At 41.9% G+C, this 72,089-nt stretch overlaps 1 protein-coding gene and 1 non-coding gene across 6 annotated transcripts; one reads left to right on the top strand and one right to left on the bottom strand.

Moving 5' to 3' along the window:
- Positions 1–27,479: 27,479 nt before the first annotated feature.
- SSX2IP (SSX family member 2 interacting protein) lies at positions 27,480–68,538 on the bottom strand. 5 transcript variants are annotated; one of them, XM_028102578.2, is made up of 14 exons: positions 68,443–68,538; positions 49,356–49,487; positions 48,124–48,293; positions 47,442–47,654; positions 44,870–44,980; positions 43,158–43,293; positions 41,272–41,347; positions 41,012–41,189; positions 37,810–37,960; positions 35,709–35,845; positions 35,205–35,378; positions 32,209–32,323; positions 31,743–31,908; positions 27,480–28,160 (listed from the first exon to the last, which is right to left on the bottom strand). In XM_028102578.2, exons 2-14 carry the CDS (start codon positions 49,396–49,398, stop codon positions 27,986–27,988), a joined length of 1,845 nt encoding a protein of 614 aa, XP_027958379.1. In that variant the 5' UTR covers positions 49,399–49,487; positions 68,443–68,538; the 3' UTR covers positions 27,480–27,985. The 5 variants fall into 5 exon arrangements, with proteins under 5 accessions (XP_027958379.1, XP_027958383.1, XP_027958382.1 ...); XM_028102582.2 differs by having other exon boundaries at positions 35,205–35,375; XM_028102581.2 differs by lacking the exon at positions 68,443–68,538 and adding an exon at positions 68,202–68,280.
- LOC114208526 (U6 spliceosomal RNA) lies at positions 50,093–50,198 on the top strand. The gene has a single exon (XR_003609037.1). It is a non-coding gene; the product is annotated as a U6 spliceosomal RNA (small nuclear RNA).
- Positions 68,539–72,089: the final 3,551 nt, after the last annotated feature.

Below are 72,089 nucleotides of genomic sequence, written 5' to 3'. Positions count from 1 at the left end.
CATGTTGCTGTCCACAATGCACTTTAATGTATATATGTATTATCTCATTAAAACACGTCCAGTGACTAGTCATAGATTCAGATACAGTACCTCTCTAGCATATTGCAAATAGATACGTGAAGCTCAATCCTTGAACTGGAGCACGATTACCACCAACTTTAGTCCCTTGCCTTTGTGGGGATGCCAAGGATTTCCCTTGCCCCCCTCCCCGCCCCCGACCACGTTTGCTTGGCTGGCGCGTGCACAGTGCGGCTGACGGTGCACCGCGGCTGTCCCTGCTCTCCGTACTATGACTTGTTTTGCCCAAGACCCTCTGTGCTGCGGTTTGTTTTCTTCCAAGAGTGTTTGCTTTTGCTCTTGCTAGGGAGGCGGCGGGGATGCCCAGGCTGCCTGTGCCTGCAACTTTGTTGCGGCTGCTGCGGCTGTACCCTGCCCGCCGGGAGAGCTGCCGCTCTGGTCCTCCCTGGGGCGCTGTCCCCCGCCCCCCACCCCCGTGTGCTGCTTGCGCCTCGTCCAGAGACCCATGTCCCCACCTTCCGGCTCGCTCTTTCCAGAAGGTGTCACAGAAAACGTTACCATTTTTTATAGAAACTTGAATGGGATTACCTCCAGCTTCGGTCCAAATTCCAGAATTTCACTGCGATGTTGCTTTGGTTGGAGACACGTGCTTATGTTGGCCAAGCTTGTATGATGTTTTCAGTTTTATGCTATTGATTGATATTGATATTTATGATGATGATGATGATTCATGAAAAGGGGTCACAGAGCAGAGTGAGCAAGAGTTCAAGCTCTGCAATCATACAGAGCTGGGTTCAAATCTCAGTTCTGCCTAATTCTAATCATTAGATCACGAGAATGTCATTCAACTCTTTGAATTTTTATGTTGTATTAAACACATAACAATAGTCTCATTCTCACAGGATGCTATGAGAATCATGAAAACAAGGAAAAGTATGTAAAGTCCTTTGTACCTGACACATATTGATACTGATTTTCATTATTGTTCTTACTGGCGTATCAATTACCGGATCCTACACAAAGCTAGGAGTGTGTTCTGCACATGTAAGTGTTATGTAAGTTTTGGTTTCATAATGAAATGAATAAATGCATATTATTAGTAGATGGTACCTCTAATATCTTATTCCATGAAATTATAAGATATAAACTTTGCACATCCCTTTATTTAAGAACCAAATATTTTCATTATTAGTTTATAAAGTTCTGGAAGGTTTAAGCCATCAAAGCTAACAGAAAAAATTTTTGGCTTTAGCAAAAATTGCCTCTGACAGACCTTAAAATGAAGCAAATGCAATTTTCTCTCCAGGGAGAAAAATCAAATGCAAGTAAGGGTCTGTAAATATTTAAAGAGGAATAAAATAAGATCTGTCAGTATTCATTTATTCATTCATTCGTACATACTATTTAATGAATATGTGTTGAGTATTACAATGCCCTAGGTTTATTCTGTATTAATCCCTTTAAATTTATCGCTGGCTGCGGCAAAGGCTGCATTGGGCTGAGGCCTGGGTGAGGCCATGGGACTCGCGGGCCGGAAAGGAGCCCATTCTAGGACTCAGCATCTGCTCCCATCAGTCGGGGTGCGGCCATTCCTTCCCAGCCTTCTTCACAGGATACCCCCCTCTTCCTGACCTCTGTGCTGGTACCTCAGCGCTCCATCTTGCCCCTCTTTTCTTCTTCATCCATACTCACTTTCTGAATGATTTCATCCAGTCCCATGACTTTAAATATAACCTATATGCTTATGAACCCCAGCTTTCTATCTTCACCATCATCCCTCACCTGAGCTCCAGATTTGCACATTTAATGGCATCTGGGCATTTAACAGGCATCTCAAACTCACCCTGTCGAAGTTAAGCTCCTGATTTCCATCCCCTACTTGCTTCTGCTCCGATGTTCCCCACCTCAGTAATCCCCTAGCCAATCAGCAGATTGCTCAGGCAAAGCCCCCTTTCTCTCTCACATACCATGTCTAACCAGCATCTTCAAACTCTCCCCCAAAACCTTTCTCCCCTCCTCCATCACCACTTTGGTCCAAATAACCATCAGCTCTTTCCATGAAAGAGCCCCTATTTGAATCCTTTTGTTCTTATGCCCTCAAAAGCAGCCAGAATTCTCTTTTGAAATTGTAAATCATTTTTATTGTATCCCTTATCCAGCACATTCCAGAGTAAATCCAAAGTCCTCACCATGACCTTTGATGCTCTACAGTGCAGGCTTCTGCCTCTCATTCACCTTCAGGCTTTCTTGTTGTCAGATTCTTCCCATTGACATCCCCACCTCGTTCTTCCCTCAGGGCCTTTGCAGGTGCTACTCCCTCTGCTTTGAACACTCTTCCGCAAGCTTCTCAAGCCTCTGCCCATCACTTGTCTCAGGCCTCTGCTCATCTGTTACCTCTCCATAGATCGCCTGGTCAGCCTCTCTGAAAGGCTCTTCCTCATTTGAAATCACCCTACTTTGCCTTGTTTTTCTTCAAAGTACTAATCAACCCCAACACATATTTATTCGTTTAGTGGCATCTTAACCATCCAGAAGAGATTTAATTTTTCTTATTCATCTCTGAATTCCTGTTACTTAGAATAGTGTCTGATGCATAAAAGACATTCAATAGATGTTTGTGAAATGGATAAGTGAATGTCTCTACTTCCTTCCCATCCAGAAAACATAGCACTGGGGGCAGACTGAAGTTCAAGTCCTTGACTTTTTGATAACATTTACTGAGCACTTATGTGCTAGGAATAATACTAACAGGTTGTTTGGTTTTTTTTTTAATATTCATTATCTTATTTAATCCTCAAACCCTACAAAGAATGTATTCCTACTGTCATTATTATTACTACTTCCTCTTTTACCGATGAGGGAACAACTCAGCAAGGTTCAATAACTAAGTGTTGGGAAAGGCAGTTGTGAGCAGTTTGTTGACCCTTGAGCAACTGCTGAAGAGTGCCTTGGGCCTGGAACATTCCCTTGTATGGAGATAAAGAGCCATCACCACCTGTGCTGCTGGACTTAGCTCCTTCTTTGGAACTATCTTTCCTTCTTCTGGGTTTGGTGTATACTCAGGGGCTCTCTCCCTGCTTTTTCAAGATCCTTATCTTATGTATACGTGTACAGGCAGGAGGATAGAGGTAAGCTATCTCTAAAACAGCTCTAAAAAAATCTTTTGAGCTGGTCAGCCAAGGTTCCAGATAATTCCAATCTCTCATCGCTAAGATTTTTCCATTCTTAAGTATGATTTGTTTACTGTTACAAAGTGAGTCACAGGACATATGGAGAATTAACTCAGATAACTTGTACCATGTGAGTGGACACACAGGGGTACGGTATATTGTGTATGTTTATGCTGTCTCCAGGGATTTGGAAGAATTGGACATAAGGAAAAAAAAACTCCTGTTGTTCCTGACAACATTCAAAATTATATCCTGGAGGATCCTTTTAAATAAATAGAATTAACTTCTAGAGAAAAGAAGCTTGATGGTACTGTACTCATGGATGATATTGCTGTTTTTTTTTAAGTCACACTTACCTCTCAAGATGCTTATAACATTGTCATCTCCAAATAGATTCACTGCAGCAATGTGTCTGCTGTATTGATGCCCAAGGAATATTCTGATTCTGGTGAAGAGCTTCTTTATATTTTTCCCCTTGGAAAATCATTCATATGGATATTTTGTTTCAGAATATTCCATTTTTCTTCCTGAAATGCGCATCATTATGTAAGACTTAGTATTTCATTTCTGACACCTCTACTTATCCACAACATTGTTAGAGATCAGTCTCTCACTATTCTCGTGAAACTTGGTAAGAGATTGAGAACAGAAGTTTTTCATATTTCATTGCTCAAGTGCAAACTGTTGATTATCTAAAGAACATGTTTAATCCTGGTTGGCCTTTTCCTGCCTCCCCAAAGTCTCCAACACAGAATCAGACAACCATGGAATGTTAGAAACAGAAGAGACATCAGAAACTCCAAACTTAATCCCTCCTTTTAGAGATGACATGACTTGCTTACTTCCACTGCCATGGTTTGTTTCCAGGGAATAGAAATGCACCAAACTATTCACATGGGCAAGAAAAAAATTAGGAAAAGAAACTAGCTTCCAAAATGAACTGAAAATATAAACTAAATGATTTTTGTTGCCCTCCTCTGTAACACCCACCCTCCATTAGCAGAAACATCAGAAAGTTCACAGGAAAGCTCAGAGATTGATAACAGCTGTTTTTGGTGTGCAGTTTTTATTATAAAATTGAAAAGATTGAATTTGATATAATTATTAGGTCTCAGGCCAATTTAAAATTCATCCAGTTGTCTGTTTGTTAACAGGGAGCAATGAACATAAGAATGACAATGACAACTCCCAACATGGCGTGTCCAAATGAAACTGCAGAAGGTTCTAGGACTTCATAAAATGGTTAAGACATTACTCATCTGGAGTACCATCCTTATATCAGACAAACTAGATTTTAAACCAAAGACTGTAATAAGAGATGAAGAGGAACACTATATCATAATAAAGGGGTCTATCCAACAAGAAGATCTAATAACTGTAAATATTTATGCCCCCAACTTAGGAGCACACAAATACATAAATCAATTAATAAGAAACTTAAAGAAACTCATTGATAATAATACAATAATAGTAGGGGACTTTAATACCCCACTCAACAGCAATGAACAGATCTAAGCAGAAGATCAACAAGGAAAGAGTGGCTTTGAATGACACACTGGACCAGATGGACTTCACAGATATATTCAGAGCATTTCATCCATACATTCTTTTTGAGTGCACATGGAACATTCTCCAGAATAGATCACATACTGGGTCACAAATCAGGCCTCAACCAGTACAAAAAGACTGAGATCATACCATGCATATTTTCAGACTACAATGCTATGAAACTTAAAGTCAACCATGAGAAAAATTTTGGAAAGACCTCATGGAGGTTAAAGAACATCTTACTAGGGGCGCCTGGGTGGCTCAGTAGATTTAATGTCTGCCTTCGGCTCTGGGCATGATCCCAGGGTTCTGGGATCAAGCCCTGCATCAGGCTCCCTGCTCAGCGGGGAGCCTGCTTGTCCCTCTGTCTGCCAATCCCCCTGCTTGTGTTCCCTCTTTCTCTTGTGTGCGTGCTCACAAATAAATAAAATCTTTTTAAAAATTAAAGAAAATAATTTAACATTTTACTGGCATTTTGACCCAATTTAAACTGAACAATTAGAGCCCTACATTGTATCGGAAATATACATATAATCCTCCAGCTCAGTAGTTAAGCTAACCTAGCCCTCTCAAATTATAAAACCACTCTTGTTGCCATAGTGCATAGATAAAAGCAATTTTTATATCCAGACTAGATGCAAAGTCTATGAAAAAGCGCAATATCTTTAAAACTCTTAGGAAATCTTTTAGGACTAGGAGGAAGCTGTCCCCCAGTTCTCTTCACCTTGAAGTAAAATACACACACACACACACACACACACACACACACACAGTGTAGATGCAATCAGCCCTGAGAGGCAGAAAGCTTCACTGATGGACAGCAGTGTTCACTGTCTGAAGATGTCAACACTCAGTAGCAAAGAAATACTATGTTTCTAATGTATATCCATTCACCTATGCGGAAACCTAGACTATGACAAAGAGGTGGCAGCTTTGATGCAGGGGAAGGTCTGAACTCTTCGAAATTACATGGCCCATTTGGAGCATTGAGAATGGCTGTGTCCAGAGCAAGAAGAGCCTTTACGGAGTAGGGAGATCACTTTCAACTTTCTATGGGTTCCATTACTGTCTGTAGGCAGATCATACACCAGGTTATTTATCTGTTCATATATTGATTCAGATTTTTTTTCTGTGTAAATCTTCTACTTTGTTCAAGTTCCCAGAAATGTATTTACAGATTTTTAAAAACAACTCATCCAAAAGACAAGTTTTGTCTTGGCCACCATCTTTCCCAACCAGAGCTTACTTTTTTATACAATCATTCTGGCCAATCTTCCTGATGCCATCACAGCCTCTGCCTGAAGCCCAACAGGAAGGTCCAAAGCAGCAGATGAAAACTCAGACAGGGCAGAATGGTGAATTATCCTTTTCCAGCAAAATGGAGCTGGGGGCCACAAGGAGCTACACCAGGCCAGTGCACATGGCCATCTTCCCTCATCCGACTATGCTGCTGTTGGCCACTAACATGTTCTTCACTGCCTGGTTTTTCATTTATGAGGTCACCTCCACTAAATACACTTGGGATATCTATTGATTATGTGAACAGGAAGAGAATAAAATGACATTTCTTGAATCTATTATGTGTTAAACAATTCACCCATCTTCTTTCATTTACTCCTCACCACAAACTGCAAAGGAGGTGGATTTAGGCTCATTTTACAAATGAGGGCAAGTAACTTGCATAGGATTAAACATCTTTCATTTAATTACTCATCCATTCAACAAACATTCATTGAGTGCTTACTATGAGCTAGGTGTTCAATAAACAACAGGTGTTGGTTTCGGTAAACAATAGCAAAAAAAAAAAAAAGGTCCAACTTCAGTTTGGTTTCAGTTTTCCTTGTCAGTGAAAGTCACAAGAATGGAAACTCAGGCCCAAGCATTGCAATTTGGAAATGAAGTTCAGAGAAAGCAGTGCCTCTCCCCGCTAATGAACATGTGTTAAGTGTCTATAGGAGGCAGGGTCCCATGTTAGAACTGTCAGAACCCTTATACTTGGCCTCATAGACTATCATTATTGCTTGAGAATGAAGAATTACCTCCTAATAGAAGAGAGGAAACCTACCATACAAAATCAATTAAAAAACAAAGCGCAGGGCTGTTCAATTTAGAAACGGGGGTGCTTGAAGCTTTACACATACCTCACCCCCCACCAGATGTTCTGGGCAGAACATCTCAGACTGTAGGACAGAGTTTGAAAACCACTGAGCAACTCGGTATGGCATTGATTCAGGAGAGTGGGCATTGGATTTCATGGCCCCTGGGCTGCTGGTCTGGGAAGGTGCTAGGGAGCTCTAGTCCTGGGACCCACCCGAGGGTGGACTGGGAGACCATTCATGTACATTATCCCATTGCTCTTCATAACCTTCCCTTGGCAAGGTTTGACATCCTTGGTCTTGCTTATAATCACCCAGTTGTGCTTGGGGTCTTTCTGGATGGGACATCGGGTGGGCAAATTCTAGAAATGCCTACTATAAACAATCTGAGAAAAACAATCTGATCATCTTCTCCTGCAGCTGGGAAGAATGTCACCCGATCATCGCCACTTGTCATCTGACAACCTCTGTCATCTGACCATCTCTACCTGGTCTCAGAGAGGAATGACCCCTGGCCATCTCCACCTTTCATGAGATCATCTTCACCGGGAAGCTGAAAGGAATGTCAGCAAGCCCAGGGCAGGGGCGTTTACACCCACCTCTGCAGGTCATACATCGATTGTTTTCCTGATAGTCGCATGCAACGTGTAGAATCCTCGGCTCATGATAATGTTTCACATATTTCCAGAGGCATTAATGTTTCCAACCTTCCCATTGGTATGCTCAAATTTAACAGTGTCAGAGCGATGGAATGCCATTAAAGCAGTCACCTTTGCTGACGCTATGAAGGGGTCTTGGGGCCAGTGGCCACTGTATTCATCAAACTGGAAACAAGATTAAATCTGAAAACAAGATTGTGGGAAAAGGCTAAGACATTCTTCAGAGCAAAACGAATGAAATAAAATATAAAGAACATCCCGAGTATTTATCAAGTGTTTATTTAGTTCATTCTAGCAGTCTGTTTATTCATTCATCCTATAAATATTTAGCAAGTATCTGCCTGGTGCCAGGCCCGATGCTAAACCTTGGGATAACTTTCAAAGAGTTGGTAATATTTCCATGATGTCGTACCTGAAGGAATTCCAGGGCATTTTAGGCTTTTATTTATTGTCATTTCTCCCCAGTTCCCTACCACCCCTTTCTGAAAAACTGCAAGTCTTCAGGAAAACCATCAGGCCCTGGGCAGCCGCTGAATTGCCCTTGGGACAATCCAGTGGTCACCACTGTCATTTTGAGCCAACCTCCCAACCTGAACTAGAAGCAGCAGATCTAGGGTGGAGGTGGGGCAGGATTTTATCACCTGCAGGCAGAAATCTGTCTGCGTTCTTCCCAGACGAGAAAAGGAGAATTGAGAAAGCCAATTTCAGATTAAGTTGGCAGGAACCAGTGTGAAAGAGACAATATTCTGGCAGTTTTTCATTGACCTCTAAAACCTTGGCACTTGAGAGAACAACTAAAAGAACAACAGAAAGGCTAACACTTGGATTTCACTGGATTGCCTCAAGTGTAAAATAATGTGAGCAATTTTCTCTTCTAATTTGGGGAGGGTCACCAGAGTTAGAGGGGAAGAAAACACCTCCACCTGTACTCTCCTCACCCCTCCTCCAGCTCCGTCCCATTAGGCTTCTGGGGCTCCTTCCAGAATACAGCACAGACTCTGCTCTACCTGCAGGGCTGGGGGTGAGTCTCCCCTTGTGTGAGTTCTCTGAGGGATCCAGGGGAAGAGGGGCTTGGGAGTCAAGATCACAGGCGTTCTGCTCTGTTCCTCTCTCCAAATAAAGTCAATGAATCCAGAATTGTGTTGAAAAGAGAAAGTTGCTGGGGTCGCCTGCGTGGGTTAAGCATCAGACTCTTGATCTGGGCTCAGGTCATGATCTCAGGGTCATGAGATGGAGCCCCACTTCGGGCTCCACGCTGAACATGGAGCCTGCTTAACATTCTCTCTCCCGGAGCATGCTCACTCTCTCTCTAAAAAAGAGAGAAAGAGAGAGAAGCCCTTTACCCGAGAAGATTCTGATAATGGTGGAAGAATTGCTGGTATTCTCATTGGCTAGTAAAATAGAAACATTATTTTTGCTCCCAGGGAAGAACATGAACAGCTGTGAAAGCTGTGGATTTCTGCAAAGCCACAGCAGGAAGAAAGTAGAGAAGAAATATTTAAAGGGGAAAACTTACTAATAAGAAGTGGGCCTCTCTGTTCTGGTTTCTGTAACTTCCTAGCTCTTCTGATGCATTGACATTATGAGGCATACAGACTCAGAGCCTGAGTCAGAAATTCATTTTGGAGACATTTCAGAATATCTGAATGGTCCAGAAGAAGGGGAAAAGTTCAAAACAGAAATGTGAGGTCTCTGGCTAAAGTAACATTCAGAAAATGGCCTCTTCAGGAGAGAAGTCAATCCCTGTTATACATTCAAGAGCTTGAACTGGATTCCATGAAGATTCCGTGTTTTGTTTACAACATTTGAATGAAGAACCTTTAAGAGCAGAGCAGCCTTCGCTTCTGCTCCCAGACTTCCACAGGACCCATTTTTATTTCAAGCCTTAAAAAAAATTCAAAATGTAGAAACAAATGATGGACAATCCATGGGTGGGGGTGGGGGGGTGGGGAACACTTCATTACAGTAGTTAATGCAAAGGTGAATAAGTCCTGTTTCTAAGGAACTGAGCCCTACATAGACCAGGAATTATACTATATAATTATATAATATCTTTGTGGAATTATACTTTACATAAGTCTCCATTCTGTTCTAATTTCATCAGTTCAGACAAACTGGATTGTGCTGGCTAACTCAGGGACAATAAAATATTCCCATCACATACAGATTTCCTGTAAGCTGTTTTGCAGTAGGAAAGTTAATAAAGGCCTGGAGGCTTAAAAATTCAATTCTGTTGAGGCATTTTCCACATTTATTAACTATTATTACCAGAGCTCTGTATGCGGGTTCTCTTAAGACATGTTGGTGGGAGGAGTGGTGAAGCTATTAAAGCAAACAAGAAAAACAAGGTACCATTTCATGGTTTAGGCAGGTGCTAATGAGACTGGCGGGGGGCGGGGGGGGGGGGAGCGCTGTCAGGACCCAGGGTGAAGAAATGGAACAGGTGATGACCATTCACTGAGAAGTTTTTGGTTAAAGGAAAGTTATCAGTATTTCATATGTGAAATCTAAAAAAAGACAAATGAATAAACAAACAAGCATAAACAGAACCATTAAGTTCACAGAACTGATTGTTGCCAGAAAGGAAGAGGGTGGGGGGATGGGCACAGCGGGTGAAGGGGCATAAGGTGGGAGGCTCAAGCTTCCAGTTATGGAATGAAGAAGTCACAGGGATGAAAGGCACCGCACAGGGGATGGAGTCAATGGTATCGTAATAGCGTCCTATGGGGACAGATGGGAGCTGCAAGGGAGCGTAGCATGTTGCATGCATTTGTGGAATCACCATGTTGTACACCTGAAACTAATGTAATACTGTATGTCAACTGTACTCAAATCCAAAATAAATATATTTTTAAAAATTATCAAGAATAGCAGCCAAAAGAAGCTGATAGGTAGTGGGATTCTGGGAGCTCCTATGTGTTTGAAGGTTTGGCTTCAACGATGCCCAACCGGAGGGGTGCGGGGGGTGGGGGGGAAGAGAGGCTGAAGGTGTTTGGAAGACGGTCTGTCCAGAGGAGACAGCATGATGGCCTGGAGGGCAGCGGGAGGCTTTAAGCCTGGAAAAAAAGGGATGCACCTCTTCGGTTGTGAGCAGGAGAAAGGAGCAGCGAGGGGAGAGGGGCGGGGCGGGGCCCCACGCCCAGCATGACGCAGGCCGCCCGCAACTCACCTGGATTCAACTCCTCACACGTCTTGCCTTCTGAAGTCGTGTGCCCTTAAAACCTACTTGGGCCACACAGATCTCATTGTACGCTCTTCTCCTGAAACCGCTTCCATAGTTCTGTCACTGTTGTCACACAATCTAAACTCCCGAGCCGGCGTGTGAAGCCCACTCTACTTCTCACCACTCCTGCCCCCCACTCCCACTCCCGGTGCTCACAGTGTGGTCCCTGGCCAGCAGCAGGAGGACCCCCTGGGAACTTGTTAAAAATGCAAAAGCTCAGGGGGGCTCCTGGGGTGCCTCTGTCGGTTAAGCATCCGCCTCTTGGCTGGGCTCAGGCTGTGAGCTCAGCGCAGAGTGGCCGAGTCGACTTGAGATTCTCCCTCCCCCTCCCTCTGCCCCTCCTCCCACCACACTCCCAAGGGCGCTTGAGCGCACTCTCTCTCTGAAATAAACAAATACATCTTTAAAAAAAATGCAAAAGCTTATGCCCTGCCCCGGATTTAATAAATCCGAAACGCTGGTAAAGAGGCCTGGCAATCTGCATTTCACCAAGGCTTCCCGGGGATTCTGACGCATGCTCGGGTGTGAGAACCAGGGGCCTAGTCTTACTGAACCACACTGGCAGCTCCCGGACCACACTGTGCTGGCCACCTCTGCCAGAAGGCGCCTCTCCCCCGCCCCCCGCACTCCCATTTCGCCGGGTCCTCCGCCTCTCCCGCTGCCCTCGGTGACTGCCTCCCCTGCCTGTGCTCCCAGGGAAACGGTGAGCACTTCCATCATTCAGCCTTGCTGCAGCTCCGGGTTTATGTGTCTGCCTCCCCCAGAGCCAGCGAGCTCCCCTCCCCGGCGGGGTGGGGGGCGGGGGGAGGGGCGACTGTGTTTGTCCCGGCACAGTCCTGGGACTCAGAAGCTGTTTCTTGAGTTGAAATGTTAATAAAAAGCAAAGGACAGGGAGGGGAGCGAAGAAGAGGGAGTGAGCATGCGGGAGAGAGACAACCACGAAAGGCTAACAGCAGCTGTTTGCCCCGATCCATCTGTGGGCGGGTCCCGGGTCCCGCCCCGAGTGCCTCGCTGAAACTGTCATGCAGTCCTCCAACACACTGGAGGCACTACTGAGCCACCCGGCAGAGATGGAAACTGAGGCACAGGGAGGTTACCTAGTGTGCCCCAGATGCCCTCGGCTGCTACGCGGCAGGAGTCTATACCGTCAACCCTACGGGCTGAGAGGGGAGGGAGCTTTCTTCGGAGCCGTTACCAATACTCACTAGCCCCGCAAACGTTTCCTTGGATGCCTGCTCTGTCTGTGCCAAACTGAGCCCACCGAGAGGAACGCAGAGAAGGGCACGTGCACAAAGTTGCTTACAGGGCAGCCCTGGAGGAGCTCCCAGGCTAGAGAGATCTGTAAACCAGTGAGCACGACTCAGCGAAGGACAATTACTGAGGAATGTCCAAAGAGCTGCTTAGACCCCGCAGCAGGCAGCATTGTTCTGCCACAGTTTCTGCCACAGAAAATTCCAGAGGTAGGTAGTCAGGGATGTGGCGATTCTGCTTCAGGGCACCCTCCAGCTTGCTGCTCCTCCTGCCCTGGGGTGTGCCTCTCACCCTCCTGGTCCAAAATGGAAGCCATCGCACCTTTGTTCCAGGCTGCAGGATGGAAAAGGGGGCAACAGAAAAGGAGTAAAGGACATGTTCTAGATCCCTCCTGCAGAAATTCTTGGCAACTCTCTCATGATTCTTTTGCTTACATTCCAGCATCCGGAGCGTTGTCACCTGGCCATATTGGACTGCAAGAAAGACTATACTGTAATTAGCAATTGTCATGATTTTAATCAGGAAGGAGGAGAGAACATACATTGGGGGCAGACTGTAGTCTCTCCTGCAGGATGCATAGCGGCGGGTGTCCTAGGAAGACACAGGGACAGCTGGGAACCAGGTGGGAAGAACTCGGTGCGGCACGACCGGTAGTTTGGAAGCTGTCGTCCTGGCAATGAGAACGGTCAGGTAGGTTTCAGCAAGAGACAGATGGAAACTGAGCAGCGTTTCCCAGGGATCTCCCTGACAGCTGTGCAGACAGGTTCTGGTGGGGTGCTACTGTGACCCCGAGACCAGTTAGAGGGCAGGTCCCCAGTGCGGGTGAGAGGCGGTGGGGCCCGGAGCGGGGCAGTAAGAGCAGGGTAGAGACGAGAGAATGGAGAACAGGACGTGGGGGGGGGGGGGTGGCGGTGGCAGGAGAGGCCGGATCTTGGTGACAATTAGGAAACGGGGCTGAAGGACAGGGATGGAGTTGAGGGTGACACTGAGGTTCTCACCTTGAGCAATATGATAAATGACAATGTGGCTGAAGGTGAAGGAGGCTGCCGTCAGTGGCAGGGAGAATTGATCAGTTTGATTTGGGATATGCTTAGTTTAAGGCGCCTGTTGGGTGCAAGATGTTCAGCAAGCTGACAAAAATACATGTCTGGAGCTCTGGAAGGAAGTCAGGGATAAACGTACCAACTCAGGAGTGGGTGGGTCCAAGTGACATCTGCAGACACAGTTTGGGATGGCTTGACCAAAAAAGAGTACGGGAACAGAATCAAGGATGAAGAGTAGGGAGGGCCAAAGTTGTGTGCATTCCCTGCGAAGTCCATTCTGATGGAAGGTTCTTTGGAAATAGAAGCTCAAGAAATCTCCGGTTGCATCCTTTTCCCAGATGTCCAGGACCTGGGTCAGACTCTCCATTTCAAGATAAGGTGAAACCACTAAAAGCTTCTGCTTTCCCTGGGTGAAATACTTAAACACCAGCTAACGTTAGGTTGGGGGGGGGGGGGAAGTCATATTTAAGGTTGAGGTTTCCATTTCTACTCTGTAACACAGCGGAGCCTGTGCCCAGAAAACCTCCTGCCTCCCTCACCGTCCAGGCAGCTGTCTTTATGCTGCCGGGCCTCGGGACTAGGCAATGCCGACAGGTTGAGATCTGTGTGGTAAGGGATGGCAGATCAGGGGAGCCCTCTCCTACAAATAGCTTTCAACTTCTGGGTGATTTAATGCCCTTTTTGATTGCTTTCAAGAAATGAGATGTTGATTGTTGGTCCTAGTATCTGCTTCAATTCTAGAAAGGGTTAAAAAAATTGTATATAGCATCCCTTTCATTTTAATTGATTTCTTTAAAAAGACTTTATTTATTTATTTGAGAGAGAGAGAGAAAGCATGAGTGGGGGGTGGGTGGGCAGAGGGAGAAAGAAAGGGACAAGCAGACTCCTCGATGAACTTGGAGCCTACACGGGGGCTCGATCCTAGGATCATGAGATCATGAGCCAAAGTCAGACGCTTAACAGACTGAGCCACCCAGGTGCTCCTTAATTGATTCTTATTGTCCTTGCCCTTCTCCACTGCGTCCAATCCTTGACCCCCTCCCCTCCCCCCCAACATCTGCTGCCCCTGCCCCTTCTCATTTTAAGCAGTTGGCTAGTATAACCCACTTTCAAAGCACTGATTTCTTGAAATGCAATGATTATAATTTGGGAAACACTTTCAGCCAAAGACTATGATATCAAAATGCTCACTTCTTTGGGTGGTCACTAGCAAAGTGTCTTCAACTGATGAGAATCCAAGTAAAAGGGCCTTCAATTATCTAGAAAGCACTTAAAGTCCAACCCCAATAGAAACAACAAAAGCAATCTAAAATTAAGATAAATGGTGGTTTTCATTTTTCCCTTCCTACTGTCTTCTTTTTTTTTTTAACATATAATGTATTCTTTTTTTCAGAAGTACAGATCTGTGATTCAACAGTCTTGCACAATTCACAGCGCTCACCATAGCACATACCCTCCCCAATGTCTGTCACCCAGCCACCCCATCCCTCCCACCCCCCACCACTCCAGCAACCCTCAGTTTGTTTCCTGAGATTAAGAATTCCTCATATCAGTGAGGTCATATGATACATGTCTTTCTCTGATTGACTTATTTTGCTTAGCATAATACCCTCTAGTTCCATCCACGTCGTTGCAAATGGCAAAATATCATTTTTTGATGGCTGCATAATATTCCATTGTATATATACACCACATCTTCTTTATCCGTTCATCTGTTGATGGACATCTGGGCTCTTTCCATAGTTTGGCTATTGTGGACATTGCTGCTATAAACATTGGGGTGCACGTACCCCTTGGGATCCCTACATTTCAACATTTAACATAAACAAGATAGGCATACGTTAAATATTTAATTTCAAGATGATTGACCAAAAAATAATCAAGCTGATTGATCAAGTAGATAGAGATGTAGATGTGAGTATGGTTCTATAGCATAGATACAGCAGGGCTTTAAGACACTTGGTTGTAGTGATGGCAAAAATCAATTTTTACTCAATTTCTTACTTTAGTACTTGTCTGCCCATTAACTAATGTCTACCGCACATTAGTAAATTCTTAATCTGAGGTCATAAAATAAATAAATAAGATAAAATAAATGGTGGTTCAAAACCACAATGAGATACCACCTCACACCCGTCAGAATGGCTAAAATTAACAACACAGGAAATAACAGATGTTGGTGGGGATGCGGAGAAAGGGGAACCCTCCTACACTGCTGGTGGGAATGCAAGCTGGTGCGGCCACTCTGGAAAACAGTATGGAGGGTCCTCACAAAGTTGAAAATAGAGCTACCCCACGACCCAGCAATGGCACTACTGGGTATTTATCCCAAAGGTACAAATGTAGTGATCCGAAGGGGTACGTGCACCCCAATGTTTATAGCAGCAATGTCCACAACAGCCAAACTGTGGAAAGAGCCCAGATGCCCATTGGCAGATGAACGGATAAAGAGATGTGGTATTTATATACAGTGGAATATTACTCAGCCCTCAGAAAATGAAATCTCACCATTTGCACTGACGTGGATGGAACTAGAGGGTATTATGCTAAGCGAAGTCAGTCAATCAGAAAAAGACATTATCATATGATTTCACTCATTTGTGGAATTTCAGAAACAAAGAGAGGATCATAGGGGAAGGGAGGGAAAATAAAATAAGATGGAATCCGAGAGGGAGACAAACCATAAGAGACTCTTAACTCTAGGAAACAAACGGAGGGTTGCTGGAGGGGAGGTGGGTGGGGGGATGAGGTACCTGGGTGATGGGCACTAAGGAGGGCACGTGATGTAATGAGCACTGGGTGTTACATGCAACTGATGAGTCACTGATCTCTACCTCTGAAATTAAAAATACACTATATGTTAATTAACTGAATTTAAATAAAATTTCAAAAATAATAAAATAAATGATGGTATACTTGTCTAAGTTGGAAAGTTTGGGTACAGGATTAGTGTAGGACCCTAGGATTAGTATAAATTAGGAATTAGTATAAATTCAGCCAAATGTCTACTATATCTCACCTCAGTGTATTTGGCAGTGTTCACTGATATTCAACCTGCTGGCCTGAAAATAGTGTAAGAAAACCTCCTATCAAATAAAGACTCATTTATGGTCCTCATGCTCTAGTGGCTAAGACACTAAAATAGGCAAAATGCAAGCTGCTAACATTTTCACTTTGGAAACATGAAAAATTAAAGAAAATATGGTAAAATGTTTTATAAACTGAAGTTTATTTTTTAAGACAGTCCTTTATTCTGAGATCATTTCCTTTGATATCAATGTGTCCTGTCTCATAGAAACAGTAGTGACAGCGGATGACAGGCTCTTTTTGAATGACCTTAGCTGGCAAAATTGAAACCTGGCCCACCATGACTGTCTCTAAATTTATTTTGGAATTTTATTTGTTGGTGAAATGTCAAAGTCTGGGAATCCCTGGAGTTCTATTAGGCCTTTCCTAAAGGCTTGGAAGCAAATGAGATTTTCTGTGGATTCTCTGAGATTTGGGGCTTGGGGGTGGGGGGTCTGGTTCTCTGTCCTCTCTCACCCTGTGCTGATCATGTTGGCTGGTGCTGAAACAGGTGCTCAATAAACAATTTATTGGAAATGGTTGATCACCAGGGAATGGAAAGCTTAAATAGGGCTCTTTTGTTTGTTTGTTTCCTCCACTAATTACCAAAATGTTAAACATTTTAATTATTTTTAAAGTTGTGGTTTTTAAAATATATGTATTTTTAATAAATCAGTTATATATACAAAAGTCAAACCAGACTACCCTTGCAAAGCAGCTTCAAAAGGGAGCCTTGAAGGCTTTGCACACATCTGCTCCTCAAAAATATCCTCGAAAGACCTGTTTGGGCTCCGTATCCTTAAACCGATCACCAAACCCTTTTCTGCTTTTCAGAAACCAGGAAGGAAAGAGGAAGAGACTTATAATTGCTACATAACTCTCAAAGACAATAAAGATTCAGGGTTGGTTAGAACCAGCTTTTAAATTGGAACTTGGGTTCTCTGCCCTCCAAAATCAAAGAAAATTTTCAAAATCACTTTTCAAGAATCACAAAGAAAAAAAATGCCCCTTCGAATAGGTTCTTGACCCAGAGAGTTTTGAGAAAAACCATCATCGTGATTGTATTGTTATTTCCCAGAAGCCAGCAGCAAACATTTTCCGAGGAATCAGCTCTTGAAACTGGTGAAAATGTAGGCAGTAGCGAAGTCCATCATAGTCATTAATCACGGAGACTCAACCCTGGGTTCTGTTACTAGGGCACCCGGAGTGCTGCTTGGTGAAGCCAGGACGTGGTAATGCTGAATCTCCACGCAAGAGGCTCCGAGTGGCCAGTGGGCATGAGACCGCTTTAGGTAGAGGTCAGGGCAGCCTTAAGAGTGGATGCGATTTAAATATGGTAACAACTCTCCTCCCACACACATTTTCACTGTAGAACATTCAGAAACGAAGAAGAATCGTTCTAATTCTACCATCTACAAATTACCTCCGTTAACATTTTGATGCATCTTCTTCCAGGCATGGATGAATAGATGGACAAACATACAGAGAGCTACAACGATAGACTTACTACATGTATAGAAGTGCATTTAAGAACCCATTACTAGGGGCACCTGGGTGGCTCATTCGGTAAAGCGTCTGCCTTTGGCTCAGGTTATGATCCCAGAGTCCTGGTATCGAGCCCCTCATCGGGAAGCTTGCCTCTCTCTCTCTCTCTCTCCCCCTCTCCCTCTCCCTCTCCCGCTTCCCCTGCCTGTATTCCCTCTCTCTCTGTCAAGTAAATAAAATCTTAAAAAACAAAAAACCTATTACTAGTTATTTATGGAGAGGGGAGTCGGTAAGGTGGTGGTGAAGGGAGGCTGATTTTTTAATATACACAGACATGACTTGGATTTGTCACAACTACATATTACTATGTATGTTTTACTTCCCTAATATTTTAAATTGCAAAAGCCCAGAGCAATCACTCTTAGGAGTAGTGGGGTCCAGTCGCGAGCTGCCCTGGGTGTGCCGTGGGGGCGCAGAGTTGAGCCGGGATCCTGCGCGAGGCTAGAGCGCGCGGGGAGGGAGACTCCGGCGCAGGAGCCCGGGGCAGAGGCGCCCACGGCAGCCCGGCTCCGCCGGCCGCTGGCACTGCACCCGGGGCGGGGGCGGCCCTGGGCCCGGACAACGGTTACCTGTGCTCTGCAGCGTGAGGTGTGGTGCGCGTCGGACAACCGCCACTCCGCCCGGAGTCCGCTTCGCCGTGCCGGGTGCCTAGCTTCCGCGCCTGTTCGCGGGCCGCCTGGGGCTGTGAGCGGCGGGGGAGGACGCGGGGCGGCGGCCCCAGGGCGCCCTCTGGCGGGCAGGTGCGGGGCAGGTGAGGGCCCGCGGGGCGGGGCGCGGCAGCCGCAGGGGCTGCGGGCTTCCGAAGCCAGCAAGCGGAGGGAACGCGCTGCCTTCGGGGACCTGCCCTGGTTTTCTGAGGTTTGGTTTGGGTTTGGTTTGGCTTGGGGTTTCCATTTTCTCACTGCCTTGCCTGTCCATCCGTATTTCTCTCCACTCATGTTGGCTTTTTGTCTGCAACACCAATTATTTTCTATTCTCCAAAAGAATGCTTATTCATTGTAAAAAAAAAAAAGGAAAGGAAAGGAAAGCACAGAATATCATAAACACCTTTAATCTCACCATTCAAAGATAAGCACATGCTTAAAGTGTTTTTCGTCTAGTTTTTTCCCCCTGCCCTGTATCCAACAGTATCTATAATGGTGAGTGTGTATATAAACAAACTGAGCAATGCTCTTTGAGAAGTCAGGCCTGGTGTTGAACTGGCCCATGGAAGAGAAGCCAGAAAGGCCAAAGGGCAGAGAGTAAGGACCTCCTATCCTTAAAAACCAGGCCTGGCTGCCTTTTGGCTTGATAAACCAGTTAGTCGCCCCAAGGAAGCTTGTCTTTTTCATCTCAGCTGGGGGGTACATAAGCTAAAGTTGCCCCTTTACAGGGAGCAAGTAGGCGGCAGTGGCCAGTGGGGTGGGGAGGAAAGGAAAATTGGTCTCCCTGCTAGCTTTACATAACTAGAAGCTTCTAAGAGAGTATCTGGCCACGTGGTATGGCTCCAGCTCCTGCCCAGCACCTTCTCCCAGGCTTCTCTCTGCCACTGTTTGACTCATCCTGAGTGGTCTCCTGCCTCTAGGCTGTGAGCCCCCTACAGCAGGAATACATGCACCTGGCAGAACGCTGAAGTCTCTTTGGTCACTGTCTTTGTCTTCTTTTTCCTCCACACACTTTGTCACATCATACAAACAGCGTGCTTGCTCTACAAATGCAGCTTCATGACAACTTGCCCCTCTTCCAGCCAGACTGGGGCCTCCAAGCAAGACTCTCCTTTATGGAAATTTGGAAGTTGTCCCTCTCTCCTGGGTGTGGTTGGCTGTCAGATTACTGTCGTTGGTTTGGGAGTAGAGAATCTGCTTCAGAGTTTACATGGCGCATTGCAGGTGTTCCTTCCTCTCTCTGGGTTACTTGGCCTGGGCTGAGGCAGAGAGAGGGCACTGTAGGAGGCCAGTCCGTGGAGGTGAGGATGTTGTGGGGCATGGGGATGCAAGGTCAAATTCTCTGGCCTTCAGCTCCCTCGAACTGAAATAAAATCTCCTGAGATTCACATTGCTCAGCAATGCCTAGTAGAGTTTCCCCTGTGGGAACACAAAGAAGCGCTGAGTTCCCCTTCAAGTTCTGCCTGGGTGAAAATAAAGGCTCAGGAAGTAAAGGCCACCACCCTCTAGGGGACACTGGTTAAACTGGCCGGGCTGTGCTGGTCTGACCTGGTGGTCTTTTTTGGGGAATCAGGTAGAAAATCTGTAATACCCAGAGTTAAAGGCCTGGGTTCTTCTTCTTTTTATTTTTAGAGAGAGAGGTGGAGAGACAGAGGGAGAGAATCTTAAGCAGGAGCCCGACATGGGGCTCAATCCCACGATCCTGAGATCATGACCTGAGCCAAAATCAAGAGTGGGACACTTAACCAACTAAGCCGCAAGGTCTGGGTTCTTCTTATGCTACACACTAGCAGCGTGCTTAGGAGTAGATTACCTGACCTCTCCTAATCTCAGTTTGTTCATCTCTAGCAGGGAATAGTAATGTTAACTGGAGGTTATGTTTCGTGATTGCTGTGGGGCCCAAAAGAGCCTTGAAGCTACATTTGCAAATTTTCTCAACTTGAAAGCACTGTACCCCCTTATGTTTGATTCTCCTGCATCAATGTTGAAACCTCTGAGCTAGGAGTATGGGCAGCTTGATGGAGGAGACATTGAACTAGATGATCCTTCTAGTGGCACTGTCTCAATCTTGTCATTCAAGGACTGAGCTGGAACCGTCTGTTTTGCAGTTGGAAAAAAACAAGGCTCAGAGAGGTTGAACAACTTGCCCAAAGGCACACAGCTTGGCCATGACAAGGCCAGGACTGGAGTATAGTCCCTAACCAACCCGTCCTTGCCCCATCTCTAACAGGAGATGGGAAAGGAGCGTTTTCTTGGAATTGTTCCGGGGTGTGACACTGTCCCCATGCAGGAGACACCGAGAAAGCGGTAGAGGATCTCAGACTCTGCTCGAAACATTCCAGAGTGGGAGGATGAGCCCGTTATTCTTTATGCATTTAGAATCTTTTTAATAATGCTCTTCATGTGCCATAACAGAGCTGAACACTCTTAGAAGCCATTTGAAGATTTTATACACTGAGATTTCAAAATAGACAACTTAATAGGCTGCATCTATATTAAATGAGTCACTTGAAATGAAGAGTCTTTCTACATTTCTCAGAACTGGTGGGATAATTATCTCTGTAAGACACTGTTTGGCGAGAGACTCTGACCTGAACTTTATAAAGACCGAACGCTTTCTGGTGGGCACACTTTCTTGATCAGTTTCAGAGACTGAGCCCTTAGGATTCTTCCCTTTGAAAGAGAAAAAGTTAAGTCCCCAGGTGCGGAGGAGGATAAAGAGCTTTTTTTTTTACTCCCCAGCAAGCGATCCATTACGCCTAGGGCTGAATCTTGCAGGCTGCAGGTCCTGTCCCTGGGTCCTCAGGTTCGAGGAGCAGTACCAATGCCCAGTCCCTGGGACAGGGCCTCAAGCCACCTTACAGGACCCCTGGGGCCCAGCACTTCTGCTGCAGGGTCCTCAGACACGCTCCGCTCCCGAGCATCCTCTCTAGCTGCAGCAGGTGACAGCTGGGACAGAGAACTCTGCCAACACAGAGATGTTGTAAAGTATTATCCTGCCCTGGGGGAGAGAAGAAAACCAGGCTCTGAGAACAAGCCTCACCAAACTGAGCCAGGGCTACCTGCATTTCCCCGGATATGAAATTAAGCCAGTTATATAACAGTAGTTCAGCCTCTGAAAGCACACACGGCTTTGGGGAGCTGAAGATAGGATTTCTGCACAGGAGATTGTTTGAAGACATAGCCCTGTTCTCCCCTCTTCATATCAACAGAAAAAAAGTGGGCTTTAAAGGCCGAATCGTCAGAGCTGCTCCTGTCACCTGCCGTCACACCACTGCCCCCATTCTTCTAGCTTTACTTCGCCCTAGCGTCTCCTAAGAGCGTGGCGCGCACGGGCAGCTTCCAGAAAGTAAATAATAGAATCCCAACACCCTGGCTTTGGGGACCTCCTCTCGGATCTCTTTCCCCTGCCCAGGGTCAGCCAGCAACGGGTCAGACCATTTTTCCGAGGAATTCCAGGAGAAAATGTGGGCCAGGAGAAAAGCTTTGGGTGACTCTTTCTAAACCTCAGTGGGAAAAATATTCTGTGAACTTGAGGCAGAAGTGATGAACTTCAACCTGTAGGTTGAGAACCATGTGCTGGAGCAAACCAGCACGAGCAGCCCATTGGCAGCCTGGGAGCACGTTGTATGCGTGCCACGCTCTCTCTCCGGTGGGGAGCCCTGCACTCCTGCAGGACTAGTACAGTGGGCCTTCTCTTGATCGCGGTCTTGCTGCCCAGGCTAGCGGTTTTTGTTTTTCCCCAATAGGCCTCTGTTGTTCTCAAGAAACCTAATGAAGTGCAAGTGTGTGGGAATGACAATAAGGATATACTTGAATATGCTCTAAGTAACACCGAAAAAAGGAATTCATTTGCAAGCATCAATACCTTCCTGTTACTAATCTCTCACCACATAGCTGTGGATGAGAACCGCTCTAGGACTGGGTTTCTGCTCACATGGGCCTGGGGGCCCGGCAGCCTCCACCGGCCTTGCCAACTCCTTCTCTTGATGGGAGGGACCCTTTGCCCTGTACTTCCAACCACAGATTTCGCATCCTGCCCTGTTGGGGCACATCACCAGTGTTTTCTCAGTGATTTATAAGAAAGCTGCCAAATTCTCCTTTTGCCTAAGTTACTTCCAATTACGTTTCCGTCATTTATACATGGGGTCAGGTAGAAGTTTGCTATGATGGGATCAGAGCTGCTGGGACCAGTCTAGCAGCTGGGATGGTGACCCCATGCCGGGTCAAGCCCACTCCTGTCACCCCCAAAAGAAGAATATTTTTAGGAATGTAAAAATTGCATGGGATTCAGTTTCAGGGACCATAACTAAAGTTTTATGCCAACATAATCATCATGTTCATGTATTTGCCTACTGTGATGGCTTTCCGGCTGAGATGGCAGAGCAGGGGAGCTGTGACAGGGACCGTGCGTGATGCCGCCATTGCTTTGCACCCCTGCTAGTTAGAACTGCACTACGAGTGCCCCGCTTCACCACACAGTGACATTTAAAAATTCTCTTTATTACCTGTACACAATAAAAGTGCTTCTGGTCATCGTGACTGTAGTCATAGAGGGAAATGGCACACAGACCCTAACACGGCCAAGAGTGGACCAAGACAGGGCGGAAAAAGCAGGGTGTCTCAGTATATCTTGGGATTCCTCAGTGACCTTTAGAGTATTATGTGCAATGAGCTATTTCAATTAGATCCTTAATGCCCCAGTCTTGAAAAGGTAAATGTTCAATTCTGAATGGGATTGCCATGATAACCATTCTCAAAAACAAGAGTGAGCCTTGCACCCGGACTGAATGATCAATAGCTTTGGTGCAGAAAATTATGGAATGGCGGGATATGGATTAAGAATTGAACAATTTCGGGACACCTGGGTGGCTCAGTCGTTAACTGTCTGCCTTTGGCTCAGGTCATGATCCCAGGGTCCTGGGATCAAGGCCCGCGTCAAGCTCCCTGCTCTGCGGGAAGCCTGCTTCTCCCTCCCTCACTCCCCCTGCTTGTGTTCCCTCTCTTGCTGTGTCTCTGTCAAATAAATAAATAAAATCTTAAAAAAAAAAAGAATTGAACAATTTCACTTAAAAAGGGATACCAAAATGCTCTGCAGCCATCTGGAACAAGCTGGAAATTTAGGAATCAAAAGATCTGGGTTTCAAGTTTCAATTTTACCAATTATTAGCTATGTGTCTTGGGTTCTGAGTCTGTTGTTACTCACTCTTAGGAAGGTTAATATTCTGTTATTCAAGGAATCAAAAGAGAACATGAATGTTGAGCATTTTAATAACTATAAAACTACCATCTGGACACTTCAAAATTTTCATGATAATGAAAAGTTTAGAGAAGGTAAAAGAAGCCTTAAATACAAATATATTCCTTAAAGTATATTCTTTTCCAAAATTAAGAATATTTGACTCTCTCCTAATCAGCGATAAATCCCTTGCACCAGTAATAGGTTTTGCTGGTTATGTAAGTAAATGATGGAAGGGATGAGCTATCAAACAAACCTGCCTCAGGTAGCAAACTCTCAGCGCCCAGCACATGGCTGCATTGTGCACAGCTCCTAGTCTTGGTGGAGGTTAGGTTGGTCCCACGTCTAGGTTCTGGACAAAGCAGCGTAGGTGGAAGGCCGGTCTCTTTCAAGTCTGGTCTGTAAAAATATGCAGCACCACCTGCTAGTCTGCAGTTTTCCTGATTGACAACGTTGGAGGCCACATGTTCCCGAGGGCTATCATACCTAAAAATGGAGGAAGACTGCCCAATCCACATCAGCAAGAATTTCATGAGCAAGAGGTAAATTTTTGTATTGAGCCACACCGACTTCGTGTTTATTTGTAACATGGCCCAGTCTATCCCAATAGTTCGCACAAACAACTAAGCTAGATGGGGTTGGAAATAGGACTCCCACCCTCAACCCCCCCCAAAAAATCATAAAACAAGGTTCTTACACTCTTGAGAATTTGATAGTGTATTCATGCCAATGAGGCACTGGGCTAAATTTAATGTGTTTTTTATTTCTTGTTAAATTATCTTCTTACCATGTGTCAAGCATCCTACTAGGTACAAATATTTCTGAATCTTAAATATAAGAATACTGAGGTGGACCTTTACCAGGGACTTATCACTGACATCACAGTACCTTCCGAAACCTCTAAATTCAGTTATGTGTAAATGTTAAGAATTTAAAATCTTAACCAGTCAAGTGAAATAGTTTTTGTTAATCAGATAATTTATTAACAGTCCACTCCACTTTTATATCCATCCTGAAAAATATATTTAGAAAAGGACTAGAATAACCTATTTAATATCTTTATCAACATGTCCCAATTCTTTGCAAATGCATTTTCTATTACATAGTAATACGTATTCTTGTGGGGAGAAGATCTTACACTGCTTTGCAGGACAGTTTTTTTTTTTTTTAAGATTTTATTTATTTGACAGAGCACAAGCAGGGGGGAGCAGCAGAGGCAGAGTGAGAGAGGGAAGCAGGCTCCCCACTGAGCAAGGAGGTGACACAGGGCTCGATCCCAGGACTCTGGGATCATAACCTGAGCTGAAGGCAGACGCTTCACCGACTGAGCCACCCAGGCACCCCTGCAGGACAGTATTTTGATTGTAGAAAACAAAATGAAAACCCAGCAAAACAAAACAATGATAAATTACACAGCACTTCCCATAGGAAATAATGTAAAGACTCTCTAACTGGAAGCCAACCATGTCACTGTCATGCACAGAAAAATCAGTCCAAGTTCTATTAAGAGACCGAATGCTTGCATAGCATTTACCATTCTTTGTTCTAACTTAGGTTGAGATAGCCAGTCTTCCACTCAACTCAGAGGCTCTCAGTGGTGGAGTGTGTGCCCCTAACTGTCTTAAGAACGTAGTAGTAAGCCCTGACATACAACAGGCACTTCATAAATGCTTATGAAGATTGATACAAATTAAGGACAAATACAGGGAAAAGTGTACCTACTAGCCTTTGTGACCCATACTTACCTTAAACCCAACCTAGAAACATACTCTGAGGATTCTTACAACAGGGCAATCACACGATGGGCTTGCTGGCTTACACTGTTCCGGTCATACACACTCAAGACCTCCTGGCATCCCGTCATGCACCACGGAACGTGTTTTCCTACAAAAGCCGTGTTACCACAAACCTACGCACAAGTCTGATAAGCTAAGGTAGGAAACATGGAACTCTTTTTAAGTAACAAGTGTTTTAATTATACCATAAGGAAAACAATTTGCTGTGGACTATTCTGCAAATCTAAACATTTAATACATTGCTTCTACAAAACAACTCACTTAAGTCAAATTTTAATCTTTTAATTTTCTGGTATGATGATTCTTAGTTTCTCATCATCATAAATTCAAGATACAAAAGTTTAAGAGTAGGAAATAAAACCTCTCCCTTAAATTTTCTTTGCCACTTTTGTCCTTTGAAAATTCAAAATGAAAAGAGGAATTCAAAATGGATGCCATGTAAGAACAAACAAGGTACAAGATTCCAGATTTACAGATTGATGAACAAGAAAATGTTTATCAGGAGGACTTGAAAGCTAAGGTTCCCTGTGGTACCATCATCTAATCATGGCTGAATATAAGACCACAGCATAGCTGGATTATAAGTACACTGCAAATACCCACAGAAAGGGAAGGAAAGCAAAATCCTAGGAGTTGCAGGTGTGAAGTCAGGAGCTTTCCAACACAGAAACCATTCCAATAACCTGGGAAGTTTAGCATGACTGGGAATCCCTTTGGAGTTGGAATTCACAGTAAAGCAAAACGGACGCTGCTAGGTCAAACATAACTTCTAGCAGATCTATGCACACTTTTTATCAAAAATACAATGAACCTGGCTTTCATTTTACTGTCTTTTTTTTTCACACCTTAGATTTCAAAGGTCTCAAGGAATTTTTCCTTCCAATATGAGAATTCAACCAACTTAAAATGGAAACACAACAAACAACAGATGCTCCTTTGTAGAAATCCACTGTCATGGAATGCATTATTCCCTGGAGTAAGATTTACTTTCATTAAAATGGTTCTTTTCTGGCGAAGTATATCATGGAAACCCCTGACAAAAAAATTCCTGACAAATGTATCATGGACTATTTTAAAAATTTGATTGCCTTTCTTTGATCATGTGACTGCTCAATTGTAAAAAAATTAAAGCTCAGCTGTTTCTTCTTTCGGAATATGGTATGATCCTGGAAATTTTATTATCATTTCTAATATTTTAAACCGTGAAGAAGTGACCATGCATCAAACTGAAGGTCATGAGTGACTGCTTAAAGAGCCAGCTTTTCAAGACTATAAATGTGGTTATTTTGTTACAGGTGGTCATTAATGTAAGATACTCAGTGATAGTCTATCAGCCCTGAAAAAATGGTGCTGCTACCCAAACTCATATATAGTGAATAGATGACAAAAATAAGACTATTTTTAATATGATGAATGGAACAGCCATAAGAGTGAGTTTATGTCCGTGGCTGAACTACTGACTGGAGAATGGGAAGGCAGATGAGCTTTGCAGGATCTAGCCAGGCTGATCTGTGCAGGTTTCTATGTACACACAGGGTTAGGCGCTGAAGCTTTCTGGTAGAAGTCCTGGGCCTACGTTGATAATCATCAATAACAACATGAAGAAACATGCAATCAGTTCTGAAAGCGAGATGACACAAGTTTGTCCAGAGTAGGAGGAGAATATTAAGATAAAATCGGATGCTTTTTACACTGTCAGATTTATCATTAGCAGCTAACACCCCGAATTTATTGGCAACTATACCAAGCCTGAGCTGGTAGAGATGTTGCAGTACTGGGTCCCCATAGTAAAAAAATATCACCATTCAGATAGCTTAACTATCTTCTGTCATCCCAACTATCTTAAACCAGTATTCTTAAATTGTTTCATTCAAAGGTATTTTGTTATCTTGCCTCTACTACCCTATCATCAAAAGTCCTTCGGAAAATTATATATAAAAGTCTACTGCTATAGAAATCTCAAAAATGTCATGTTAGCAATGATAATTATCTAAAGAAGTCAGCTTCGTGGAACAGCTTTTGAGTATTTATTGCTCAGATGCATTCAAAAAGTTCTTAAACATAATGTGGCAATGGCTCTAATACATCTGTAAACAGAATACCACTAAAAAAATTTTATTGGCATGAAATACTATAATATGGATGTGTAAAATTTTTAAATCTTAAAGCCTCTTAACATAATCATGTATATCTATGTACAAAACATACATAAATTTCACTTTATTTAAAACATATGAAAGAGGAAATTTCAAATCACACTAAACATAATAAATATAGAACTTGCTTTGTTAAAAATCTACAGTATACATTCAAGTACAGGCTAAATTTCCAATGCCAACTAGATATGAGACAAAATTAAAATTTACAATAATCAGTTTCCTAAAAGTGCTATTTTTAATACCTATAAGAGGAAACTCATTCTAGTGCTTCTGTTTCCATCCAAACATATACATTCCTTTATTCACAGAACCAGATGCTTCTGTTACTCAAAATACGTATCCAAAGCTTTTATATCCTTTTAAATAGATTCAACATTTTAGCTCTTTGGGGGAGGGACAGGAAAGTCCAAACAAACACCTCAGACCACCTTCAATCATTAGATATGACTGACTTTATGACACACCCTGTTTCAACTCAGATGTGAAATCTGATGAACGTGCTGATGAGAACAATTCCAGTCCACACGTCTAAGGTAAGTCATCTTTTTCTACATGGGAGTTTCTGTAGGTCGAGGAACACCCACTATAGCAACCTTCCTGTGATCCAGGTCTTGAGGCCATGCTCCATTTCTGATTTGTACCTTCTCTTCCAACCGGATTTGGTTTAGGTTCTTCAGGAGTTATATTCAGTACATTGATGGAACTGTTGGGAAAAGACAGATCTTAATAATCATCTCCTCCTCCTCTTATCCTTAGGCTCTGCCTGAAGGCCTACATTCGAAGTGCCCCCCTTGTCCTATGCTAAGTAAATTTTGAGGACACACAGATTAGGAACAAAGAAGTGTTTCAAAATGGCCTAATTTATCACTTTTATCCATATATCCCACCTATTTATCTGTTTACCCATCTACTTACTTAGTTCTTTGGTCTACTCTGAAGCTCTCTACACAACCGAAACCTAAGACAGAACATGTGGGCTTTGAAAGCTCGTGTCCCCCGATGTCCCCATCTTCCTGCCACTATTTTTTAATCTCTTCATTGTTTTCTTCTTTACACATCCATTTGCTCATGCATGCTTTCCTCTACCCAGCCATTCACCCACACAGCTATTTAACGAGTGCCTACAAAGGCAGTAAGGAGTCCAGACTCTGAAGTCAGATGCTTTAAGCTCATCCCAGTTGGACCACTCAGCTCACTATGTCACTGTTCTTCAGCTTCCTCAGCTGTAAAATGGAAATAATAGTATCTATCTCATAGGGTTGGGTGGAACTGAGTTAACACACATTAAGTGCTTAAACCAATGCTCAATTAATTGTATCAGGGAATAACAATCTTAGTGGCTGACACAGACACAGCTACTACACTTCAATGACACAATCTGAGAGGTATGCTCTGTGGCCAAAAGAATCTGGGGCACCCGGGTGGCTCAGTCGGTTAAGCGTCTGCCTTCGGCTCAGGTCATGATCCCGAGTCCTGGGATGGAGCCCCGGGTCAGGGTCCCTGCTTGGAGGGGAGCCCGCTTCTCCCTCTCCCTCTGCCTCTGCACACCGCCTCCCCCACTCATGCTCTCTCTCTCAATGTTAAAAAAAATCTGCCTAAATGATTTACTTTCAAATCGAACAGGTTAAGTCAACATATGATACACTTTTATCAACTGAATATCTTATGTAATTTTTTTCACAAATGTACTTTTCCCCAAATGTGCATTTTTTGTGACTTTGGTTTACTAACTCAACCTCAGTGTGGCAATTCTAAAAAAAAAAAAGTTGCTTTAATTCTAAAAATCGAAACCCAAAACAATTAAAAATTTTACTTACGCTTATTTGCCAATACTTAAAAAAAAAAAAAGGAACTTGCTTATAATTCAGCCCTCAGAAACCCTGCCATCTCAGACGAGATGGGATCAAGGAGCAACTAAATTCTCTCCGTAAATTTGAACCCGAATTACTTGTGTAAGATTCCATTCTACAGTGAAGGAAGAATGAGGTTGTTGCTGTAGAAATTAGCTACAAATACTCCTATTGGTTTTGCTATGATCTTATTACAAACCCAGATCCAAGGTGCTTCAGGAGCAAGGAGTCCAAATTTACCAAATAACTTAAAATTTTGAGAACTATGTCAGGCTCCCCATCTTCTCTCCTGGTAACTAGTAACACAACTCTTTTCTAGGTTTTATCTTCAGAGCCCAGTGACCATGAACGTGAATAGCTCAATGGAGTTTCTTTACGCTCAGAATTCTGTTTCTATGCCACTGATGTTGTTTCGCCCTCAGAATACGTGAAAGAGAAAAGCACTTTTACGATCCATATATGTTTACATGTATTAAGTACTATTTTAAGTGCTCTATATGTACCATCACTGAAATCTCATAACACCCTGTGATGTAGGTACTAAATGCTGGACTCACCTTTGTTAAGCACAAAATAATGTCCTAAAGGATTATTATGTCAAATATTTAACTAAAAATAATTAGATTAAAAAGTAGGAATTGTAGAGACATAAAAATAATCGAGGCAACTGCTATATTCTCTCTCGGATACAGAATGCATTATTTGAAATTGGTGACTAGAATTTGTGTTATTTATATAGATCGTTCGGATTGGTCAAATTTGGAAGTTTCGTAACATTCTGTATGAGAAAATACTCTGAGCTTACAGTACCTTTTGATCGTAAATCAAACTAACTTCCCATACTCAACCCATTAGTTACTCTGTTGGCTCTAACTGCAAAATATATTCCAAATCCCATCCTATCTACCTTCATGTGACGACCCTTGTCTAAACGGCGACCGTCTCCCCGCGACTCCCCGGGAGCCCCCTAACTGCGTCTCCTGGCTTACAGCACGGGCTCCTACAGTCTGCTTCCCACGTGAGAAAACACTCATCTTTTCAAACAGACTTTTTTTCCCCACTCTCCTGCTTACACATCTCCAGGGCTTTTCCTGTTGCCCTTAGAACAATATCTGACCTAACAGATATCGACTAAATATTTTACAAATGAGATGTCAGGTATGTGCATGTGTGTGGGGGCAGGTTCTGGATGAACAACATGGTCATGAGTTGATAATGGTCATGAGAGAAGCTGGGTGATGGGCACACAGGGCATCATGACCTTCTTCTCTCGACATCTGTATATAGCTGAACTTTTACATAAAAGAGTTTGTATCCTCATCTACTCACCCAGGGCCTTACAGGATGTGACCCTGCCCACCTCCCACCAACCCCTCTCACCTCTTGGTCTTCCTCGCTAACACCACTTGCCCTCCACAAACACACCAGCGTCCTGCCTTAGGAGTCCCTACACTTGCCTGAAGGACTCTTCCCACGCTCTTTTTTGCCCCTCAATGTTTAGAGTCCTGATTCTTTTACAAATCAACAATATATACAGGGCTTCATATTTTTGTTTTGAAATTCATTTATTCAACAATTCCTGGTCCAAGGGCTAGCGGGTTTCTTCAACACTTAGGTCCACATCAGCCTCTCACTACCACAGGTCTAGTGTGCCAGAGCCCTGACCCCTGCTCTCTCGGGCATGTGCCAAACCCGCAGGCCCCCATGACACTGTCTCCTACTTTGGTTAAGAGGAAAGATCACCACCACACTTTCCAAGGTATCCCTTTGCTCTTTTCTATTCCTCTCTCTCTAGGAATGTTCTATGTGCTCAGCTAATTAATCTTGGAATAGGCTCTGAGGTAAAAAATTGACACTATACCTTAGAAAATGATTTAACAACTTGAGACAGAGAAAAATACCAAAATGCATCCGTTAATAGAAATATATGGGTTTCCTGGGGAGGGAGAGCAACTTTTTTTGACCCTGTCATCCCTAGGCACAGATCTTTACCAATCACGATGAGGACATTTTTCTCAGTTCTTTGCCCTTCAACACCAATAAAATGGGCATAGCAAAAGAAATTTTAAAATATATACTCTACAAAGACTGTGAAAATATCCTTCTATTTAACAAAATTAAAGAATTCACAATACTAAGTGATTCCTGTAATTGAGACTGTATTTTAATTATTTTGTATTTTGGATGTGAAACGAAAGGAACGACATTATATGATTTGGCTCTTAGCAGGCAGGGACCAGACCCACCTTGTTCGCTACTGTATTCCCAGCACCTAACAGGTGTCCTTATATGATGACCACCCAATAAATATTTGCACAACGAATAATCAATCTACTAAATTCCTCTCCGTTGCTAACACTACAGACATGCCAACTTGCCCCCAGCAGTGCAACTCCAGCGGTGGGACAGACCACCTGCTAGACCCCCTACAATACCTATGTTCAGATGCACAGGAACGTGTCTGGCAAAAGTCCGAAGTAGAAGGAGAAGCAGGAAGAGACTTAGTAAGTTTGGATGTGCAAACTGGAGATCCGTTAGACACACCGTGAGGCTTCTTCTGCCGTGGCCTCGAGTGCACTGTAAGACTGTCCCGATCAGAACCTGTGAAAAGAAAAAAGAACAAAGGCAGTGCATATGGTGAGGTAGCAAACAAGGTGAAGGATATTAACTATGATGATCATCTGCAGGGGAGTGAGGTCTGAGGTAGAACAAGTAAATGTGGGTGGCCACTCCAGCCCCTGACTCTGGTCTAGCTAATCTCGCCATCTCTTATGCATATTCCATAAACATCTAAGGATCTAGTTTTTAAAATATTTGGTGATCTCCAAAATTTTACATTAATAATGGACAGGTATTTTATTTACATGCATTTTGAGATTAAAGGGTTAATGAAGTACTCACTTCCTGAGAAGGCACTGAAAAGTTTCATATTTTCTGAGTTCTGGTGGTCAAAGGTAGTCATATTTAAAAACTGTTGCTTTAACCAACTGGCTCTTTCTTCTTCAAATGCCTTTCTCTATCATAACAAGCAAACCAAAGAAATATTGATCAACATTTCAACATTCACATTGTTGGCATTTCCCATCACTTCTGTAGCTGCTGGTGTTTGGTTTCTGGCTATCATAAAGATTTTGTAAGTCAAATGAATTAACCTAAAAAACTAAGAAAAATTTCATTGAGGAAAATTATATTTAAGAAATAAAAAACGACCCATTTCACCTAATAAACCAACTCGTCACTGTTTTCACATCCGTTTCGAGTAAACTCAAATGGACAATGCAAAAACAAAAAACAAAAAAACAGCATATTAGCATAACTCCTGAACATACAGAACATTATAAATATAGAATTACCAAAAAACCAGAAAAATACCCACTGCAAATGAATCACTTGAGAAAAAGGAGCTGTGACTTTACCAGGCATTGCCCTTGGCCTCTAATCATCTACTAGCATCAGCAGGCCACCACCACTAAACCACAAGAGGGCATGTGTCAGCCCTTCCCCTTCCCACCGGCTGATCGTCCTAAACTCTCCCTCAGCCCTCTGGTCTTCACACTTCCATCTCATCCTTCCCTGGCCCCACTGGCCCCAGAGCCCAGACGCAGACAGATTCTCCTGCAGAGAGCTGGGAGCAGTACACAAAGTAGCCGGAGTATCTCTTGAACAGGCTGGGAGACAAGGACCCAGAAACGGGTTCCCAGAAGTTAGGAGAAAATGCTGGTGCACATTTTCTGAGAAAGTTAGCTATTGGTAAGACAGATTTTCACAGCTGTGGGAGGACATCCATGCTAGCTACTTAAACAGAATATAGTCTTTCATTCCTAAATACTAATACAAAATCATGCATCACCAGACATTTGAAGAAAACTAAGAGCATGAAAGAAAAATAGCCAAGATAAAGAGAACTGACCACAGATAACAGTTCGAGAGATCCTTCTAAAAAAAATTCTAACACAAATGATCAGATTTATGAACATCTGTAAAATAATATAGTGCTAGACAAGGAAAAGCAAAAAAACAAGGACATGAGAGAACTTAAAAGATAAATCTAAAATAAAAACTCAGTGGATGAAATGAAGAGTTAAAAGTGACAGAATATCCCCGAACTCAGAACATAAAGTCAATCTACAGATGCAATCAGAAGGCCAATCATTTGTCTCATAAAAGCATTCCAGAATGCAAGAGAAGTCAAAGAAGGAAAAAACACAGAATCAAAGAAAATATCCCTAAATTGAAGAAATATAGTGTCTTGAGGTTGAAAGGAAGCTATACCTAGATACATCCGAGTAAAATATTAGAATTTAAGAATATAAAAAGGACAGAAGGAGAGAAGGAAAGAAACAAAGCAGTACAAAGTACTGTATATGTAGGTTATATAATAATCAGGCTCCTCATTAGTAAAACCAAACAGAAGAAATGGAATAAGTTTTGAGGGAAAAAGTTGGAAACTAAATTCTATATCCAGCCAAACCAATCATATGAATGTATTCTTGGATATTCTAGAATTCAGAATATTTTTCACTCACACGATACTTAACGAAAAAAATTACTCAAGAAGACAATACAGCAAACTGAAAAAGGAACCCAAGAAAGAAGATAACATGAGACATAAGCTGAATGTGAGTCAGGAAATCATAAAGGAAGCTACAAAGAAAAGCCAAAGGATTCACTACACAGGGATATATGAAAGATTCTCTCCCAGATGGCAGTCTTATTAACAGACTATTTCCTAGGTGGCCAAATGTGTTACTAGGTGAGAGAATGAGTAACATTTACAGAATCATGCTGATGTCAGTCTTCTTTCAAATGTTAAGTCTCAATCTTGCACAGTACTTACATCTGGATTACCTTACAGGCTAACACTTGACAGTGAAAAAGAAAAGCAGAGACAAAAACTGGCAAGTAGAGGGACAAGAGAAGGGGAACAAGGGTGAGCCCAAGAATGTCTTCATCTTTCATTGTGGGGACAAACTGATACTACCTCAAGGGGAGCAGACGTGGAATGGAAGCATTAAACATTCTATTTAAAGAAAAAAAAGTCAACCAGAAGAAACCATTTTTAAAAAGTTAGTTTAACAAGGTAACAATATAATGAAGAAATCACGTATGTAGATGAGAAACAGTGTAGATGGGAGGTAGGGTAACGGTATGAAATTCTTTATCCTGCACAGCAGGGGATCAACAGACTTCTCAAGGAAAAAAGGCTGCAGGACATTAAAGTGAAAAACATACTTCCCAGGAGAATTACAAACTTAGTGCTTCCCTCTGAGGAATGAAACTGGCGATAAGAATGGGTGATTATTTTTTCACTTTGTGGCTTTTTGTACGGGTTTTTATTTTTGAAAACACGTTCACACGTTACTTCTATAATTTTTGAAAGGGAAGTATGTAGGTTAATACACCATTAAGCAAAAAAGCGAGCTGTGGAAGGCGTTTGCACACATTGCTGGGTGGTGGGGTGGGGGGAGAACTTCTGTTCTGTACTCCCCTCCCTCCCTCCTTTTTAAACAACAAACAGGCTCTCAGTTGCACTGTCTTTTGATGCTGCACCTACTGACAGTGGACAGGTCACAAATGTCCAAGAAAGGTCTCCCGTGGGAAGCTAAACACTTACCAGTAGAAAGCCAACCCAAAGGGGATAACGAACGCTTATGGTTTCTAAAAAAAAAAAAAAGTTTCAATTCCCAAATCTGGTAAAGGCAGAATGATACCCTTTCTAAAGTAGTTCACGTGCTTCCAATCCCTTCCAGTTCACGTTATTTGTAAGATCACTGGTAAACTACTTGACCAAAAAAGGAACCAAACCGGAGAGCAAGGAAACAATGACGTGGATGCATTCCGCTGGGCCTCCCAGAACTTTCAAAAGCTCTACAAGGAAAGCTACTTGTTGAAAATACCTCCAATCCTAGGCGAATAGCTGCGTCTGTAAAGCTTCGTCTTTCCTTCTCAAAATTCTTTTTTTGCTCTTTAAACAGGGACCACTCTTCCTTGAGGCGCTCCTTTTCCTCCAGCAAGTAACAGTCTCGTAGCAGCGAGGTGGTGTCATCATCACATGCAGTAGCCAGCTGCTGCTATTAAATTTTAAAACATAGTAAGTTCCAGAGGGTCCCTGCAATGCTTCCAGTTAAAATTAAAGCAAGGGAAGCAGGGTCAAACTTTAGGGAAAGGACAGAAACAATGGAAAACCAGAAAGTCAACTGAGGACTCTCATTTTCCAGCTGGCGAAGCCCCCCCTGAGGAATGGCATACGTTGTACCTGTTAGCAAGCGATGAACTTAGCTTAGAGCAGAAAAATGACAAACACTACAGACCTTCTGAAAAACGGGAATAAAAATCTAGTAAGGCGTAAAATCCTGGCCATTCTCATGGGAAAACAGCTTGAAAAGGCAACTCACATTTACCTGTAAAAGCTGCTGCTGGGTTTTAATCATTTCTTTACACTGCTGAATTTCTAACTCGAGTTTTTCAGTTTCTTGTTCGTGGTCTTGTCGTGAGATTACGTCTTCATCATTAAAACCTTCTAGGTGTACCTTTGAAACTAACATAAAACCAGTCATTTGACATAGGTTTTATACCACTCAGTTTATGGTGTTTTTTGAATTATATTTAAAAATCAAGGCTCTCAGAATTTCTTTCTGGAATCTCGTAAGTTTTCTAAAAGGTACTTATTCCCTTTGCCCTTTAAAAATTTCGTAAGCTATAATAATACAACTAAATTTATAGTATTTTAGCACTATGAAAAAATTTAAAAAGCAAAGCAACTTATTATAAGGGATTTATGACAACTACAAACTGGTACTATTTTTGGACTAAAATGGTATCTTTACTGATAGTTCTACTATGAACATTTAATTTGTAATCCATATTTATTCAAGACTATGTCCTAATTAAAAATGGACAACCTATAAGCATCTGTCTTTGGCTCAGGTCATGATCCCAGAGTTCAGGGATTGAGCCCCGCATCGAGCCCCTTGCTCAGCGGAAAGCCTGCTTCTCCCTCTTGCCCCTCACCCTGCTCATGCTCTCTCACTTGCTCGCTCATTCTCTCAAATAAATTAAAAAAATCTTTAAAAAAATGGATAACCTATATTCACAAAAGAGAAAAATAATTAACAAATCCATAAACTACTTTTGACTCTTCTTCAAAGATCAGTGCAGTGCTACAAATCTTGCAAATTCCTATTCAACAAACAGGAAGTCCAAACATACTTGCCATTTACTAAAAGATGGTGACTGAAATCAATAAAATCTCATGTAAATTAATTTTAGTACAAAATTTTGCTGATTACTCTTTACTACTGAAGATAATTGACAGTTATTTTGTGACTTTTGACATTTAGAATAAATTTTCTTTCAACAGACTTCATTTACCTTAATTTTCTTGATTTAAAAGAATGCAAACTAACGAATATAAAATATTAAGAACACATTCATCAGTGTAGATCTATACTATCTACAGTGACAGGAAATGGTGTCTAAAATAATACAGTTAAATGAAAAAAGCAGTGTAGAAAAAATATGTAATATTCAATTTTTTGTTTTTATATATTTTTTTAAAGATTTTATTTGAGAGAGCAAGCGAGCATGAGCAGGGGGAGGGGCAGAGGGAGAGGAAGAGACAGAGAATCTCAAGCAGACTCTCCACTGAGTACAGAGCTCCACATGGGGCTTAATCCCATGACCCTGAGATCATGACCTAAGCTGAAACCGAGAGTCAGATGTTTAACTGACTGAGCCACCCAGGCACCCCAGTTTTTTATATATTTTTAAATAAATATTTTGTGGGTGCCTAGGTGGCTCAGTCAGTTGAGCATCTGCCTTTGGCTCAGGTCATGATCCCAGGCTTCTGGGATCAAGTCCCACATTGAGCTCCCTGCTCAGCAGGGAGTCTGCTTTCTCCCTCTCCCTCTGCTTGCTGCTCCCCCTGCCTGTGCTCGCTGTCAAATGAATAAATAAAATCTTTAAAAATATATATATTTTGTAAATGCCTACAGAAAAAATCTAGAAAGATAAGCATGAAACTGTTAAGTGTCATGTATAGGAAACAGAAACCTGAATACTCTACTACATATACTTCCTAATTGATATTTTATATTAAACATATATTATTTTGAAAATAATTTAAAAATAATTAGGAACCATGAGTATGCAAGTATCTAGGAATAATAAGCAACAGGTTCATATTTATACCATATCACAATTAATAATTCTTAATTTCCAAACCAGTAAGAGACTCGGTTCACTTTATTCAACTGTACATTGCACTCAAAATAGAGGGAGATACGTAGTATCCTCTTTTCACAGAAAGATTCACAGAGCAGCAAAGTATTTCTCAGTGAGGTTCAAACCTCACCTCTAGAAGTAGACAGAAGCTTGATTATCAAACCACCAACCTTAGCTCAAGTATTTCAGGATCTGATCCCGTAACGTGACTTTCCAAGTGACTGAAATTAAGAGCTGAGTGTCACAACTCACTCTGCATGCAGTGAGGCAGTAAGTTACCTTGGTTATCAAGTTTTTCTACATGACTTTTCAAAATCCTCCACTGTTTTCTGATGCTGTTGGTAAGCTGCTCTCTCACAGTCTCACAGGAAAGGTCCCACAAACTCTCCCTACTCAGTTCCCCAGCGTCTTCTTCAGCATCAGAGAGAACCTACAAGAGAGAGATGAAAAGGAAAGACCAGTATCTTAAAACGGCTCTAGATACTCAGGCAGTAGTAATTAAACTGATCATCAGAGACACCTATCAAAATCATTTCTGTGCTGTATCTTATGCATATATGACCTAATATTAAAAACAGAAATTCTCCAACTCAAGTCTCTTCAAATGTGAATCTGAATCCAAATACGGTTAGTGACAAGAGTCACGGAGCTGTGTGAGGAAGAGTTATTCACTACCTGTCCAGTGTTGTGTTAGAGCTCTCACAAGCTAATTAATCCTCAAATCATGTTACAATGTGGGGAAAATGACGCTTAGAGAAGTAGAGATACTGCCCACTATCATACAGCCAAGAGGCAGAACTGAGATCTGAAGTTAGATCAACTTATCTCCAATCCTAGGCTGTTTAAATAAATAAACCGGTGAGGTTATCTACAAAGTAGAAGCAACTGTGAATCTTATTTTTCTCATATACTTTTAAAAAATAAAACTAGACATTATTTTTCTTTTTACTCTACCATTAAATCATAAGAAAATACAGAAAACCACTGACACAGAACCACACAGAATCAAAGCAGGATAAAGAACATAGGTAAACAGTACTAATATATACTATGTCAAAAAAATCTGTAGCTACGTAATGTGTGTGTGTGTGTGTGTGTGTGTGTATAATATCTGCATAATAATTTGCAAAGTCCTAAATTTGTTGTTAACATCCAGGAAAGTGATACACTTCCAGAGACATACTTCCCTAATATGAACAATAAAATATCTTGCTGGGGAAAAAAAGAGAACATATCGAAGATGAAAGAAACGCTGATCAGACAGTTCCCACAGGCGGGTGCAGCAGGAATGAGGGAGTGACTCAGTGGGGAGATCTGTATCAATAGCCCCAGGTCAGCGAAGGCTGCCAGAGGTCAAGGTCTCCCAGGGGAAGCAGGTTGGGGAAAGGCCCAGCACGGAGCTCACTGTGACTCTGATTCTTGCCAATCAAGCCTCTGGAGCTACTTGCCAGTAATTCTTCCAAGGAGCTACAACCTCTATGTGTTAAAGCGTGCCAGAATACTATAAATCCATTATTTAAAAAATGAACAATAATTCCTTCACAGTGTCCAGACTGAAACTCTGAAACCACAACATGAAAGTAAAAAATTAACTTGAATTTTGGGTATATGTCTGGCTATACTTAAGCACAATAATAAATTAATGAAACCTCAAGGCTACCTAGGCATTCTAAGGTTAATCTTATCCTCTTGCTATAATGCTCCAAAATCCTTAAAAGAAAGGAAGGACTGAATTAAATTGTAAGAGAAAAAAAATTCTAGAAAAACAGATCTTTGAAAAACAAGAAGTATACTTGAGAGTATTGTTTCTCCAAAGGTAAACAGCTGAATTTTTAAGAACTATACAGGATGCTACCCCCTGGCTGCAGTGGCGAGGAGAGAGGGTCCTTGACTTACTACTGACTCGTGCTGCACACGGGCGGGTGATGTTAGTAAAGGCAGGGCCAAAAACTGAACGCGCTGCGGGAGTAACAGAAACTGCTCACTCTGGAGAGGTATTTGTGCGTGTGCACAACAAAAAGTGACAGACTTTGAGAGAAAAGGCAGAGGTCAAGCAGGTCCCGACCTGGGGAGTTTAAAAGAACTTCAGGTAATGCTTTAAAAAAAAAAAAAAGAAAGAAAAAAGAGGTGGAAGGTGGGATGGGCTTATCAGTTGGACTGACCACAAGGTAAATAATCCCCTCACATAGGTTTAAAAAACAAGTTCTGATGACTTGCTGATAATTAGCATTTCCCAACAATGTTATTTTCAGATTTTAGTCACTTGCCTGAATCCAGAGTTTAAACATGGAAAGCAATTAAAAAGTTTTCACCATATGGGACTTGTTTTTTCCCGACCTCTGCACGTATTACTCCCCTTGTGTCACATGCTTCTACCCCCAAAACACCCACTTTAAGAACCAACTCAAATATCCCTTTCTCCGTGAGGCCTTCTTGATTGCTACACTTCCTTTGTTCCACCCTATTACAGCTAAGATGTGTAAGGATTACTTTTGCACATGCCCCATCTCCCCAAAAGAGCTTCCTGAAGGATGCAATGGACCGAATGTTCATGTTCCCTCGAATTCATGGTGAAATCCTAACGCCCGATGTGCGGGTATTCAGAGGTGGGGCCTCTGGGAAGTGAGGAGGTCATGAAAAGTAGAGTCCTCATGCATGGGACGAGTGTCCCTAAAAAGGGACTCAGGTGAGCTCTCCTCCTCTTTCCAGCATGGGAGGGTGAGGGTACAAGGCGCCGGCAATGTGCGACCAGGAAGACATAGTCTCCCCAGACACTGACCCTAACGGCAGCCAGAGTTTGAACGTCCCAGTGCCAGAACTGTAAAAAATAAATTTCTGTTGTTCTTAACCACCCAATCTATAGTAGTTTGTCATAACAGCCCCAACTGAGACAAAGAAAGAAGTCAAAATCCTTTTAGCTTTTTCTTTCCAGGGACCAGAACATTATGTACATTCCGCAAATTTCTGGACTGAATGATTAGTTGGGGGTTCCCAAAGTTAATAAATATTTCACTCTGAAAAGTAAAGCCTGCTTAAGTACACAATACCTAAACTATTTAGAGGATACTCAGCACAGTGGTTAAAAACATGAACTCTGGGGTGAGACAGACTTGGATTTAAATCCTAGTCCTGTCACGTGTGATACTAAGGCCAATGAGATGAGTGTGCCTCAGTTTCCTCAGCTATAAAATTGGGATAATGATGATACGAAAAGCATCAAATTAGAACAATGAAATGAGACAATGCTCTTAAAGTGCTTATCACAGTGAGTCAGTCCTTGGAAAGTCACCTTCATCGTTCCCCAGGCCATGTCTAGAAACACACAGGGACATTTTGTTGTCGTCACAGTGACTGGGGGCATTGCAGCAGTGAGCATCCTGTCCACAATGCCAAGGGTGTTCCCACGGGGAATACCTAGCTAATGTTTGAACTGTTCGACTTAGCAATCCGAAACTGTATTAGAGAGGAAAGAGCCACTTACAGTTCCTGTACTATCATCTGCTCTTTCTCTAGGTTTCTGCTTTTGGGGAGAAAGAAGAGAAATCATTTCCTTTTTCATTTGCTGAAGAACCTTCTTAAGTTCAGCATTTTCCATTAGGATTTGTTTCTGACGATATTCATAATCATTCAAGAGAATTTTATACATTTCATCTTCATTCCTGAGAAAGAAACTGTCAGTATGAAAATGCAGTTATAGAAAGAAAATGCTGATGAAATGTACCAATTTAAATTGGACCTTACCTGGCCTCAGTTTTACCCGTCCTCCAGGAGCCTCTTTTTCCATCGGCTCTCCCCACATAATTTAAAACTTCCATAGCTACAAACATGAACATGCAAAACAAAACCAATTCTTACCATACATATGTTTAAGTGTATAAAACCCTAACACACTCTATACACACTGGAGACATAAGTCAACCTGGTATAGATTAGGATTTGGGCTCAAACAGCCCAGATTTCAAGTTCCAGTTCTCCATCACTGATAAGCCCTGAGACCTTAACCAGTTATTTAACTACCTAAGCCTGTTTCTTCATCAATACAGAGGGAATGATGAAAGTATCTACCCAAAAGTTGTTGTGAAGAGTAAAAGAAGCTGTTAAAACAGTTAAAGTACTAGTAAATATTATTTTATTATCACTATTAACTTTATCATTGGGGCTGGCAAACTCCGGCCTGCAGGCCAGCTGCCTGATTTTCCAAATAGTTTTATTAGAACACAGGCACACCATTGTTTACATAGTTTTACGCTACAAGTGCAGGGATGGAAAGTTGTGACCAAAGACTACAGACCCCACAAACCTGAACATATTTACTATTAGAACCTTTACAGAAAATGTCTGCCAAGCCCTGTGTTGTCATCATCACCAAAGAAGTCAAGGCCCCTGTGTATTAATTTCTCTTCTGTCCCAGGGGGATGGAAGCAGTTGGCATTAGAAGGAAGTAAGATGACAATAAGTTACTGTAATTTTAGACTTGATGAAATCATTATGAGCCTGTCACTTCCAGTTAGGTATGGACTAGGAAACAGCCAGACTCCCATAAAATAAGGGCTCTGTTACCAGAGTGCCATCTTTAATAAACTTCTCTAATTAGGTGTTACATTTTATACTTCCAGCATTTCATCCTGCTCTGTATATAATTCATGAATGAACATGAGGTTAACCGATGAAATTTAAATTTGATTACCTACAGATTTTCCAACCTTGTCTTAATTGCTTATTACACTTTCATTTTTCAGGAATTTTTAAAAGATAGCCGACTAACTGCAAGAGCTCTGCTGTACAGACGGGCAGTGAGGCAGCCAACACTGAGGGGCCTGCTGACAGCCTGTGACATGGGCTCATCAGTTGCTGTGCCAGCAAGTCCGACCAAGCTCAGCTTCGGAAACTGCAGCTTAGGGCATTACCGTACAAGGCGGTTAGAACACAACCTACGGTCCACCTGGAAACCACTGTTCGATAAATCAATGCATAGATTTCCCATGCCGCATCTTCCCAGGCCAGCAAAACTGTATCTGCATGGACCTGGCTGCGCGCGTGCGCGCGTGTGTTTCTACTTTTTCGTCTATGTGATTTCCCTGAAATTATGCACATACTTGGATGAAGCTGACAAATGATTTTCAAAAGAATGACACAAGAAAAAAGTACACCTTATGAACAAACATAAGCATAACATTCGCAGTCCATCTTTCAGACTGGTTGCTTCAAAAATGCACAACCACACTTATTAAAAGGAACTGATGTAAATGATTTGGTCAGATGAATAACTTTATGAAGTCAATTCTAAAATCACACTTGTTTTGATACTCAGAAACTCGTGATTTTTCATATGATCAGTTCTTGGCTATGGAAGATGAGAATATCCCCTGGCTTAGTTTTTCCTCTGTGGAAGTACAACAGTCGTATTAAAAAGAAATATAACTCTTACATGCAACAAAGGAAGCAAAATTATTATTTTTCACTAATGAGTTATCTCGATTTCTAGTTTATACAGATACACACCATCTACAAACAACTGCATAAAGCATAAAAATACTTCATGAGGTATTCTGCTCCAACTGACATTTATTTCTTAGCATATTAGCTTATTTGTTTATTTTCCTCTATCTTAACCACTTGTTTCTTACCTATTTTTTTATCCTTCTTATTCATAACAAGTTGATGTAGACGTTCCTTTAATTTATTATATTCACGTTCTTTTCTCTTCATATCATGATTATACTGAGTAGCTCGACTTGCAATGATATTTTGTAATTTTTGTACCTGAAAAAAGCATTTTCCAACAAATGAATCCTTATGATTGATAACCCGTTAAAATTTGTAAATTCAAAAAAGAAAAGAACTAGCATTCACCTCCTCATAAAATAGTTTATTTTAGGATTATTCTTCCTTCTCAATAACCACTGGAAATCACTTTTTAAAGTTATCATTAAGTGAATCACAAAGTTTTTATTTTTTAATTCTGAAATTTCTAGAGCTGCTAACTTCCTAAATTATTTTTCTACCCCTTTTATGCTACATATAGACTCTGATCATTTAGAAACCAGAAACTTGTGCAGAAGTATTAAAGTGATTAAAGCTTCGTCTGAAACAAGAATTGATCCGATCACCTGTAGTGACTTCCTTATACTACTGACTTGAATCACTTTATTCCTTATTAATCTGTGACAAATTAGCCACCGCACATCACAGCACATAAACAGGTTTGTTTTTATCTGATCATTAACAGTTCTCAAATGAGAGTAACTCCAAACAGCAGACAGAATCCGGCTCAAATATTTGCTGAGTACCTACTATACGTCAGGCCCTACAGCTCAATGTTTAGATCTACTGTGGCTTCTCAGGCAGCCCTTGACAGGAAGTGTGTTCTAGTCTATACAAACATCTTTAATCTCTGCTGGAGATGACCACGTTTAACTTAATTCTTACTAAAGATTAACTATATTCAAATCACTTAGGTGTAATCTGCAGATCATGTCAAAATTTTCTGTGAAATAACTCAAGGAGATGCATAAGCAACCCTGCAGTTTAATTAAGAAATTTCACTATCCACTAACTATATTACTAAATTGTCAAAATATGACAAAACAATCTGTCTAAATCACTATAAAATCATTAAAGAAATAAGCTCCCCTAAAAGTCCTTATAGTTCAAAAAACACATATACAACATTGAACATAAATATTTTTTTATTGGTTATCACATGGTCAGGGATCAAACTGCAGAGCAGTCAGAACATAATGGTTTCTTCTTATATAAACTAAAAAATCGTAATTTCAAACGCATTAACTCTACAGATCCAAATACTAACTAGCCATTGTAGCAGAAATGAGATTAAAATTATGATGTCTTTAACAATCAGAAATAAGATTTTTAAATGTGAATTGCTTTTTTTCCCCTAAACAATAACTCTTGTGTCCATTTAGTCAAGTAATTAATTGCTTGATGGGATGAACAATGTCAGTATTTAATACAGAGAAAGAAGAGGCATGCCAGATTTAAGTATAGGTATGGCAGAGAATAAAAGATCTGCATTTAAAGCACCCTTGTGCCTGAGAAAAAGTGACAATGCACTGGCGTCCAGGACGGACAGTAGAGGACACCGGCTGTCACAAGCTACGGACCAATATACTAAGCACCATGAATCCACCTGGGGCAGGGGGTGCCACAGAGAGCTCCTGATCTCAGTTAAATATGCTGCAATGCTGTACACAGAGGTCCACCATACCAGTGTGACAAAGGATGAATTAATGCTCTTGTTTTAAAGTGGGGTATGGTCACATCAAATCAAAAAAAAAAAAAATTATTTAAACTTTATCTTCAATAACTGATAACCCACCTCATCTTTTTCATTTTTTAGTAGCTGATGCAAATTCCGGTTCTTGCACTGTAACTGTCTGTCTCTTTCCTGAAGCCCAATCATTTCTCTCCTGGAGGTTTCCAGTTGTTCCTAGAACACCCACATGCAACTGTGATTAAAATTAACACAGAACTCGGAGCAAATGAATTCTTCAAAGATTAGTAAAAACAACATACACATACTGGGGTTTCTTAGCTAAAACTGCAGTTTAATGGCACACAAAATGCTTACTCAAAACAATTATTATAAGACAATACTATAAATTTATTTAAGTTTAAATATAGTATTTTAATTTATTAAAATACCAACATTTTTATGTTTACGCAAATGAGTTTCAAAGTGGAGCCCTTGAAAGGCTCTTCACTTATTCCAGTGATGCTGCCATTGGACACTTTTTAAATTTCCTCTTAGGACTTTTTAACACTTCTACAGTACACTCTTTGAGAAAGAACCAAAGTGATATGGAGCTAAGTCTAAAGACAACGTGTGACCAAGCAAAGCAGCAACCCTTCAGGTCAGAAAGGGTGGGACTCCAGCACGACCCTCGTTCTCCCTTCCAAGTGCTAAGCTCTGAAGATTTTTTTCCCAGAGCAGAATAGCAGCATTGCTGGAATCAGGATGAGATAAGATGTTCATTTTGAATACATTCCACACATTTCCTGAGGAAATGTGCCAAGTTCTGCATGAGGCCACTGGCATATTTTTAAAATCCTCTTATCTTTATAAAATATAAAAACCACTCAAGTTATGCCATAACTGACCACAATTAACAACTTGGACAATCCCTGTAACAATGGACCTCAAGAAGATTTAGGAATTTAGAACATTTAGGAATATACCTCGGATAACTCTAAAGGTGTCAGAATTTTTGGCACCCTCTTCTTCGGAGTCTTTGCGACTTCCTATCATGCCAGACCATCTGGAAAGACTGAACTTAAAGGCACTGGGCCAGTTGCTATGTCCCATATATGTCAAATCAGATTCACTTTGAGTGATGATCAGCACTTTACTTGAACTCCCCACCAGCCCTGCAAATCTATACACCCCCCTCCTACATCACTTATCTCATACCATCACCCCCTGTAAACTTGAGACAGAGACCAGGCCGGTCTCATAAATTCATGACTCTCTTATTCCCCAAATTCAATTTTTCATAAAATTCTACCCATTTTACCTCCCAAGTTTGCTTCCTATTTCACTTTTACTATCTCCACTAGCACGACCTTAGTTCAAGTCCAAAATCTCTCTGGCTTTGGCAGCTGCTAAGGCCTCCTAACAGCTGTCCTTTCCACCAAGGCTTCTGGGCTCCCCACCTCCGTCCCAAATACAAATCTGCACCTTCCGCATAGTTTCTCTGCCCTACTGCCAGGCTGATGTTTACATGACGCCCAGGATGCCTTCCTCTCGCTTACATTTCTTGGTGCCTTCGTGTGTCTGCACAATGCCTCTCACATCCTCGGACGCCTGGGGCCCAGCCTCACCTCTATCGCTCTTCATCATCATCATCATTTCAGCCCCTACAGAGCGACTGACTAGTCTCTGGAAGTCAAATACTCTCCCATACCTCTATGCTTTATTTTATTTTATTTTTTTTTTAAGATTTTATTTATTTATTTGAGAGAGCGAGCGAGCACATGAGAGGGGATAGGGTCGGAGGGAGAAGCAGACTCCCTGCTGAGCAGGGAGCCCGATGCGGGACTCGATCCCGGGACTCCAGGATCATGACCTGAGCCGAAGTAAACAGGTTATATACCCTCTGCCTAGAATGTCTTTTCCAAACATTAGCAAATTTCTATATACTCCTCAGATCAAGTGTTAACTCTCTGTGAAGCCTCCTCTTACTCCCACACCAAGAACAACGAACAAAGCAAATAATTATGGTTCAATGTATCTCCTTCCACTAGACTACAATCCCGAGAGCTGGAATTGGGGTTCACTCCTCTCTGAAACCCAGTGCACCTGGCACAAAAATACTTAATAAATTTTGCTCAATGAATTGAATGAATCCTATACTGGATCCAGAAACTCTTCAAGGACAGATCGGCAACTTTTGCCACTGAACACACATTTCTGTCCAGAGAAAAATACCGGATTTTGGCCTAGGTCAAACCTGAATTAGAAGATTTCCTGGAAAACAGTCTATACTCTGGGCTGTCCTAATAAGCAACCACTCTTTGGAAGGAAAGGCTAAATAGGCCTGGATTACCAATATCATTCAGCCAAGGTTACCCACATATAAAAAGTTTTAATGCAGAACTGCGGCCTTCAAGGGCTTACAACTCTAAATCAGTCTAATTCATAAGACCCTCCATAGGTTTCTCTGATTAAGATTAAAGTATCATCCACAACTCACAGCCTTTTTATAACCTTGGAGGCTACTAACTACCCCCTCCAGCCCACCACAGTTACCCCCTCAGGGATAACCTCTATCCTTTAGGCATTGTAGGATGTATAAAAACCTAAAAATATTAAAGAGAAAACACTGTTACCACTTGGCTTAGCTTATGAGACAGTTGGCTTATTGAAATACAGGTCGACATGCAATCTCTACCTTAAGTTTTGCATAGCAGTTCTGTAGATGGTCCATATCACTTCCCAGTTTCAGATTCTGTGTTTCTACGTTTTCCTGAGCTAGAAGGTTCTTCCGCTGAAGTACAAGTAGCTCATTCATACAATTTAAAACAGCAACTATATTTAATTCTCTCTTTGTGTCTTTACCTTTGGATTCTTCATATAATGAAGGAAAACCAAAAGTAGTCAATTCCTGGTAAGAGAAAATGTTTTCCTCAAAGTTGGTTACCAGACAACTCAGTATAGAAACAAAAGATAGAAATCTTTTCTCAGAAATAATGAACACTATCCTGAGTTAAGAAAATTGTAAATATCCCAAAGGACAAAGAACTGAGAGAACTGGGCTCTTTTTAGCCTCTGCTCTACAAGTGCCTGTGTCCTGGGGCAAGGCACTTAGTACATCCGTAAAATAAGGGAGAGACTCCTGGTGAAGAGGTCCCTAGAGTGATGTGCAGGCCAACCTGCTCCTGACAAACACGTTTACCATGTATCCAGACTAAACGGTCACCACAGTTCTTTGCCCATCTAGTTATGTTACATAACAGGTCAATACGTTAACAACATACGTGTGCTTGACAAGTATTTTTCTCGTAACTTTGATATGTTCTATTATATAACATGATTTATGCTATTGCTTCTCACACACAAAAAAATTTTTTTACCTGATCAAGATATGAAATACTTTGTTCAATATTCTCTTCTGTGCAGAAGGCACTGAAAAAACTGTGCACATTTTTTGATAAAGGTATTGAAGAACATAGCACTTGCTGTGAGTATAAACTTGATGGAGACATCTTTGTTTCTGAGGTATATTGACAGATATTTTTGCTTTCTGAAAGAATAAAAGGCATTTACTCAATTTATAAAACATATGCAAACTATCTCCATTACCAAAGATCTTGAATTATATAAATATTTTTAAGTATTTTCAAATTAAGACAAAGCTGTTTTTTGCATGAAAACTACATAAAGTTGACCCTTAAACAACACAGGAGTTAGGGGCACTGACTCCTCATGCAGTGGAAAATCTGTGTATCACTTTTTTTTTTTTTTAAGATTTATTTGAGAGAGAGAGAAGGCATGTGCACGAGCAGGAGGAGGGGCAGAGGGAGAGGGAGAAGCAGACTCCCCGCTGAGCAAGGAGCCCTATGCAGGGCTTGATCCCAGGACCCTGAGATCACGACCTGAGCCCAAGGCAGCCCCTTAACCGACTGAGCCACCCAGGTGCCCCCTTGTGTATCCCTTTTGACTTCCACAAAACTACTAATAGCCTACTGATGACCAAAAGCCTTACCAATAACAGTTGATGTATCACATTAGTATAGTCTTACAATAAAGCTAGGGAAAAAAATCACAAGAGAAAATACATTTACAGTACTGTACTACATTTATCGAAAAAAATCTGTGTATAAGTGGACCCACACAGTTCAAACCCATGTTATTCAAGAGTCAACTGTACTTTTTTCAAAAAGATACAACTATAAGGTGCCCTTAGTAGGCATGTTAAGCTACAATATACTACCTTAACTTACAGTATTTCAGACTTATAAAAATAACAGACAAAAACCACCTGAGTCAAAAGTTATGGATTAAAGGAATAAATCACAGCAACGTACTGACGTACCCAATAAATTTATTTCAAATGCATAAACATTCCTCTCCAAGATAATAACAATCAAACCCATCATCTATCAAAGGCACTGAACCCCACTAATTATGGCACAATTCTTAGCTTTCCCAGATAAACTTTCTGAAAATAAAAATTAGATATTTTACAACTATTTATGTCTCTCTCTAGTCACATCTTCGATATTTGTGGTAATTATTTATAGTTTCATTTAAAAATTCCCCTTTACAATTACTGCTTTAGTCTACCCTTATTTTAGACCGTTACCTGAAGACAGATCTGGGTCTGTAACAGTCATCCACTCTCCCATAGCAGTCACGAGGGCCGGGCTACCTGAGGAACCAGTTCAGCGGCTAAACATTTAGTCCAGCTGCTGTCACTCTTCTATGTAGGCATCTCCTTAAAAAGCAAATTGTAAAACAGTAACATTTAACTAAAAATATAAAAGCAAATATAAAATCAATGTGTAAAAAGAAGGATTTTGCATTATTTATTTCCATACACTCTCATACAGAACATGGTAGAGCTCAATAATAACCCTGTGTGGGCGCGTACACACGCGCATGTGTTTAAGGATCAGGAGTAAAGGGTTAACAACTTCTACCAAGGCATTCACATTACTTCATTTACAAAGTACATGATACATGATTTGACTCACAATATAAATCTAAGGTACAGCATTGTACTAAGTAATAACGATTTCTATATTAAATCCTCTAAAATAAAGTACAAAGTATTTATACAGGTAAGAGGATGAAAAACTTCTTGGCTAACATTTTCATTTTTTGTTTTTATTAACTATATTAGCAAAAAGAAATTTTAATTACTATTCCCAATGTTGGCACAGATGTAGAAAAAAGCCTACTTCCATACACTGCTCTCCAGAAAGATCCCATCAATTCATACTACTACAGCAATTTGGCAATATGTATCACATCTTACAAATGAAATATATTTTGACCTAGAAATACCACTTATAAAATTTTATCCTAATAAAATGATTTGTGCTTGCTTTGGCAACACACAGACTAAAACTGGAACAACACAGAGAAGATTAGCATGGCCCTGCACAAGGATGACATGCAAATTTGTGAAGCATTCCCTATTTTTGCATGTGGAACTTAAGAACCAAAACAGACGAACACGGGGAAAAAAAGAGAGGCAAACCATCAAACAGACTCTTAACTGTAGAGAACAAACTGAGAGTTGCTGGAGGAAGGTGGGGGGGGATGGGTTAAATGATTGGTATCAAAGAGAGCACTTGTTGTGATGAATCACTAAATTCTACACCTGAAATTAATATTGCACTGTACTTTAACTGGAATTTAAATAAAAACTTGGAAAAGAAAAAAATGATTTGTATAAAAATTCATCTACACATTGTTCTTGATAACATCAAAAAACTGGAAATAGGTTATATGCTCCACAGGAGATAATGGTTAAATGGTTAAATGACACATTTATACAACAGAACATCTTTAAACACAACCAGGTGGAATTAAGGTGGTTACCATATGAATGAAGGGGACTAAGTGTTAAGAACCTTTCATGTAACTGTTTCACATACACTTTCAGCCTACCATCATGTTTCCACTTTTTTATAGAGAAAATGGAAGAAATGAGTATTTCTCCAGCATAAAAAAATTCAAATGAACTTATAAATGACAACTGGGAATTGATTTCAAGGTCAGGGATAGGAGGAGGAGTGATGACTACAGGCAAACTGGAGGACACGTGCCACCACTTTGGACACCTGCTTCTCAGTTACAATAAACGGTGGCCAAAAGAGAAAGCAGGTCGTGTGTTGCTATCTTTCCATCTTTCAAGGGATGTTGGAATTCTGGATTTTTATGTGGAATCTCGAAATTCGTTAATGTGAAAAGCTACTTAAAAAGATTATGCAAGGTATCCTGTGGGAAGGGGGCGTGGCTGGAAGGAGGATGTGAGAGAGCCTTTTGCATCGTGATCTGAGAGAAGGCTGCATGAGCCACCAAGTTGTACCCTTAAGATCCGGGCACCTCACTGGATGTAAGTTACCTTTCTAATGACAACATTTTTTAATAAGCCAAATCAAATGTGTCTTTAGGCCAGATCTGGACTGTGAATCAGAGTTCACAACCCCTATTCTGAATATTTAAGATTGTGGGGAAATAGGGGCACCTGGGTGGCTCAGCTGGTTAAGCGTCTGCCTTCGGCTCAGGAGATGAACCCAAAGGTCCAGCATCTGCATCACATCATCAGGCTCCCTGCTCGGTGGGGGAGTCGGCTTCACTGCCGCCCCCACCACCGGCCCTCATCCCCACCTAGAGCCCCTCGTGCTCACGCTCTCTCATTCACTCCCTCTCTCAAATAAATATAATCTTTAAAAAAAAAAAGATTGTGGAGAAATATTCATAATGTAATACTGAAGTGAGATGAAAATTTTCATTCATTCAATAGATTTTTAATTGTGCTATACATGCCAGGCACACTCTTCTAGGCACAAGGGAGGCCCTGCCCTCAAGTTCACATGCTAGTGGGGGTGGAAATAGATAACTAAGTAATAAATTAACATAACAGAGTGTGATGAGGACTATAAAGGAAACAAAACACAGTAACATGAGAGTACTGGAGTGAGGGTATCCAGATTCACCAAGGAAGGCCGCACCGGGACACTGAGACCTAAATGATACACAGTGAACCACAAGATGATCAGTGACCAGAGCAGCCCAGGCAGACGAAACAGCAGGTACAAAGACCCAAGATGGAAACGAACTTGGTAAATATGAAAACCATGAAGAAGGCCAGTACCTTTGAAGCACAGTACACAAGGAGAGAGGGTAGGAAGCTGGATTTTCTCTTAAGTTGCAATGAAAAGCTATCGAAGGAGTTTAGGCAGGAAAGCCAACAGGATCTTCTTTAGGCTTTGAAAAAGATCCCTTCAGCTACTCTACCCTCTGTGAGTATATTAGAGGTGGGCGACAGTGGGAGGCTGGAAGATATCGGGCCACTGCAACTAGGCAAGACCATTTTTACACTACGACTAGAACAGCAGGAGTGGACACAGGTGGATGAATCAGGGATGGGTTCTGGAGAAAGAACCTGCAGGAGTTGAAGACAGAATGAAGTACGGGCAAAAGAGAAATCAAGGATGATTCCTAGGTCATACAGGAGCCTACAATATATCCCAATGCAAATGATGCGATGTGTTGTAGTGCATGTTACAGTGTCACACACATACGGGGGCTGCCAAGTCTGGTGCGGATTTTTGCTATTCTCCTACTCATGTGCCTTGCTAAGAGCAACCTGAACCATTCTGCACTTCCCCGTCCTTATATGGGTGCCTTCAGCAACAGGAGGAGCAGAATAAAAGTTCAGTCTGCACCAAGACAAGACAATGATTTTACGTTTCGCTTCCAGAGATAGTAGCCATAAACAAAACAAGATCCAAGGGACTTATAAACCCATCTACTCTAACCCAGCTCTGCTTTGGCTAAGTTACTAAACCCTTCCAAGCCCTGGTTTCCTCACTGGTAAACTGCCATAATAATGACTCTTACTTCAGTTTCCCCAGAGGATTAAGTGAGATGATGCATATAAAGAAGTATTCAGCACACGGCCTGGCATATGGGGCACACGGAATTAATATTGTCTTCATCATCGCCATCATCATCATTATCTGGATACAGATCTGTTTGGTATAAATGACAGGATTCCAAAACCTATAACAAAAGGCACTGTTGCTCTTAATAAAAGTTGAACACCTTAGAAAATTTGGAGACAGATATCCTCATAAAACCACACTAGGCAGTGGGATTAATTCTTTGTAATTGTTAGGTTGCGGGGGGGGACAGATCAGAGGAAAAAGGCACTTTTCCAAGCCCTTCTTGTTCCTGTTTTTTTTTTTTAAATAAGACACAACACTGCCTTAAGTGCCTTTCCCCTCATACAGAAAGATCAAATACCAGAATGTCTACTATACATCCATTCTTTAAAGTTGTAATTTCAGTCAGTTATTCTTCCTCTGTGAATTTAGCTCTCCAGCGTCTACGGGTTCAGACGGTGAACTGTTCCCTGCCCTGTTATTTAGAATAACAAAAACAACAACAACAAAAACAACCAACTGTGAAATATTTAGGTCTAGTTAAATGTTCACAATGAAAACCAAAACACTTTGAAGCACTACGAAACAAAGAAGTTACCAACAGAATATGATTTCACACAATCTCACGGTTTCTATGTATTCTGTTCAATGATGCACCAAATTATACACTAGGAGGTTTGTGATAAAAGTTACCCAGTCAGACTCTTAATCAATATACAAGCCGAAACTGAGAGACTAATTTAAGCAAGTTATCCTATTCTAGCTCAACCACAGTCAAATTTCATTGTTGAAGGTTACAAACTATTTTATAAAGATATTATAAGACATCAGTATTAATTTCAAAAGCAAAAAAAAAAAGGTAACAGAAGAACCTCCGCTTCGCATAAACCTAATACCATCACAAGTACATTTCAACTTGAAAGCTTCAAAAGCAGCCAAGAAGGACTCCATTACAGCTGAGTGCTGGAGGGGCGCCTGGGTGGCTCAGTCGGTTAAAGCTGAGTGCTGGAGCACACAATGAAGTTCCATATTACAGATTAATCAAGTCAGAGCAAAGCATTCGACAGTAGACCATGAGCATACAAGAACAAACTTGGTTATAACTAGCATTGTTATTAGAGTTTCATTATAGAAGAAGAAAGGGAAGAAGCTGACAGTAAATCATGTTTTTGTTCAAGTAATCTGTAACCCCCATTTCTCTATACCACTGGTTAGGGAAACTGTCCAGATTGCAAGAGAGGACAAATTCCTGAGTGAATTTTATGAGCAAAACTTGAAGATTAAACAATTTAGCCACCCTGTAAAAGTCATTTCATTCATCTAAGATTGTTGAGGATTAACCCTGAAATAACTTAAAGTAAGAAAAAAACATCTATAAAGTAATCCATAAGAATTCTTCCTCCTAATCTTTAAGTCAGAGAGACATGGTTTTATTCCTTCCTGGTGGATAACATGTATATAGGCACCTAATAAACTTCCTTGATTCCAAGTATTTCTCAATGCACATTCCAGTAAGTCAGTCTACATAACAGAAAATCTTACTAATTGCAGTAACATTGCAATAGTTTCAGTAAAAATGTTACCTTACTATTTCTGAGGAACTACTTTGGCTTCCCTCATATGGTGCCATATCTCGGGTGTAAATAAGCAAGGGTACTGTGTGGTGTTTCCCGGGTAAAATGATTACGCAGACCTTAAGAATTATCTAATAGCATTTTCTGGGTTAGAATCCTGACAGAAAATGGGGAACTAGTGAGACATTTGACCTTAACATAACTGTACCCTTTCTGAAGTGAAGATTTTAATAAAGTTTCATACATCTATCATTCTTCATGTCAAAGCACTTTCTTTCATATATATTTACCTATATTATAGACAGAAAACTTGGGCTTAGGGGAGCTAACAGGATTGCCTGAGGCCACATTTCTAATAGGTTGTGAAGCCTGGACACAAATCTGTCTTCAAAAATGCTTTTTTCACTCCATCACCACGTAACCTTTCTACACTGTCCACACAAACCTCTATAGAGTTAAAAGGAGAATAAAAAAGATTTCCATCAAGTTTCTTTAAAAGAACGAGTCCCAGAGTTCACCTGAAATCATTCCACTCAGAGCGTACAATCCTTAAAGGAACTCACCTCCAACTTATATTGAGGCACACTTGTAAACTTCTCTGCTACGTCACAAACGACAGCTTTTTTTCTCACTTAGAAATGCTTTGCTTTGAAAAGGTTTAAAAACAATTCTCAGAAATGAGATCAGTTCTATTGAAAGTTTAACGAGGGTGAAATAACTCATCTTACCATTTTTAAGACAACATCAAAACTCAAAGTTTATAGATGTTCAGTAAAAACATTTGTGGTTCAGGTTACTTACACTTGTTTTTCTTTTTATCTTTTTTCCAGCAGAAAAGTTCCTTGGCTGGTTATTGCTCTTCCTTTTATCCAAAAAACTCAAGGGGTCTCAAGGTCTCAATATACAATGATCACTTGTAAAATATGGGGGGAAGGCAACCTCTAAGATGGCTCCCAATTATCCCTGTTACCTGGCGTATGTACCTGTGGGCGCCTCTACTCCTTGGCTGTGGGCTGGACTTAGTGGCTAGCTTCTAAAAGTAGACTACAGCAAGAGGTAAAAGGGATTTCTCTTCCAAATTCAGGTGACTAAAAGGCGTGACTTCCTTTTGGGATCCCTTATCACTGTCTCTCTGATCCCTGTCATGAGAGGCTGCTGTGGCAAGGTTAACTGTTATCTCCAGCCAACAGCCAGTGAGGACCTGGAGCCTGCCCAGAGCCACAGGAGTGAGTTTAGAAGTATTCTCCCCCAGGCAAACCTTGATGACTACCACCTTGGCCAACACCTTGATCACCACCTAGTGAGAGATCCTGAGCCACAGGCACCCACACAAGCCACACCCAGATTTGTGACTGACAGAAATTGGAAAATAAATGCTTGGTGTTTTAAGCTGCGAAGCTCTGGAGTCATTTGTTATGCAGCAATAGATAAGTAATACAAGTTTTTAAAATATATATATATATATACACACACACACACACACACACACACACACACACACACACACACAATTTCTGAGTCCCTTCCATAATTTACCTGTCTCTAGCTGAAACGTAACTAAAGTGACATCACACACTACAAGTGCAACAATCAGCTTTATGACAATATCCCCCAGTAGTACAATTAATCGCTCCGTATTATTACAGGGAGATGCCTCCCCTACTGGTTTATGAACTTCTACAGGAAGTTACGAGCTTTCCTACAGGGTAGGGATCTTTGTTGTATCAGTGCTTGAAACAAAGCAGATGCTCAGTAAATATTTAGAAAATGAACTGCCTCCTGCACACGGCCCACCCACCTCCAGCCTGTGCTTTCCCTTCACCTAACCCAAAATGAATGCTTCCCCAAGCCCAGAAGAACCACCATCAGCCACCCACCCCCCACCCCCGCCCCACAGGCTCTCTTGGTTCTGTTTACGGATTTGTTTCATCATTCCTAGCTAGACTCTCACACGCTGCACGTTTCACACTCCTGTCTTCCCCCCACTAATCTAAACAGAACAAGACTCAATAACTGATGATAAATCCACACGTTCACTCCAGCAAGCAAAGGTGGATAAAGGAAAACAGCAATGGAAAAGAGGCCAAAGATGTGAGTCCTCTGGAGAAAAGTATCTCTCTCTTCATCTCCTAAATCTCTAACACATCTACCAACTGAACGAGAGCTCAGCAGAAACATAAGTAGTATCTTGATTACAAGATTTCCTTCACACAGTACAATATTTTAAGTATTCTTTTCAAGTTCACTTGAAATTCAAACTTGAGAAGGCACAACTGCCTACCTAATCAGAATTCTAAAACTTCAATCAAGTGTCAGAAAATAATAGCTTTTCATTATACAGGGAAGCAGTAACATTATGCCATCTAGGTTTCTAAATATTGCACAGGATTTGTCACAAACAGCTAACGACTAAAATCTCGGCTAAAATCTCACAAAGTTAGACTTACCAAATTGTCAGGCTAAGAAAATAAAATTACTAAAACTCAATCTTTAAATATTATTCCTAGCTTACAAATGCAGGCATAAAAATTAAAAATTGTTATCCGCATATTTTAAATAGATGTTATTACTCTCAAAAAGAAAATATGATTATTTAAAAATTGAATACCACCATCTGTGTTATTGTTCCAAAGGAGACTACAGATTTTAATTCCATTATAAATACTTCTGCTGCCCCACACAAAACCATTCAGGTGTGCACATCAATGTAGAAACACATTAATTCAACTTCTTAGAAAATCTACCTTTTACAAATTTAAAATCTAAATGAGTTCATTTGCGTGGCAGAATTTAATTGTGTACTTTCCCACAAACTCCTCATAACTTAAATTTGAATAAATATCTGAATGGCTGAAATGCAAAATGCGGCGTTGCCTTCACCACCTGCCCCTCTGGCTGAGTCTGCTGCTCGGGGGACTGACACCTGGGAGCACGGTGCGCTCAGCGCAAGCTGCACAGGCCTCAGCCAGACAGGCTGGGGTCCCGTCGTGACCGGGTCTCCTGGGAAATGGGGTGACACCGTCTTCTTTGGAGGGTGGTTGTGGGAATGTAATGAGGTCACAGGAGAAAACTAAGCATTGCACACCTGGCAGAGAGGGAACTGATGTAACAAACATGTGCCAGATGCTGTTCTCAACGCTTTACACATATTATGAAGCCGATCTTCACAACAATCCTACGTTATCTCCTTTTTACAGATGAGGAAATCGAGGCACAGAAAAGCTAGCCGCCCCCTCCCCAGACTCGAGAGCCCATCCTCTTAACCAACACACGCTGCCACGGCCGCGGCGGCGGCGAAGCTCGGGGAACAGTACTCCTCCCAGGGATCCTTTAACGGCCACCGCTCACTAACCGGTACCCCCAGCTGGGCCAGGACCGCACGAGACAGCGTGAAGACACAGATGACGGTAAAATACTGCCTGTGCATCCCTCTGGGTTGAGGATACAATCCCGGTGAAGCTCCAGGCCACAATCTGCCATTAGAAAGCCACCCTCTTAGTAGCTTTGGGACCTGTATTTTTTTTTTTTTTTAAGATTTTATTTATTTATTTGAGCGAGAGAGAATGAGAGCGAGCACGAGGGAAGAGGGTCAGAGGGAGAAGCAGACTCCCTGTTGAGCAGGGAGCCCGATGCAGGACTCGATCCCAGGACTCCAGGATCATGACCGGAGCCGAAGGCAGTCGCTTAACCGACTGAGTCACCCAGGCGCCCTGGGAGCTGTATTTTCAACTTCTGACACACACCCTAGGGCCCACCGTTGCTGCAGTATGAGAAACAGGATGCTATAATGGTTAAAAGCACAGGATCCAAAGTCAGACCACCCCAGTTCCACCACCCACAAACGAAGTGGCCCTGAACAGAAATCTCTGGACTTCATTTTCCTCATTTGCAAAAGGAGAGTAAAAACAGTCTTTTAGTCTCAAAGGATTACCATATGACTAAGTAACACACAGAGTTTTAAAATTTATTTAATAACCTTATTAATTAGGCTTATGCACGTGCAGGGTTTAACACAGGGTCTTGGGCACATGGCAAGTTCTCAATAAATGTTAGCTATTATTATTTTAGTAACTTGGAAAGATTTCATGATATTTTGTTAACTAAAAAATTTGCAGAACAATATCTAACACGACCTTATTTGGTCTTCAAAAAAAACCCAAACTATAGGAGTATATAGATATAGGTATAAATTCTGCTCTATAAACACAGAAGTTTGTATAAGAACAGAAAAAACTAGAAAACAAAACCAACCTGTGAGGAGAAAAGGGACTTTATCTCTTTATGTATTTACCCACGCACACAGAGAATTACGGGTAATCCTTACTTTTTTGTGTCTCCCAAATTTTCTGTTAAGTGAATGTACTTTTCTTACAATGAGAAAAAAAAAATCCATGTTTTTAAAAGGCAATACAGTGACAGGTACCAGCAAAGGGCATGAACAGCATCACTCTCAAACACCAAAATTAATGGCAGAATGGCATAAGTAACAAAAAATACGAAATATTTATTTCCAGATTAATCAATCAATCTGCAGTATCTTAACGCACAAAAGCAAGCAGCTCTGTTGGGCAAATTTCTAACCGGCTCTCTGGTTAGAAATTATGCGAATGTCCCAAAGCTACTCAGATAACCAATTATGTAAGGGCAACAGTACTTTAGCAGAGGTCAGTAGTTTGTAGTTTTAGATGGCAATCTAGCAGTCTACAAAAATCAATTATGCTTCTAGGCATCTATTACTACATATTCTGTCACATGAATGAGCAAGCAAATTGTAATGGCAAGGAACTGGAGACAATCTAAATGTCCATCAACAAACAGTTAAAAGCCAATACAGATAGTAGAGCCAAAACATGGGCTACTTTGGGATTATTACGGCAGATCTGCATGTATAGCAAGGAAAAAAAACAAGTTATGGATAATAAGAATACTGTGATCACCATTTTCCTTTAAAATCAAACTATCTAAAAACTACCGGAATTTAGGAGAAAGGTCTAGAAAAGTTACAAACTGTTACTAACATGACAATCCTGTGGAATGAGATGCCGGGTATAGGGAGGGGTGGACCCCACCTACATTCACTTCTTCCCTAGTACATTTTGATATAGCTGGAGTGTTTTAGGAGCATGGATTATTTTGTAAAATTCTTAGAGGCAGTGGATTCATGCAGAATTAATGAGGTAATGTGTGTGGAAACACTCCCACCTCAATCCCAGATAGTAGCACCCCTACCTTTTAGTGGAAATACCAACTTAGACAAATGATAAATTCTTTCCACCAATGAATTACACTTCTAGCACCATTCCCACATATTCACGCATACAAGTAAGCAAAGGTGATGCAGTCTTTACACTGATGCCCTGCTTTGTCGGAGCATATCTGTGGGGATCTAGCCCATCAGGGAAGACTCACCACCACCACCACCACCAGCCCCGCCCCAAACCCCACTGCTGTGAAGAGGAAAGACAGAAAGAGTACTGGCAGACCTGGCAAAGGGGGACTGTCCCTCTGGTTTAATTATAATCTAAACTTGGTAGGAGAAAAGAAGGGAGAGACTGACTTTGATTTTTAACTATTAAGATTCTTTTCAAAAAAGAATGTTCTTACTCTATCGACCTTCTATAACTCAAGCAACTAGTAAGGTGTATTTCTCTCCTTCAGGAGAGCAGCTGATGAAGTTACATAGGTATGTACTTAAGAGTTATGCCACACCATCTGATATTTCATTGTATACTGACTTTCTATTGCTAATGTTTTCATCTGTTTTGGTCGTGGCTCCCCAAAAGAATTGTTAGTTGTTGTTTGGCTTTGTTTTTGAGGGTACTGTCATTTCAGGGAAGGTGCACAGGAGGATAGTGAAAGAGCACAAGACCAGGTGTCAGGGGCTAAGGTTCTCAGGGCCACTTCTATCATTTACTGAGCAAACCTGAGCTCCTCACCATTTCTCTGGTTTTCAGTTTCCACATCTGTAAAATAAGGAGGTTGAACTAGATGATCTTTAAAGAATTTTTAGTCTATTATTTATGTTTTTTACATTTCTCATGGGACTTAATATGGAATTGAGTAGAGCTATTCATATCAAAATGTCTTCTTTACATTTTTATAACAATGTGCACACATGGTCTTCACAAACGTTTGTTTAGCAAATGAAATTCTACCAAATTCTAACAATAATGATTTATTAAGCATATACCATTTACGAGGAAAAACTGGAAGCATTTTACATGTATTAACTCGTTTAATCTCACAAAAGCCTAAAGAGTTACCCGTCCCCATTACAGATGACAAAACTGAGACCCAGAGAGCTTTCTTGCCCAAGGTCACACTGCTAGAATGTGACAAAGCCAAGATTCAAACCCAAGTAGTCCAACACATTTAACTATTACACCCTACAGTCTTTACCGTAGGAGAGGAGGGAATACACAGTATGTGAGCTGCTTTTCACTGAACACACACACAGGTACTCACTTTTCTACCAAATCACCTTGAGATGAAATTACAATCAGATCATAATTATTTCAACTGAGTGACTGGGATGTGAACTATGTAAGAACAGACAAACATTAAATGTTATAGCAATTCAAACAAATTATTTTTGAAAAATCTAGTGAACAGAGATGTCAAATTGCCAGGCTTTCCCCGAACTGCCATTCCCTTATGTTTGTGCTTCCAGATAGATCTCGCTGTAATGAAACTTCTCTCCCACCACCTAAACGGAGCCTCTAGTCAGCAGGCCTGGCATCATACTCTTTGTACTCTGCTTTGCCATGAGGTATCATAAATGACCCATGGTGGCATCCAGTCAAATGTTCGCTGAATAAATGTCAACTAAGCTCAATGACATATTAGTGTGAGGTATACTACTTTAATATGACAGACCAGAACCCATACTTAAGCCATGCTGCATCTTAGAAGGGCTTTCAATTCAATCTTGATTGGTGCCAGCTCAGAGAAGCAGCAAGGGGGCCTAAGTATATGAATCAAGAGCATGACAATTTAGAGACAGTACACCATTTCAAATTCTTCCAGTGTACATGTAGGAAAGCATCATGTTCTTATAAGAGGATTAAGAACAAAAAAGAAACACCGTTTTAACATCTATCTTACTTTTTAAGGCTGAAAATCAGCTAAGAAGTCCAAGTAAAAAAAGTTACCGTTCGTTGGTATTTTATTACTAAATGTAGTAAAGACCATGGAAATAACAACAACAACAAAAGCCCCACCACAACTCATGAATTTGTAATAGTGTAATCATGTATCTGTAGTAGCTTTTTCAATGATTCAGCCCAAATTCAATTATCAGTTATAGTTCTCAAATTGTGGTCCCAGGACCAGTGGCATCAATAGCACCTAGGAAATTGTTAAAAATGCAAATTCTCCAGGCACCTGGGTGGTTCAGTCAGTTAAGCTTCCGACTTCAGCTCAGGTCATGATCTCCAATAAAATCTCTCTCAAATAAAATCTTTAAAAAAAATGCAAATTCTCAAGTCCCACTCCAGGTCTAAAGATTCAGAAACTCTGGGAGTGGGACCCACAAATCAGTGTTTTAACAGAACCTCTATGAGCTTCTGATGCATCATGGCTATACTCTATAGAATGTGCTTCAGTAGAAGTTAGTCTATTTATGCAGTTTAGAATATGGAATACCAAAAAGAATTCTTACTTAAGGGTGCTACAGAATGGATTTTAGGAATAATGTAAAAGTGTTCCAGAGTACTAGATGAGGGTTGAAAATAACAGTCCTAGTGACTGTCCGGCTAAGGCTTACTAAACCTTGGAGGGTGGGAGAACCTTTGAAAAACAAATTTGGCAGGTGAGATTCATATATCCTATTCACCCACTCCACAACCTAGCAGGTCCATGTCTAGGTATAAGCCTAAGAGAAACTTTTGCATCTAAGCGCCGAGAGGCATGAACATAAACAGTGGCACTCTTGACAGGAGCCAAGGAGCACAAGAGCAAACCCTGGAAGTAACCCAAACACCCATCAACAGGAGAATGAATAAACTGTGGCATATATGCAAAACGGAATATTATGCAGCAATCAGAAAACTACAGTGACACACAATCTAGAGGAATGTCAGCAAATACCAAGCGGATGAATTTCAGGATTATAATAAGTGAAAAGCGCCTCAGAAGACAGGGCATGTAACATGGGTGTTAATTGTGTATGTGTTTGGAAAACTCATAGATGCAATAAAACTATGTTTTAAAAGATACCAAGGGAATAATGTATATAAGATTCGGTAAACAAGGGGTGCCTGGGTGGCTCAGTCAGCTGAATGACTGATTCTTGATTTCGGCTTAGGTTTTGATTTCAGCGTCGGGCTATCGAGCCTCGCATCGGGCTCTGCAGTCAGCATGGAGTCTGCTTGTCCCTCTCCTGCTCCTCTCCCAACTCTCTCTCTCTCTCAAATAAATAAAATCTTAAAAAAAAAAAGTCAGTAAACAGTTGCCTCAGGTGAGGCAAACAGAGCAAAGGATTGGTCGCGTCCATATGGTCACATAGAGATTATTGTTAAGGTCCTAGCTTATGTTAGGTAGTATTTAGTATTAAAACTAAGTAAATAGATCAGTTATGAGAATGTGTTCTAAGGCAAGCAATGTAACTAACTCTTTGTACCTGAAGTCCTTTATTTTTTTTTTAAATATATGGGTGCCTGGGTGGCTCAGTCAGGTAAGCGTCCGACTCTTCATCTCATTTCAGGTCTTGATCTCAGGGTCATGAGTTCAAGCCCCGCGTTGGGCTCCATGTGGAGCCTACACTAAAAAAATAAAATAAAAAAGAAAGGGTGCCTGGGTGGCTCAGTCGGGTAAGCAGCTGCCTTTGGCTCAGGTCATGATCTCAGGGTTCTGGGACCCCAATGAGCCCCACATCGGGCTCCCTGCTTGGCGGGGAGTCTGCTTCTCCCTCTCCCACTGCTTCTAACCCCCCATCGTGTGTGCATGCTGTCTCAAAATCTTTTAAAAAAAAAATAAATTAAAAAAATATATATATATACTGCTCCTCAACTATGTCAAACACTTCTAAATTCTACCCAGTCTTGGCTATGAGACACTAAGAGCCCTGGGTCCTCAGCCTGACAACTGCCAAGGCAGGGGTTAAACTGTTTTGGGTCACAGAATCCAAACCCAGTGACTCTCCTCCCTTAAAAGTGCAAAGACAAGTAGTTTTGGCTATAGTTTCAGAGGGTCTATGAAGCCATTCAGATCTACACAGGATCCATGGAGAAGGAGTGAAAAACTGGAACTCCCGTACTAGTTAATTACAAGAATCTGGTGGGAGACAACAACTCTCAGGTGATGTGGGTCATCAGCTATGTCATCCTTACAATGGCCCCAGAAAGGAGGAGATAGAACACTATTTTATTGACGGAAGAATCTGAGACTCAGAGAGACTAAGTAACTTGCCCAGTTACAAACCTGGGGGGGGGAGGCAGGAATAAAAACGCAGCTATTTAATAATATGGAAGGTAAGAATAAAAACGAGCTATTTATGATTCCAAAGTCTCACAGATCCTGGCCTTCTCTTGACTCTCAAGAAGTATCCCAAGTAAATGATATAAATTCTGTGGGCCCAACTCTTCATTATAAAATAACACAGCTGATGATGGGTTGTATTTATTGATGATTTCTAGGATGTCTTCTGGAGTTTATATTCTTGATCTCATGTGCAAGGATACTTCTAAAACTTGGATACAGAATAAAAGAATAATGTTAAAGGTGCCAACTTATGGATAGGAAAGTATAGACAAGCAAATCTACTGGCAAAGGACTGACAAACTCAAGACTGGGATCTTTATAACCTAGACTAACTTTCAGATAAAAAGCATATGCAATGGCTGGTACCCACCTTGGATTGTAAGTAGCTAATGGCCACTCGTTAAACTCTATACATGATTTTAAATTCATATATAGTGCTATGATTTCTTTAGAGCAATACTCTTCTAGCAATCTCCTCCCAACTTGATGTTTCCAAAACATTAAGGTTCCATTTTTAGCAGCCCTGGTACAAAAATATTATACAGCTCTGGCACAAAAATATTATACGTAACTAGGCAATTAATGGTCAGGGCCTGGTTGATGGACTTGGCCATGACAATGAGAATTGTGAAGGACAGATAAATACTTCAGAAGTTGGACTGACAAACACGATGACTAGTATACAAAAGGGAGGCATTTATTCTCTCATGTAAAAATCAGTCTTTGGTACTAGACAGAGAACAGAGTCACTTAAAGAGAACAGAGGAGTAAGGTGAATAAAATTGGGTCTGGTTAAGTATGTGGTGATAATGAGCTCAGTGTGGAACTTGCTGCGTTTAGAGAAGCCCTCATAAGACATTCAAATAGGGATAAACTCTAGGGCTTGGAGATCAAAAGACGTCAGGGCAGAATTAGGAGTCATCAGCATATATGTGGTAGTTGAATCCATACAGAGAAAAGAGGCAGCAGAAAGAACCCCAAAGAACATCAACATGCAGCAGGTGAGTGAAGGGGACCTAGATATGGGAGAGAAAAAACGGGGGGGGGGAAGCCAAGGGAAAAGAAACTCTTGGGGTGGGGGGTGATGAACAGCGGCAAATACCATGAAAGAGAGAGATGGGAACAGAAAAATATGGTGGATTTGGCCATTAGTGACTTTATGACAAAGCTGAACAGTAAAAATGAAAATCAGATATTAGAAAAGTGATCAGCAAATAAGAAAAGGAGACAATAAATCATGTGCTCATGAAGCTTAGTTTCACGGAATGTGAAAACGGACCTGTTTAAATGTAGAAAGGCTTTATTAGTTTATTAGATGCTCACGTATCCACTAGCACCTCAAAAAAAGATGCTGCCCTTGTTATTTCCTAATCAATTATAGCATTTTTATATCAAATAGAAATAATATTAAATACCCGATAAATATAAGTTATTTTTCCAGGCACCATTCAGGACATTAACATATTTTCTTATTTAATCACAACCCTATGAAGTATTATTATTCCTAACTTACAAATGAGACTAAGGCACAGAGAAGATAATGTCCAACAGTAACCTGCCCAAGATTGCGTAGCTAATAGCAGGATAGTCAAAACCAAAATTTGACTCAGCAGAGTTAGAGGGAGGGAGGGCAATGTGGGAAGAAGAGTTAACATGAGAGCTGTGAACATCACTGGCTAACTGGCTGTAGTTTAACTTCTACTTAAGAACTTATTTTTAACTTGGGAAAGATAGTTTGTGGCTTTTCTCATCTCAGACTCCTACACTGCGGGAACCTGACTTTTTCTTTAATGGCCCTTAGGACACTTAGATTCTGTACTGCATTATAATTTTGTTATTTCTCTTACCGCATCGCAAGCTGTAACTTACTTATCTTTGTATCCCTATTCCCCCAATCTTAAAAGTAAAACATGCTCAATAAAGGTTGGTTGTATGAGTCATCATTTCTGTTTTCCTCAATTTTCTGGGGGCTTCAATAAAATATTTTTCAAGTATTTAATTGCTGAGTAGGGCTGATGTCTCTCAGAAGCTACTTAGACCATCTATGCTCAGAACATTTTCAGATTATTCAAATTACTGATTTTGGTGGAAATACCCTTCTAAAAATCAAATATAATTCCCCCTGGATAATACCCTTCAAAGGTTCCCTGGCACTTAGGGTCAAAGGTCACAGCCGTGTTCTCTAACCTTATCACTCACAAACCCCACCTGGCTCCAACAACCAATCCACCAGGACTTCCTCAACAGCATATTGGGCAGAACCAGACACCATGCACTTACCAGGTGAACTCCTTCTCTTCTGTCAAGACACAGCTGAAATTCTCCTTTCTAAAGCCTTCTCATATTTGCAATTTTCATTTTCTATTTTTGCTCTCTCCCTTACTACACTATTAATTTCCTAAAAACAAACTCCTCAAGGCAACACTCATCTTTTTTCTCTTCAGGCCTGGCAAGGAGCAGCTCTGTTCGTGTTTATTAAAGCATAATTCAGTACATCTGCTGGTACTATGTATACTATTGACCCACTACCAAAAGTAAAGATTTCAGGTTGTCCTCCATTAGCAATAAAGAATGGTACACTTCTCTATTCCATCTCATCTCATTAACTTGTGAATTCAAGATTAACATGTACCTTCATTACCAGCTAATCATAATCACCATCACCAAAGACACAAAAAAGCCCATCATAGGATCAAAACCCTTTGTGTCCTGAGCAAATGGTCAAACCAGTAAGACATATTCGCAACTATTGTAAAAAATACCCCCAAAAAAATCACTTAAAAAGCTTTGGAATGCCTCCAATTTAAGGATGGGAAATGAATTAAAATCACACAATTCTGGGGCAGTATCTCTCTTTTAATCTGTAGGTGCGTAGTACACAGAAGACACTCAAATGTCTACCTTAATAAAACCCGTGTCATATCCAGCTTTATCAAAGAGCAGCTAGGTCAGGTTTTTGGAGAACCCAAGAATATAACCTTTGTGCTGGCCTTCAGGCTTTTAACAAATCATCTGAACAGTGAACATTGTAGTTTCTCGTATAGCGCCTCAGCATGTCTGGAAGGGAATGTGCTATAACAAGTCTTGTCACAAGGCACAATGTGTTATGAGGAGATCTTCACATTTCATCCTACAATAACAGTCTCTGCAGTTATCTTCAAGCTGCTTCACCCATGTTACTTAATCCTGGGGCTTTTTTATCTTCATCGCACAGATGGGGAAAGGGAAGAAAAGGCCCCCCACAAGTCACCAAAAGAGCCTTCATTTTAACCATCAGCTGCTAATCCTCTTTTCAAAGAACCATTTTGTTTGAGGAACTTTCACTGACAGCAAGCACAACAGAGGGTCAAATTGGTCATTAGCTTTTACTTGTTTAGTGTGAATGAATACCGTAAGCTTCCTAGCCCTCTGTGTTATGATAGCTCTAGGAGAGGAGTTTTGATGGATTACTTTTGCTGACTGAATCCAAGTCCCTAAATCTACCTCTAACTTCTTCTAAATTTCAAGAGAGCTTGACTTAAAGTTTAACTCTAAAAGCATTTTTTTGTCTCTCTCCAGATCGCTCATCCTTTTCAAATTTTATTCAGTCTCTTAAATGTGTCAAGTCACACCCACTTTTCAGTTTAGGATCAAGACTACCAGGATTTTCTTCTGCCTAAACAGGAGACCAATCCCTCCTGAGCAACGCAATGTTCCAAGGCATCCATCATTCACAAGCAACTTGAGAGACAGACTCTAATCTGTGTTGTTAGGGAAGCTCAACAATCTTAAACTGCAGGTAGCTTCTTACACTTCTGATCCACTCTTGGAGGAGTGCCTCGTCTAATCCTCTCCCCATCATGCTCCCCACCCCCAAAGGGAAAGCTCAATTCTCTCCGATTCAACAAGAACTACATCATCGGCCTTGCAAGATGACATTTTGGCAATCACAACTATGGACCTTGAAATGAGGTAACAACCTAAAGATCCCCACATTACATGTGCTAAGCACAAATTATTTAGCGGATTCCATTTCCTGGGCCCAAGTGACTTGCAAAACAGGGCGATCAGCATTGGCCCAAAAGCGGGCAGGGAGCTCACAATTCGGTTTACCACTCTTGACTGTAAAATTCTACACCAAAATATTTTCACACTCGCCTGACTCTTAGAGGATGTAAGCTCTTCCCCTTGACTTTTAACTAGATCTCGTCCCCTGCAGCGGCCACGGGCCACTCAGTAACTCATTCTAAGGACTGCCTCTTGCGGCTCGCCCCAACAAATCCCGAAGCCCGCAAACCCCGCAGCCTCTGCTAGCGACACACTGCAGCCCCAAACTAGCCGTCCCTTCCTCCCCCACGTCTCCGCGTCGCTCGTCATCCCACGCCGGGCGCCACCCTCTCTCCATCCCGGAGAAGGTTTTGGGCTCCGCGGTCCGGAGCCCTCCCGTGGGCGCAGCGCTGCAATCGCCGGCGGGAGCGGACCCGAGCTGGCACCTACCTCCCACCTCCTCCTCCAGGCACGGCCGGGGTCAAAGGCTCGCCCGCCTCCTCCAACGGCCCCAACGGTCGCGCCGAGTCTCTCACTGAGAAGCGGGGCGCCGAGCCAGGTGCCGGCGCTCACCTCCGCACCCGCCCTCCGGCTCCCCGCCGGCGCCCTCCCCAGGCCCCGCCGGCGCCCCCGGCCCTCTGCGGGCGGGCGCGTCACAATCCCCGTCGCGGAGGTGGGGGGGGGCTCTCACCGTCACGGCCCCCGAGAGCGGCGGGGAGGCACCGCTCGCTGTCCTAGACCGGCTCGCGCAGCCCCAAGGGCCCGCACAGGCGCGGCGGCACGCAGCGCCTCGCGCCCGCGGCCCCGCCTCGGCCTCGGGCTCCCGCCTTCCCCGCCCCCGGCCCGGCTCCGCTCCGCCCCTCGCGGCCACCCCCTGCCTCGGCAGGTTCGCAAGGTTCCCACCCCGCCCCCGCGCCGCCGGCGCCGCAGGCCCAGCCTTCTCCCATTGGCTCCGCCAGTTGCTAGGCGATGAACAACCGCGGCCTGCATTGGCCCCCGGAGTCTCCTCCCCCCCTCCAAAAAAACCTAGAGAAAAAGAAAACCTCATCCCTAGAGCCGGAGCGGGATGCGGGCGCAGCTGCGGCTGCGGCACCTGTTACGCCCTGTGATTCACCCGGCCGGGCCCTACTCCCCGCCCCCTCCTTGCGCCCGCAGAGCTGGGGCCCCCGGGCTCCGTGGGGGGAGCGGGTCGTGGTTGCTTTAAGGCGCGTGTTCCGAGCCCCAGTGAGCCCCAACACCCACCCTAGAAGCAAAAGTGAAGCTCCCAGAAGACCCACGTGCGCTGGCAAAACTGGGGAAATAAACCAAACAACACCCAGAATTAGGTCAGGCCCAGGGGAAGGGAGGTTCAAGCGTTGGGAATTGTGGATGCACACAACCCAACCCGGGGGAAGCTAGATGTAAAGTAGGGCAAAGAAACGGATCTGGGCAGAAGACAGAATACTAACCAACTCGTGAACTACAAGTTTATGCAGAAATGCCCCACACCCACTCAGCAAAATATGTGCGGAGAGAATGGATGCCTGTGCTGCACCCGTAGCCGGGGTCAGATCCGCTCCTCCCCTATTCCATGTCAGCCTAAAATTCTCCAGGGAGGAAGAGGGGCCAGAGAAAGGAAAGGGCTCAGATGGTGAAGTCGCAGGCATAGGAGTTGAGTTATAAACACAAAGATGTGCTTTGATGGATTTTGTTTGTTTTTAGTGAAGTGCATGAATTTACTCAAGAGGGGAGAAACAGGTTTGGTATTTTAAGGAGGCTCCTGAGAGCACTTTGAAACCTAAATAGGATGTGACAAAAACAAGAAATATTAACACAGAACAACAAGGGACGGAGTACTGCTCCTACCTCCCCCGCCCCCAGTTTACACGCACAGACCCCCAACCCTGGATGAAAGATCGAGACAGAAAATGAGCACGCCATGGTGACAACTTCCGAGTCCGATGAAATCCTCCTCTTTGCTTTTGGCCTAAGCCATCAGGAGGCTGGCTAGATGCTGGTAAGCATAGGTGAACGATAGCTAAAGAGCGTGGTAGGGGCCCATCTTCGTAAAGACGCCATGAGCGCAGGGCTAGTGGGGAAGAGGAAACCAAGTACTACCAGTGACTACCTAACTCCTTAACCTAGGCTACTGATGGGGGCGGAAGGGAGTTACTCCTGCTCTCAAGAGGGGTTTTGAAATTTCCACTGTCCACCCTCAAAATTCCACACCCCTTCCCATCTTAGGAAACAACTTAATGTCACAGTTTTTTCTTGACATAACAAGGCTTCATTTTGACCATTTCCCCTGACAATCAAAAGGCAGTGCTCACTCTTGGAAGAGCACTGCCTTTTTGATTGTCAGTTCAGTAAGTAGCGTCGGGCACACCCTTTTGTGATCTAACCACTAACAGAGTGGGGATTCTAAGAACGTTTGAGTAAGGCTTAGGTGAGCTCTGGAAAGTTCAGACCCGCCCCCACCCCCAAGGATGAATCCGATCTGTCTGAAAAAAAACAAAAAACAAAAAAACAAAAACAGTTTTCAATTTTTTGGTTTCAGGGAACCCTTTCCATTCCTAAAACTGAGGGTCTCAAAGAGCTTTTGTTCATATGGGTTATATCTATTGATATTTACCATAGTAGAAATTAAATTTAAAATATAAAAATTACACCTTAATGTAAATGGTACATTTTTATGGAAAATAGTTTCCTCCAATACAGTAAAGAATGTCATGATTTTAAAAGTTTGTAGATTTCTTTAATATCTGGTCTAATGGAAGGCAGTTTGATTTTTATATCTGCCGAATTCAATCTGTTGTACCTATTTTAGGCGTCTCCACTATACACTCGCATGAGAATGGCAGTAAAAAGGGCAAATAACATTTTAGCATTATAATTAAAATTGATTTCACTGCACCCTCCCTGAAAGGGTGTTGGCAATGTCCCCCACCCCAGGGTTCCTAAGATTACACTTTGAGAACCACTGGTCTACACCTGTCTTGATACTCTGGCCCACTTTGTTGACCACCGGTTTAGGAGCTGAGCATGTGACTTAATTCTGGTGAATACATAATGTCAAGTGGGAGGGTATTGGACTCTGGGGGAAGAGTTTTATCCCTGAGAACCCAGAAGAAGTCTTTTCCTTACCTCTTTCCTTGGCCATCCTCCAGTGAGCAAGACATGTTTGGAGCTGTTATGGTACATCCCACAATAGTGAGAGAAGAACAAGAACAGTACAGGAAAAGCAACCCAGAACCCAGACATCACTGAGTGGCTGAATTAACCTATCCTGGCTCTGCCTATCTCCAGACTGCTCGAATGCGTGTTCTCTGATGTATCCCCAGTGCCTAAAACAGTACCTGGTACTTAGTGCTTGGTGCTCAATACTTATTTGGTAAATAAATAACATAACTTCAAATGAATGTTTTTAATTTCAAAGTAATCACCTTGGCGGGCTGTATAGATGACCTAGTCCATTGATCCTGCTCAAAAGGTGTCCCATCAGTAGGCACTGAATTTGTTGAAAAGAATTCTTTCTTTAAGAATCAATCTGAGTTTTGGAACAATCCAAAAGTTATTCAGAGCCAAATCTGATGAACACATTCTGGAGCCATGTTAAAAATGCCAAACGTGTGTTTTCCAACTAAGTTACTACATTTGGGGAGATAGAGAAAGGTCAAAAAACAAGATGTGTTTGATATTCTAAGACAGTAAACTAACTCTGAACATAATTTCAAAGAGAAAGAGTCCTAAAAATGTACACCAATAAAAAGTTGCAGGAAAAGCATATATATATATATTTAAAACTATATGCTTGTGTGTATGTGTGAATGAATCACTTTCAAACTGTCTGCAGACTTCTTGCCCCTACTACATGAGAGTCTTTCAAAATGAAAATCAGCTCCTTTCTGCCCCCCACCCCCAATTAAGAATCTTTAATGGCCTCTCATTGTACTTAGCATGAAATTAAACTTCATACCCAATCATACACACATGATCTGTCCCCCATCCCCCTCTTGGAAATCTCACTTTGGCCCACAAACGGCCAGAGCCACAGCGGTCCCCTTCTTGGTCCTCTGGCCCCTTTGAACCTGCCATTCAGTCTGCCTAGAAGGTTCTTCCCACAAAGGTTTAAACCCTGATTCTTTTTCATCATTCAGACCCCACTGTCATATATAAAGTAAGCTTTCCAGGCTTGGTTCTATTTGTTGACCTGTTTCCTTGCTTACGGTCTGTCTCCTCCCACAAGAATGCAAACCCCATGAAGACAGTGACTTTGGTTGTGCTTGTCTCCGCAGCCCCAGCCCCTCCGTGCCTGCACTGGAGGGTTGCTAACCAAACTATTAATTGTGAGATTGGGAG

The sequence above is a fragment of the Eumetopias jubatus genome, unplaced genomic scaffold, assembly GCF_037043125.1.
Source record: "Eumetopias jubatus isolate StellerSeaLion01/CBP00866 unplaced genomic scaffold, mEumJub1_p1.0 scaffold_4, whole genome shotgun sequence".
Lineage (NCBI taxonomy): Eukaryota > Metazoa > Chordata > Mammalia > Carnivora > Otariidae > Eumetopias > Eumetopias jubatus.
The sequence above is the reverse complement of the archived record's forward strand: the minus strand, read 5'-3'. Positions and strand labels throughout refer to the sequence as shown.

Excerpts from the sequence above, each read along its gene's own strand:
- SSX2IP (XM_028102578.2), bottom strand. The coding sequence starts at position 49,398 with ATGGGAGAGTGGATGACTGTTACAGACCCAGATCTGTCTTCAG. Across the intron at positions 47,655-48,123 it reads GTATTTCATATCTTGATCAG|GAATTGACTACTTTTGGTTT; the intron begins GTAAAAAAATTT and ends TTCTCTTACCAG. Across the intron at positions 44,981-47,441 it reads ACTGCTATGCAAAACTTAAG|GAACAACTGGAAACCTCCAG; the intron begins GTAGAGATTGCA and ends TGGGTGTTCTAG.